Source organism: Protopterus annectens, chromosome 3.part0, assembly GCF_019279795.1.
Source record: "Protopterus annectens isolate FY-2018-M chromosome 3.part0, PAN1.0, whole genome shotgun sequence".
Classification (NCBI taxonomy): Eukaryota; Metazoa; Chordata; order Ceratodontiformes; family Protopteridae; genus Protopterus; species Protopterus annectens.
In genome coordinates this window covers 353,295,775-353,367,863 of record NC_056731.1, presented here as the reverse complement: position 1 = coordinate 353,367,863, position 72,089 = coordinate 353,295,775, and positions in this window count along the sequence as shown.

The following is a 72,089-nucleotide window of genomic DNA, read 5'->3' as shown; positions in this document are numbered from 1 at the left end:
TGAAAGAATTAATAAAGGGAAAGAAAAATCAGTAGTGGAGTAGTTTTAAAGGAATGAGGAGTTAGAATGATAGTTAAGGTTAGTGAGATTTATAACAAGAACAGAGCTGTTTAAAATAACTTATAGATCAAAAAGATTTTCCTACTGGTTTTGATGGGTAAAGATTGGGGTAAGTTAGAGGAAGGCTCAAGGAGAGTAGGATGTTTGGGTCTATATCAGAACGTCGAAGTTTTAAAACTTCGAATGTTCTAATATCGACCCGTTTTGAGCCAATGCTAAAAATAGCGAAGCTGCAGAACACCAAATTCTTTCCTAGGGAAAGAATTCAGTTGGCCAATTTTGTGGCTTCATTATTTTCAGCGCTGTTGTGTCTAAAACTAAGATCCAATTGAGGGTGGCTCCTGGTGTATTGATGTTGAGCATTCTGGTAGGGTTGGTGATGACATGGGTGATCTTGTAGAGGTTTATACTGTTTGTTGGGGGGGTCAGTTATTAAATCTTGCCAACTGATGTTTACATCTCCCATAATAATAGTTTCATTGTAGATATTTTCTGAAGTCCAGGTGAGGATGTCCTCAAGGGTTTGGATATTTTGTCCTGGTGGGATACACAGACTATGTATAGCTGCTTAGATTTGTTAATTTGTAGGGTTCCTTTTAGGATTTCAATATTTGAAAATGATGGGTGTGTTTTCTGGAAGGGTATTGTGAGACAGTCAGCATAGAATGGGGATACCCCACCTCATTTTGTGTTGGTTCTGTCTTTATATAGTATGTTATAAAAGTGGGGTATTATTTCAATATCTTGGATTTGGGGTTTTAACCAAGTTTCAGTGACTGCTAGGATGTCAGGGGTGTTTTATGTTAGCCAAGCATGGAAGTCTGTAATTTTGTTACAGACACTATGAATGTTTAAGGCTGCTAGGAGCAGATCTTTAGAAAATGGAGTTTGGTTGACTGTAGTTAATGCCTGTGGGTCCTGGGTTGGGGTGGGTGTCACCACAGAGAGATATTCTGCTTTAGTTGTTAAGGGAGTGTTTTGGAAGAATTTTTTTTTGTTATAGGTTGCTAGATAGTGATAGATATTTTTATTTATGGTGGTATAGGGCAATATTTTTAGTTTTGATAAATGATTGAAATGGTATTTGAGTAAGCTGGGTGATATATTACGGAAGCTGTTTAATGGTTTGTTACTGCATAGAGGAGAAGTTGTAAAAGTATTAACTGTGGGGTCAAGTGTAGATTTGGGGGAAGTAGTAAGAATTAGTAGGCTAACGTCAAGAGTTAGAAACAGATTGGAGAGAGTGGAGTATGTAGAGTGTGCCATACTTGTAAAATTGATTTAGAAAGGTTTTGGAGTTTGGAAAGTACTGTTATGGGAGGAGATTGGGGAAAAGAGGGGAGGAGGCTGTTGAGAAGGGAGAAGGTACAGACAGAAGTTGATTATGTGAGCGTGTGAAAGTTGATTGGAGGGGGTGGAGTTACTACTAAGTATAAATCTGCAGAGTGCAGGGGTGGTTGTGAAAGGGGGTAGGGTACAGGAGTGTGCCTGAAGTCGAATGGAGCAGAGAGAGCCAGCCCAACAGATGTTAAGAAAAAAAAATATCAGTGGGACTTGGAACTGAAACTGTGGAACAGTAAGTAAGTGAGAGCTGTGACAGCTAGTTTTTGAGGGTGCTTTTGTTATTACAGCAGCAGTATGCTATGTTTTTGTAAGTAGCACTTTCAGATGTGAGACACTGATTCAATTAGAGTCTCCATGGAGAAAACAGCTTGAATGAGCCTTGTTAGCACATGGAATAGCCTCAAAGAGTGGTGTTTTACTACCACCTAGTGGCAGAAAGTGAGCAAGGCAAGGAGTGGGAAAAAAGGGGGGGGCACTATCAGCTGTTGTCCCTGCAAGTGTGCACACCAGTTAATATAGGTAGTAATATGCTAGCACTAAAGGTGGTGGTGTATTTGAAGATGGGTCTGATGAGGGAAGGGTACAGTTGTAAGATGATTTCTTTGGGCCTGAATTCCCTTTGAAATTAACTGGAACAGATAGAATGATTTCCTGACTATGTTAGAAATATGATGATTGAATGAGAGAGAGAGAGAGAGAGAGAGAGAGAGAGAGAGAGAGAGAGTTGCCCCCATAAGTATTCAGGTCTCTTACGAATGAACGTGTTTCAAGTGGAGTACCACTTATGAGGTATGTACAGCTTTTCTATAAAATGCCACTATACTGCATATATTTTGCACTTAGTTTGTGACTGTTTTCAGTGCACTATTCTAGTCCTTTTTCAATTTTTTTGTGTCAAGGAATGAATGGATAACGGTGCTCAGCTTACAGTCATTAGCAAATTTGGTCTACCACACTTCAGGGATATTGGTTTGGATGCATAAAAACATGCCAAACAGGAGAATGCCTGGCATTGATCCTTGTGGTATACCATTAGCTACAATTGTATGTTTAGAGATGGTACAAGCAACATTCATTACATGCACTGGATAGCCAGTTTGCAATCCAGCAGACAATGTAGGTGTTTACGTTAAGTCTGACTAACTTTTCAGTAATACCAGCGTAGGGGTTAGTGTCAAAAGTCTTGGTCTAACCAGGATAAGCAGTGTTCATAACCAATGTAACTTTTTCAAAGAAATTTACTAGGTTCAGGAGGCAGGATCTGTCCTTCACAATACCAAACAATGTAGAGTCTACATCACTTATGTTGCCCATGTCTGTGTAAATGAGTTCTACTATCATACTTTGCATGGTTTTACAGTATACTGTGTGAGAGGTCAAGAAGGTGTCATTAAAGCAATAGGTGGAGGATACAGGGTTGCAGGAACTAAAGGTCTACCTGTATCCAAGTAACAGAGTTAGCACTGAAGCAATAGTGCACAACCATGAGTATTTCATATGTCTGCATTTTTGCCTTTGTGGCATTCCACTTGTGTTTATCTATGCTAGTTGTACATTATTTCTTGACACATCATTGTATGCCTTCTGTGGATTTTTTGTGTGTAAATGCACTGATTTACAGGACCACCATAAACCAGATGTGACTATCTAGCATATGTATCCGTTTTCTCTGACTCACAGTCTTACTTCTGCATGCATTATTATATGCACTGAACAGAACATGTGCCACAAGATACCATCAAGCAGTTATGGCATCAAACCCTGTGCATTCTGCTTTAACTTTATATGTCAGCTTAGTAACGAGGTTTGTCTTTTGCTGAAGACACTGCAAATACCGAACAAATATATTTAGGTTAAATGCCACCCTTCAAATGTTATTGTTGGCCTCTGTAGATGTGATGTGAATAAGGTTCTGTAGTTGTAGTATGAATTCCTATAATGTGTATAGTTCTATAGAACAAGAACAGGGTTTCTGATAAATGATTGGCTCTGAATGCATATTATCATTTGCAGTCGTGGTTGATGATTTGCTGATTTGTATTCTTTGCTCTATTGCTTTTAGATGGCTGTTGTATTCCAATGCCCATACCATTTTCTAATTAACTTTTGCTTCCTTTTTACCTCTGTTTCACTCTCATCCACACACATGATTTCCAATAGCTGAATATAAATGTTATGCGTTTGTATGCTGCACTTTGCATTAGCCTGAGTTAGTCTGGCAGTGGCACAGAGTTATATATCACATAACCCTTATTCAGAGTAGTGATGTGCATTATTGTGCACTGGCATCATGCTATGTAGCTTCACTCTGCAACTCTACAGTCTTTTTACTGGTTATTTGTCATGTGAACATTTGTGCAAGATTCATGGATTATATCAAAGTTTCTGTTACGAATAAAGGAAAGGGATACATCTGCCATTATTCAGAACAGTGTATCTTTCAGTCTTAGATAGTCATTAACTGCTTAGGCTATCCTGAAACAAATTCAGAATGCAAACCACAAAAACAAACAAACAAACAAAACTAAACAAATAGATAAATAAAAATAAAAAAATACACAGACAACAATCAAATAGTCATGACACAAAATGCAACGGGAACAGCAGCAATAGTCAACGATCGATAACATTTGAATAATAAGAGCAAGTATAAAGTGAATAAAACTGAGAGAAGAGGAGTACACACACACACACACACACACACACACACACACACACACACACACACACACACACACACACACACACACACACACACACACACACACACACACACACACACACACACACACACACACACACACACACACACACACACACACACAGATGCACACACACACACACACACACACAGACACACACATTCACAAACACACACACCCACAGATGTGCACACAGATACACACACACACACACACACACACACACACACACACACACACACACACACACACACACACACACACACACACAAAAATGTGCACACAGATATACACACACACACACACACACACACACACACACACACACACACACACACACACACACACACACACACACACACACACACACACACACACACACACAGATGCACACACACACACACACACACACACACACACACACACGCTCACACACACACACACACATGCACACGCATGCACACATGCACACACATGCACACACGCACACACACAGAAAAGAAAGTGGTAAAACATTTTGCTACAATAACTGTCAGTTTAGAGATGGCAGGGAGTAAGATTAGGAATGTGAAGTAAAACATGGTGTAATGAACAAAGATAAACTAATCCTACTATTTTGAAAGCATTTGTGATGGGAGAGTTTGAAGAGGTGCTTTTTTAACTGGAAGTGAAGTTTGATGTAAGTTGTGCTTGATCTAATGTAAGTGCAAGCTTTTAACACCATATTCCCTTGAGCAATTTTAAAATTAACAAATTTATTTTTGGTAACAAAAAAATTGCTTCCTTTGTCTCCTCTGATGACAAAACAGACATTGGGAATGGTGTTCTTCTTGCACAACTTAAATATGAACATCCTATCATAAGGTCATAGGTTCATAGGTAGGTACTAGGCTATTGGCCCTAGGGCCTATACAAGCCTAGCCAAAAAGGTACCCTGGCTTTCGCCACCCAAGAAAATTATTTTCCTGGGCCCCTGTCAAGCAGAACCACAGAAGTGATCCCCAGGGTGAATTTCCTATTACCCATCCAGTCATCAAGATTTTTCTTGAAGAATGCTAATGAGGAGCTTTGTTTGACATAGATAGGTAGTCTGTTCCAGAGTAAGGGAAGTCTCTGGGACAGGAATCTATCCCCCCAGCATGTTCTGTTTATTGTGGTGACAAGGTTTAGGTCTCTAGAGCATGTAGCTCAGAGGGATTGGGATTTCTTTAAGTGGAGCATGTCTAACAGCTCTGGGTTTGACATAGCTTTGTATGTTAGGCAGAGATCGCCTCTGAGTAGGCGATATGCGATGGAGTAAAGCTGGTCTGATTAAGGCATCTGTTTGAGGCCAGTAATCTTCTTTGTGAGGTATTTTGCGGCCTTTCCAGTTGTTGTAGCTGTCTTGTGAGGTACATACCAAAATGGGCGTTGTACTCTATAATGGGTCTAATGAGTGATGAGTAGAGGGGAGCAACAATCTCTTTTTTTCTGGATGAGAAACCTTTTGTGATGAGGTGTGCCACATAGAATGATTTCCTAACCACTGTGGCAATGTGATTATTAAAGGAGAGACTACTGTCCACCTGTTTCCCAAGGTCTCTTATCACACTTTCGGTGTTAAGTAGACTACCGCCTATGTGGTAATTCATGGGTACAGAGTTTTTAACCAAAGGGGATGACAATGCACTTTTTGGCATTGAGCTTGAGACCATGTCTTTGACACCAGGCATCTGTCTCAGTGAGGCCCTTTTGTAGGATGTCCACATTGTTAGGAGTTTCAATTATGGCTCCTAGTTTGCAGTCATCTGCGAATTTAGTTAGCCAAAGACCTTCTGTGTTGGCCTGTACTTCAGAGAAGTAGATACCAAACAGGAGAGGACCCAGGACTGAACCCTGTGGTACTCCACTTGTCACTGGTCTGAAGTCTGATTTGGAGTCTGCTACTTTCACGGTGGGGGCATTGTGGCAACAGTCCCCAAAAAGACAGAATTCTCTACAATACATGATCATCAACATCTATAAATTTAAAGAAAATGTCATTTGTCTGCCCTAACTAAAGCAAAAGGTTTCCATATAAAATAAGGGGTCATGCTACAGATGTCCTATCTTATCTTTGCATTAGGTAACATGAACTTACTCGCCTTCCTTGGCAGTAGGCTCTCTAAACATATGCCAAGCTACAGCCTTAGATTTCACTCACACAGCATCCCTCATTAGAAGCTCACATAATAAGTTACATTTCAAGCACCACTCTTTTTCAGTCCTGGCTTCACAAATGTGGAAATCCCTTCCTTCCAACTTCAAATCCATCTCCTGCGATTACAAATTCAGATTTGCCATAAAAAAATACATATCCAAAGCCAAGCAATGCAAATGCTTTCCCTACAGCTGGATCACCTAATGTTAGTGACATTATCACTCTACCCCTAATGCTTTTATTCTTCTGTTTGCAAACTCTTCATATGATTTGTGCATCACTCAATCTCCCATATTACTAGTCTCATTCTGACTTTCTATTTATACTTATATGCCTTCCATCCTCTCATTCACTAGCCATACTTCCACTTTGCCCTACTTTTTACCCAGTTAACTACAACTATTACTATCCAGCCAGTCACACTTCCACTTACAAACTTCAACTGTTCTCTAAATTATAATACCCTCATCGCTAAAGACCCACAGCAAAAATTTGTTAAAATGTGTAGACATTGTGCTTATTGTTTGCATGCATACTATGTTCAACAGCATAACTTAATGTCAATTTATACTTTACATTCTGTTGTTAAAATTTCTCAGGAGCCAAACATTTGTTATGTACTCAAATCAGCTGTATTATCTTGCTTCAGAATGAACCTAAGTGATGAGCTAATTTTCTGATCTTCACTTTCAATTTGAAAAATCAGACTGTTGGAAGGTTTGCAGCTGATGTATCCAGTGATCTGGGAATTGAGGACTGAAAATGTCTTAATGCCTTAATACACTAATATCATACTTTGTCTTCCTAAGAGAGAGAGAGAGAGAGAGAGAGTCACAAAGGAATCTTTGACTGTGAAAATTAAGACAGTAGTTGCAACAGTCCAGTGTTTGGATCCATTGTTTGAACTTTTATGGTTACCTTTGCAAGAAACCAGTATATCACCCTAGGCTATGTCCACATTTTAACATACATGGCCAGGTAACAAAAGACTTGCTCTCAGCGCAAGTGACTTAATTTGCTGCAAGCAGGCTTACACCAGAGTCCAGACTCTAAAAGACCACTTACACTCAGAGCAAGTTTTTGTGGAACTGGGCCACTGTTATAAAGCCTGTTAGCTGAAATTGCTGAGAGGCTGGGAATTCATTTGCCATTCCTACTTGTAGCAATTTTGGCACCTAACATACACTGAAAATGGGAATGATATAATTAGTAAATACATCATTCAGAAACTATAGCAATTTATATTCGAAAATTGCTGAGTTGCTTAACTTCTAAGCAAAGTAATTATTTCAATCAAGCATAGTTGACACAGAGGTTATTCAACAGGAGTTACAGTGAAGCAGTTACTAAAATTATACTCAGCTGTTGCAGATCAGTGAATCTTTGAAAGATCAAAAAGCTGTTGCCTACATCCCCACACCTGCCCTGCGGTTAAAACAATTCAATTACTAACACGGTAGAAGAGCATAAGGAATCAGTAATAAAATAGCATAAGGAGTTGGTTACACTCCTAAAGAGGCAGGATTAAAAATAAATATTAAAGCCAAGGCTTCATCTGCATATTGCAGTGTTAGTTCAACTAAATTTCAAAGATCTCATGGCATACTTCTACAAATTTGAGGGGTCAAAACATATTAAAAGGACATATTATATCTACAGCACTTCACAATTTATTTGGCAGTTAAACTCACAATGTATTGACAACATTTTTAATTATTTCTTTTGATGCCTTATTTATAAAGCTTCAAAGAGATGTTTTTCCAGCATTCAGTTAGTTATTTTCATTTTTTCTGTTGCCTTATGTTTTATGCTCCATTCCATTTTAATACACACTTCATAATTAAATTCAGTATGCTATAGATACCATCTGCATCAGTCTTGTCAGAGAATATATTTAATTATGTAAACAAAATCATTTCTAAATCTTTTTTTGAACATTGCATTTATTCTGACACATTCATTCGTTATTTCTCCAGTTACCTACTTACCCATTACAGGGTAATGGAGGAGCCAAAGTCTGACACAGCCCTTAAATGGCACAGAGAAAGTCTGATCCAGCCCTTAAATGGCACACAGTGTGAAGTTCCTTCCTGGGCAAGATCAATGTCATAACACATAAAGGCATGTGCACACACACACACACACACACACACACACACACACACACACACACACACACACACACACACACACAAACAAATGCACACAGATACACACAAGCACACGTGCACACATACACACAGACACACACAGATACAAACACACACTCTCTCACACAAACATACATCCACAAATACACACACAAGCACACACACACACTCTCTCACACACAGACACATAGACACACACACACACACACACACACACACACACACACACACACACACACACACAAACAAAAGCACAGAGATACAATACACACATGCACAAAAGCAGGCATGCACACACACACACACACACACACACACACACACACACACACACACGCATACACACACACGCGCACACACACACACACACACACACACACACACACACACACACACACAAACAAAAGCACAGAGATACCAATACACACATGCACAACAGCAGGCACGCACACACTCGCACACACTCTCACACACACACACACACACACACACACACACACACACACACACACACACACACACACACACACACAGATACAAGCTCACACTCTCTCACACACAAACATACATGCACAAATGCACGCACAAACACCCCCCACACACACAAATTCAAATACAGCCACTCTCACACAGAAACACATACAAATATACACATACACATGCAAGCACAACCCCCACACACACACACGCACACACACATGCAAACACACATATAAAGACACCCACTCTGAGGCTGCATGCATTTCCTAATACATTTTCCATATTTCTTCAACTTCCATTTTTTATACATCATTTTATGGATATTTCTCATACTTTCTAAAAATTATAAACTTTTGTTCTCATTTAGTTGATTACTTTTGCTAAGTAAATGAATTGATTTTTGTGTTAAAAACTTACCTTGTGGTTTTATGTTCCCATAGCTACTACATCTGAGCTGTAGTCAGGTAAACTGTACTCAGCTGAGGGCTTCATTACAAAACACTGGAAGGCAATTTGTAGAGCTTGCGAGTAAACAGTGCTAAGTGATTTAATATTTACTCAGATTTCTGCACAGATCACAATGTAAAAAATGTGCATTTATATAGCAGCATTACTACAGAAAAGATACAACTTCAAAATTCTGAAAATATTCATATAAACAATTGCTCAAAAATAGAAAATTATATTCATGAATACAGTACATTTTTCCTATGAATGCAGTTTGGGGATTCCAATACTTGGTGCATTCGCTTTTATCCACTAATAGTGGAAGCTTCAAAATTAAATCAGTAATTAATGCTCATCCATCTTGAGGGGAAGGAGTTATTTCAGGAGAAAAATAATATTTTTTTCAAATTCACTTGGTAATTAGAACAGCCACTAAAGGACTATGAAATACAGTATCACATTTAAAGTAGAAATCTGCTATGTAAATTATGGTATACTTTTGAGCCAGATTATTACTTTGTCATTTATCTCTCTGTAGCTTTACTGTTTTCTGTCTCTGATTACACCTCAAGTTGTTTGTATAGGTCTTAAGGTTGACAGGCTATTTTCATGTAAGACAGGTGAAGTAGCCAGCAATGAAAAAATGTTGTTTGTAGGTCATGACAGAGGCAGTAAGAATTTATAGATACAACAAAGTACTACAACATTACCTGTCAGTTTGTCACAGCAAAAGGACTGACCTTATTACCTTAACGTAAGAAACACATTTGATGACTGGAGCATTAGACTGGTAGTGATGGGAAAGGTTTGGATGTTATAGGGAGGTCAAAGGATATAATCTAGACCCGTAACACATGTTGGAACACTCTTAAACATGCTAAAATACATCCACATGGTTGGTTGTCCTTAACAGGGCACTGTATTTTGCTGGAGCATACATCACAGAAAGTAATTCAGAATGTCATTGTTGTGTGCTGAATGCAAACATGACAGTACATTTAATTTCACCAACACTTCATCTCCATCATTTCAACCACTTAAATACAGCTTCATCTACAAGTCGACTAAACTGATTTCTAACAAATATATTTTTCTAAGGACTCCTTTAGGCTGATTAACTTCTTAGTATTTCCCACCCTCAAAATCATTTTGTACAATTTTATGATAATGTTATGCTGCTGAAAATCATACAGATGACAATTATATGCCATAGTTTTGCATTACAGTATAATTCATTTCACTAGAAATTCTGTAATGCAGAAATGATGGATTTTCAGTACTATTTTTGATATGTCTTACTTATTAATGTCCCAAAAGTTAATAGAAATGCAACAGTCACTGAGATATTCTTCAATTTTACTGACTGCGTCAGGAAATGTTTTTGCACAGTTGCAGTTTTACTGACAGAGTAATGTTATGCATATTACTATATTTTTTGTATAACATTGGTTAATATTTTTCTTTACAGAAAGATTTATATAAACAGTCATATTAGATGAATCCATATTTCTGACTTGAGTTATCTGTATTGATGTCACTGTTTCCAATACATTTGCAGATGAATATCACTTTTGCATTTAAATAAGTATTACAGCATTTTGATTCTTTTATAGTTTATATTAAACAATTATTTGAAAGAAACAGTTATTCTTAAAAGAAGTAGACCACTTAATAAATGTATATGTGTTTTCTTCAGTTTACAGTAGATTTTGACATTTGGAATATCATTTAGCATACAGGTCAACAATTAAATCTGATGATGAATTATATTTTACACAGTTTAACTATTTGTTTCCTAGTGTTGACAAATGGCATCACATTTGTTACTTCTATCGCCAAATATAGCTAGCAATAAAGACAACCTTTTACTTTTATTTCGCCATGCAACTCATCCACCTAGATAGAAGGGAAACATATTATATTACTAAAATTATATACAAGCAATGTATTTAAGCTACTCAGTTTGTCTAAATGCAATGACATTATTTTAACTTTTTATACATTGCTTAGGAGGTCTTTTATCTAGTCTAAAATCCTTACAAACCTGGTACTAGAAGGATTACTTTTTAGGGAAAGCAGAATGGGTGGTAATTTACTTTTAAAATTTGACAGAAATACCATCAGGGAAAGGGATAACTTTGTGACCCAGCACCTGCCAGTGTTTTAGAAAATCATTACCTCTGTAATTATATAAGAGTCCTGACCTGTTCAGATTCAAAAAAAGAATTTGATGTCCACATGAAAGAAAATACAAATGGGAACTGATGAGATTCAAGCTTCTTGTTGACCTCAGGTCCTATGCATGATCCATCAGTGTGGACTTCTGAACCCTAGCAATTTTATTTTGACTTTGCTGTGTATCATAAATCATTTCTTTTCTAAATTTCATTTCAGTTGTTTACTTTATCTTAAAAGCAGCAGTAGTACTTTGGAAAGCTGTGTAATTATCCTATGCATGCAGAAGTGTGGTTTTGTGTGTGTGTGTGTGTGTGTGTGTGTGTGTGTGTGTGTGTGTGTGTGTGTGTGTGTGTATGTGTGTGTGTGTGTGCATGTTTTGAGGCAATCTATTACGCTGCTTTTTACTGTAGACTAACTATTATGAGAGGATACCTGTTAATACATTAGAGGAGTGGCGGTATTGTAGCAAAATTACACATTAACAGGTTAGCGTTATGGATACAGACACAAGTTACAGGTCATGTAATACTTTTTGTTTTAGCAATATGTACACCATAAGTTTGCAGTGATACTGATGTTACTACCATACAGACCACAGATTACATAATGGCAACATGGACACTGTACAATATTTCAGTTCACACATTGCCTGTGTAGCTGTCAAAAACTTTTGACACAGCTGTCCTTACACATTGTGCACAATGAAGCAGTAACTATACTGTGAAATCAGATCCCAGCTGAGATGAATTCCAGTGAACTATCACATGGATAATACTCTTCTAAGAGTTTCCCCAGATGTCCAAGATTTGTGAACTTATGTGGACACTGATCTAGTGTGTTTTTTGTTGTAAGAAAGTCCTTCTATATTGCAGAGCTTATAAACACAGGGATGGTTTACAGATTTTGAGATGTCACCCCCCCCCACTTTACTCAGCCCTCATTAAGGAAATCATTGAGTATAATGCCTGCTTTGTGAACAGATACATGTAACAGCAGGAATGCCCACAGAGATACCTTACTGAAAGAAAACAAGGCCTAAACAATATGTCCTTCATGGACCACCTCAAAGCCCTGTCATTATACATACTGCTAATCAGTGACCTGTTTCTGGCATACAAGGTATCCTCTGCCAAATACTGATGGACTTACTGCACATCAGCAAGTCAAATTGCATCAGAAATACTCTATCAATTGATCTAAACCTTTTCTGTAACATCAACAGAATGGTTTGGAGGGACAGGTATATAGAGGATATCACTGGTGTGGAACAGACTCCCAATCCATGCAAAACAAAACTCATTCCTGTCCATATTCAAACACAACTTACATCTATGGACGAGAAAACTGATAACTGTCCTCAATACTACTAATTCCTAGAAGTAGCTATTAAATGCTTTATCCCATGCATAGATCCCCTCAAATTATCTACAGCATGATTCCAGTTATTTTTGGAAAGTTGATTGCCAGGTACATTTTTGCTCATAAGGACATCAATGACAAAGTCAGTACTGTTTAATAGAAGAAGTTGGCTTATATCAGGTCTTGTGTATTCAGCTACTCTTCATTTTAGGTAAAGATGTGGAATACGTCTTGTGCGTTAATCAATGAAATAATCAACTAAACTCTCTCCTAGCATGTTATGTTTACCCCTTCTAATGCTTAATCAAGCATGGACTGTTGCTCATGTTTACTATTTTGAAGCTTAGCTCTGCCTATCACAGCTTTTTTTCTGCTATATCCTCAAAATCCTGCTTACAGATTGAATGCTTTTTTGTAATTTAGATATTATCACAATTCACAGAGCACCACTTTAGAACACGATTTCATCTCTAAATTAATGTCATCACTTTTAACCCTTGTCACTGTTTGCTCTATTCTGCTTTACTGCTTTCTTCATCTTATGATTATCAAATTTGCTGTTGTTCATATACATAAATATTAGCCCCAATGAACCTGCAAACAAGTAACACACATACCATAACTAAAAAAAAAAAATCACATAATACTATCGAAAACAAGCAGCTTTTCTGTCAGCTCAGCCTGAGTGCTTTTATCATTAGGATTACTTGAGACTCTGAAACTAAATTAAAAAGACATTGAAATGTTATTTATTTCACAACATGTGACATACAACAGGAAATGGGGTTTAGAAACAGACCAATTTGTCCAGGGTCATCTTCAGTGTTTAGGGGTTAGGGAGAGTTAAAGGGGAGTGGGGTTTTGATAGGGGAAGGCTGTTAAAGTTAGGAAGTAAGGGAATGTTTGAAAAGACTATGGAAGAGGAAGGGTTAATTTTATATGGAGATGGTTAGAGGAAGTGAGGTAGGTGTAGACTGAGACTTAGGGGTTTTATGTGAGTGTATCTGGGGAAGGGAAATCAGATTTAGGAATGATCTTGCTACTGCAAGGCTTAAGTCCATGATGAGCATTAGGCTATTGTGGAGCAGGCAGACCTTGGATCAATTTTGGTAGTTATGGTGAAACTGAGTTAATAGTTTTTTTCTCTCTCGCTCTCTCTTCTCTCCTTATCAATCCTGTAAGATGGCTATTGTGAGTTAGAAATGTTAGGTTTTATGATTCTAGTTGGGGATCAAGAGTTTCAAATTTATTTTGTTGTCTGTAGGGAAACGTGATAGTGTTCGTGGGCTTTCTTGTGTACTTTGGCATGGCTTTATGGCACGTTGGGCAGTTCATTTCACTGTCCATGGTTCAATTCCCTTCGTTTATGTAAAGGCTAGATCTTGGATTTATTAGGGCCCCCTTTTTACAGTTTCTGTGTGGTTGGGCTCCATTTCATTGTTTGCGAGGTGGTGGTGTGGCTTCTTCATCTTGTGGTGTTTGTAGTTCCTTGTTATTGTCGGTGGTGGTGGCAGTGTAAAACAGAGCTTTACATGTTGCTGGGATGATTTCAAAATGTTAGAAATCTTGAGGTGTCATGAGGTGTCCTCTTGTCATTAGTAATACTGGCCTGAGAAAAAGCTTTACTCATGCTGGGATGGCTCTTGTGTGTAGAAAATGTGCTTGTGAGCCACAATGTGCTCATGAATAACGGTTATCAGCTGCGCATGCTCAGTGTGCATTAACCAACACTTTAGCCATGAGTAGTCAGTGCATCTTAGTTAAGGAGCTACCAGGGTTTGTAATTAAAAAAATATTATAAAGAAAAATGTGTACATGTAAAAGAAAAATGAGCCGGGAGTAAGCATGGGGAATGAATGTACTAGGTTTTCTCATATGCAGTCCAGTTTGCAAGTTAATAGTATTAATATTATAAGTTTTCTTCTTATGTTTCACTGTTTTCCTCACCTGTGAGAGGGTAGAACAAAGCATCATGGCGACATAAGGACAGCCTTTGGATATGGAGTGTGACTATATATATGGGGTGAGGTTAATTGTTCTGTCTATAGGTATTGCTCTCATTCGGATAGGTGTGCAGAGGTGATATCAGTTTGCTCCATGTTAATAAGAAATATGGTTTATGTAATCAGTCACTGTGTCGGACAGGCCATGTAGCATCACTTCATATGAGCTGCAGCTATTCTTGGGCAAAAGAAGAGCTGCAGAGGTGCAAGTGAACTCTAGAGTAAATACTGTTGAGGGAGCCTATGGTGGTGGTGAGACCTCATAATTCTATGAAACAGAGAGTACAGGTTGCTGTTAGGAAAGAAAAAGGAAAAAAATACATGTTTGAGATAGTTTCCTTGTAAATACAATCTGTTTAACATCAGTCTATTTGCATTAATGACAGAACAAGCTTTATGTTTTAGTTTGAATAGTTTTGTGGGTAGCTGGGGAGCTGCACTCTGCACAATTCTTGGAAGGGTGGAGCAGATGCCTCTGATGAGAAAAAAGCAATGCTGCCAAGGTATTGGTTCTGTTAAGAAAATGAGCACAGGCTGCTAGTCACTGTTCACTGTAACAGACTGGAAATGAAAGCCATTCTCGAGGGCAGCAAAACACTGCTTAACCAGGGTTCATAATACTGCCCTTTGAGCATATAATATTAATCTACTGGTAAAGTATAGGCACCCTTGATAATGTCACAGTATGCCATTAACATAACACTGGTGGCAGATCACAGACTGCAGGTTGGGCGAATGCGATACCTATTGGGAGCATACTTCTCAACTTGTTCATTTAAAAATCTGGTCAAAGTCTAAATTAATGGGGAGACAAAGGCCCCAAAATAGGGACAGATTTTGAAAACTGCTCTTGTAAACTTTGAAAGGTTGATAAAATGACAGGATTTTTGATAACACTCATTTTCAGAAGGATATGAAGTCTGACACTCAAAAATATGGCCCTATCCTGCAGAGGGTCGTGCTGGCGCAGGAGCTGTTATTGTGTCACCAGCCAGAATTGTAAGAGAAATATTTTAAAATTGTTCCTGTCTTTGCGCTGTGGGCTTGTGTGTTTTTTTTCCCTACAGTGCTCCTTTTTTTGCAGATAGCAGAAGCACAGAGTCTGTGGCAGAGATGGGCTGACATTGTCTCGCAGGCAGAACAGCAATTTTTTGAATTGCCTGCTATAGAGTCCTCATTGTCTGAAGATCCAGGTGAGTCCAGTTGAAAGAGGCAAAGGCAGGTGTTTAGCAGCAAGCCAGTGGCTTGAGGGAAGAGGACTCTGCAGGTGAGGAATGCCATCGTGGCAAATGTTCCACAGGTGAGCAAGGAAGTCACAGGTAATGACACATTCTTGGATGCTCACTTAGGTATTCAGACTGGGTGCAGCTTGGAAGAAGTGGGGATAGGAGGGGATGAGGTGCGTCAGGAGCAGAGTGGATAAGATAGCATGACTGAAGACCAGCAGGGGTTTAGTGATAGTGAACAGGTTCATGAAGATGCTTTTGGTGATGAGGATGGTTTAAGTTTGATTATGAAGAGTTTAGGGTCATCCACAGGTGGAGTGGAGTCACAACAATATAAGGTTGGGTCGGACTTTGGGGATCCATCCATGTGATTGGCTTGTGACCCAGACTTTGGAGCAAGGGGGGTTGTCTTTCTGACCTCTCATATACTGCTTTCAGATAAAGAAAAGATCTATAAGGGGGAGTACATCAATATTTTCAAATTAATTGATGCAGATTGGGTGCAATGTCTGAAGGATTAAGAAAGTGCACACAGTAAAGACTTTTTGACAGCCTTAGAGACCTTGGGCGTGGAGGCGGAAAGGTCGACTGTTGCCAAGAACATGGGACAACTGGGTTGTAGGCTTTATTCATTGCATGGCAGGTTGCTCAGAGAAGGATACCATGTTGGTATTACCACATTTGGCTTATTTTCCCACAATCTGTGAGGCACATTGTTTTTGGATGAGGAATGCCTGGTTGTGACATGATCAGAGGTTTCAGATGTGGAAAGCGATTGATCAGTCGGTGCGTTGAAATGTTGGGCATCCTGACATTTGGTTAGCCACTATAGTAGATAACCTTGGAGCCATTAGTCAAGGATTTAAGTTAGGAGGGGACAGGATGGGAGTATGCGGGGCCTTTAATGTGGGGTGTTGTTTGTGGGTTGTACTTAGGTTTTTGCACACTTGTTCAAAGTGTGTGGGAATGCATTCAGCAGTGCAGTGTGGTAGACAGGAAGGCACGTTGATTAATCTGAGTTTGCAGCAGGCTGAATCAGATGGGCTACTGTCATCATTTCCAGGATTTCACAGTGGTTGGGGTAGGGGGAATTTTGGTGGTGGTGTGGTGGTCTTTCATGGGTCAAGGGGAAGACTGGGGAATGACTTTTGCCATTAATGTACAGGTATTGCAGCAGATGCTCATGCAATTTCCTGATTCAACAGTTGTGTGTGAATTAATACATGGGTTGGTGAAGTGGTATGTCACCCAGATGATTTTTTGACAGTAGATGAAAGGTATGAGGGAGCGTGGGAAGGTTTGTTAGAATTTTGGGGATGTGTGAGGAAATGGGAGTCTCAATGACTAGGCAGAAGCTGGAAGGCCCAATGAAGGCATGTGATTTCTTGGGTTTATTAGTGGATGTGGAACATGGGGTGTTTTGTGTACTGCAGATAAGATAGCACGTTTGAAGGAGAAGATTGTCAGGGTACTGTACAAAGATAAGGTGCAAATTAAGAAGTTTATGGAGCTTTTAGGGCTTTTAAAATGTGCATGTCAGGCAATTTATCTGGGGCATACTTGTTGTAGGTCAGTGGTCTTTGTATTAAAAGGGGGAAGAGCAAACATCATTGGGTCAGGATTAGTCAGTTGGTGTGGGTGGACTTGACACTTTGGTTGTTCTTCTTGGAGCAGTTTAATGGTGTTTCCTTTTGGCAGATGGTTTGGGTTGGACAAGGGGAATTGTAGTTGCTTACTGATGCAGCAAGACATATTGGAATGGATGCGCTTTTTCGGCAGGGAATGGTTTGCAGCTCGTTGGTGGCAGATTAGAAAAATCAGTGGAAAAGGGATGTTGCCTTTTTGAAGGTAATGCCAGTCTGGGTTGCATCTGTAATTTGTCCAGAGAGGTTGAGGAGAAAGAAGGTAAATTTTTATTTGGATAATATGGCAGCAGTGCAGGTTTTGCAGGTAAAGACTGTGAGGGCTAAAATGTTGTTAATTTTAAGTACGTTGGTTTTACAGAGTTTGTTAATTAATTTTCTTTAACAAGTGTGCATGTGACAGGGGCTAGGAATGGGAATGCTGACAGTTTGTCTCAATTTCAGCTTTTCAAGTTTTGACAGTTGGTTCTGGGGGCAGTGGAAGAGCTGATGGTGTTGCCAGATGAGGTATGGCATCTTGGGCTGAAGTAACCAGACAGTTGGTGTAGCAGTCTTGCGCTGCATCTGCCTGAAGAGCATATGGTTGGGCATTATATGATTTGATAAATTTATTTTACAGTTGCCTGAGGAGGAGGGAGTTTGGTTGGAAGAACTACTATTGCCATATTTGGTCATGTTTTTTTCTGTGACAGTGCACATTGGTTATGTAGATCTAAAATGGATCAGTTAGGGAAGGGCACACAAATAGTTCTTGGGAAAGTTAGGAGGGATTAGATGTGCCTGATGGGTAGGACTGGGAGATTAATGTGGACTCATGTGGGGAGCCCTCAGGACTTGGTTTTTTAGCTGAGAGGGAGAAAGATGGCAATGAGTAATCAGTTTGTATATATAATAAGAAGGGCTTTGCATTGCATGGATTTTCTGGGAGAGAGGTTTTCTACTCATTCTGTTTACATTGGCAGGGCTTTGGATTTAGCAAGGACATGCAGATCAGTTCAGGTCATTTGGAGAGTAGGTTGGTGATCTCCAAATGCCCCTTTTATCTTATATTATTATATTAGGTAATGGAGTAAGCTGACTGGTTTAATATTATTTATCTATTTTTTTTAGACAAGGAGATTATTTCCTGGGTCATTGAATATTTACTGGGGGTTGAAAAGGACTGCTGTTAGAACAGCTGGTAAGGAATTGGGTTTGCATTGATTTGGGTGGAGACTCAGGTGGCATGGTATTAGATGTCTTAGGTGGAATCAGCTTATGAAAGAGTTTGCATTTATACAGTCATGGATGGGGCTTCCTCAAGTACTGGTGGTACATCTGGCTGGTAATGACTTGGGAATAATTCCTAAGAAGCAGTTGATATATAGGATAAGGGAGGAGTTAGATACATTGTAGAGGTTATATCTGGGTATGTGCATTGTATGGTCTGAGACAGTACCACGCTTATATTGGAGGAATGCTGCTAGCTTTATAGTGTTAGAGTAGACATGGCAGTTTTGTTAATTGTAGGCTGGCATGGCAGTTGGTTGTACATGACAGAGCATAGAGACTTTGATGACAGAGACCCAGTTTGGTTTAGAAATGATGGAGTCCACCTGAATGAGTTTGGTTTCGATCTGTTTAATGTACATTTAAGTTTATTTTTGGAGGGTTTAGTGAAAGTTCTTCATTAAGAAAAGGAAGCAACCTGGGGTTAGGCTGGTGGATGGAGGAGAGGAGCAGGCTTGTCCCTCTTCTGTTTCCCTTCTTGGTGTTGGGTGTTGATGTAAGGAGTTTGGAGGATGAAAGTGAGTGGTAGGACACTGCTTTGATTAGTAAGAATAAGTGAGCAGTGGTGTGGATGGTGCTTATTCGGCAGGATGAGTTGGGATAAGCTGCCCTGAAGTATCATTATAAGGATGTCCATGCTGTGATTAATATTTTGAAATGATGCAATAAAGTTATGTCGCTGGAATTCAATAAAGGTCATCAAATACCATTTTTGTGTGATGTGTTTTATTGATGGGAACTGGGACAAATGAGTTTTGGGAAAAATCAATTTGTCCAGGGTCATCTTCAGTGTTTAGGGGTTAGTGGGAGTTAAATGTGGATGTGGGGTTTTGATTTGAGAAGGATGCTATGGTTAGGAAGTAAGGGAAGGTTCGAGTAGACTTTGGGAAGGGGAGTTAATTTAATATGGGAAAGGTTAGAGGAAGTGAATTAGGTGTAATGTGTGATTTAGGGGTTTTATATGAGTGTACTGGGAAAGGGGAATCAGATTTAGTCATGATCTTGCTATCCGCCCTCCCTCCCTTTCATTTTGGATAATTTTGGATGGTGTAGTTACTGAGGTGGGTGTTTAGGCAGAAAAGAAAGGGCAGGCTTGTCCCTCTTCTATTTTCCCTCTTGGTGTTGGGTGTTGATGCAAGGAGTTTGTAGGATGAAAGTGAGTGCTTTGATTAGTAAGAATAAGTGAGTGGCGGTGTGGACGCTGCTTATTCAGGCAGGGTGAGTGGAGATACGCTGCCCTGAGGTATTGTTACAAGGATGTTATATGTTGTGATTACAAGAATGCTCATGTTATGATTAACATTTTGAAATGATGCAATAAGGTTATGTTATTGGAATTCAATAAAGGTCATCAAATGACATTTTGGTGTAATGTGTTTTATTGAAGGGGACCGGGACAAATACAATTTATTCAACATTTCTCCCTAAAGATACAATGAGCAGTAAGGAAAATCTGTAGTTATTTAGACTCTTGTTCTTCAAAATAGTTTTAAAATTCACCATTTTTTAATATCTGAGGACTGAGAGATGTTTAATTTCAACTGCCAATGATATTCCTTTATATTCAAAATATAATTTCTGTCTCCCTCTCTAACCCCTGCTTAAACCCTACTCATAACTTAGCATGCCTGTACAATACATTATGATATTTACCTGCCAAAACATCAAAATTATGCTTTTATATTTTTTGTTGTAACGTCTGCATTATCTTTCCCAAGTAATGTGCGGAAATTGGTTATATACAAGTAGTATTCTCTGTATTTTTGACAAGCAGTTAATATAACCTGATACACAATATCTTATGCGTTTTATATAGAAATAAATCTGTGATGTTGAAAACAAAAGCCACAAAGCCAAAAGTAAATTATTTTTTTTAAATTAGTATTAGCTGGTATTTTTTTTTATTTTTTACCTCCATTACCTATTTCTATAAAATTATTACATACCTTTTTGGCTTCCAGTTAAGATGTGGACAAACTGAGAGCTTTGATCCACATTCATCCTCAACAAAGCATTAAAAACAGTAGTTTGAAATCTTTGAATGAGTTTGTTTTAAGTCAGTAAGAAAATTAGGCTAAATACTTATTGCCTTCAGCATATGTCTAAAAAGTATGGTAAAACAGGCAAAATGTAAAATCCCTACGGTTGTCAGTACTACAAAGTCAGACCAATCATACTTGCAATATAGGATAATTACAAAATTGATTCACTGCTTAGCAGTACAGTGGAACCTTGATCTACCCCTTCTTTGGACAGTTCAGAATAAATTATACTAGAATTTGGAAAATTAAACTTAGTTTTAACCTTCTATATTAAGGCTTTTGACCAAAAAATGGTTTAAGTGCCATAAAGTCATGAAAGTTATACTGTAATCCCTGGTGCCTAGTGTCCCCCAAACCCCTGACCCCTGTACTGGTTTAAGTGCCATAATGGCACAAGTATTATAAAGTAATCTCTGGTGGCTAGTATTCATCTCATTCTGGTAATATGATTATCCCTGGTGGCTAGTGGTCCCCCTAGCCAATGTTGTTGAATATGCTCGTTAGTCTAGGAGTGTGTGGAGGGATGAGAGACATCCCATCCTACACTCATACACACATGCACATACACACAGCCTCTTACCCACTCAATCTCATACACACACACTCATCCATTCATCCAGTTACACACACACACACACACACACACACACACACACACACACACACACACACACACACACACACACACACGTACACACACATGCACACACACTCACAAATGTAGTCCCTCTACTACACTCACTCATACACCTCCCAACTCTACCTTACCACTAAAGTCTCTGGTACCTTTGACTTCCATGATGACTGAACAGGACCTTTGCTGATGTTCACTACAGCAACATGGCAGGAGTGGCTGTATTAATCTACACAGCCCAGACAATTCTATTTATCACGTGGTGCATAGATGCCTTCCTGAGGAAAGTTCTGGGACAGAACAAAACTAAACTGAGAACCAAAATAAATTCTCAATAACTAAGCAGTAATACTGTGCCTTTAAAAAGCCTTTAATAGAACCACATTAAAAACATTAAGCACTTTCGTCACAAACTGGACTTCATCAGAATGTGTAAAAAACAATAAAGTCACCGAATATATACTTTTGCAAGCAGCACTAATAGCCATCCCATTGGGTAGCAAATGAAAAATATAACTCAGTTAATTATAAGGCAATTACAATTCTAAAAGCCATACAGTGGAGATTCTGAAAGTATCCAATGCCCAGATATTACAGACAGTGAAAACAGGTAAGTGGCAACTTTAAAACCAGTTAAAGTTATATAAATATATAAATATAACTTAAACACACAGAAATCAATACCAAATAATGGAAAAGGAAGTAGTATATAAATATGTTGTTGTAAAAATAAGAATAAATAGATATCACTATATAAAACAAATCCTGGTCTCTAACAATTTACACTTTGGCTCAGTTAGGTGAATAAGCTATAAATATAAGGAAGACTTAAGGTGCAAAACAGACCCTCTAGAGACTATATCACTCAAACCATTACCATTAGTAGAGTCTAACTTTAATTGCAACCTAAGCTCTTTCCATTCAAGCAACTCTTTCCATGGGTCCCCTGTGCAATATCCTCAACGCTGTCCAGGATATAGAACTTAAAATAATGGCCGGCATTGTCTTTAATATGTCTATACAAAACATTGTTTAAATTTTTCTTTCAAATATCATACAAATGCTGGTAAATTCTCATTTTTATGGATTTTTTCACTTTACCAATATAGAAACTTGGGCAGGACTGACCTTTGGCCAGATACATAACCCTGAAACTATAGCAATAATACCTCTGCTTAAAAAAAACTTTTCCATAATCTGCTATGTCAAACACTAACCCCTCCAAAATGTGCCTGCACTGTTTGCACTGGCCACATTTTTTCATCTGCTCAGGTTCATGTCCTAAACTCACCCTATCAATCAAGGTTTTAAAAGAAGTGTCTTTTCTGTAGACAAATAGGGGAGAGGGACCTAAACTATCAAATTGTTCGCCCCCTATTTCAAACATGTTCCAATTTTTCTGGATCACCCTTAGCACAAAGAATCTGGGAGAAACCTAAAAAGTAATAGTGAACAAAGGGCCAAAATCAGAGATGGCCATTTCCATTATAAAATTAAAAACGTGCTAGAATAACAGGCTTTGGATTAGCATGCTTTTTTAAACACTATTAAGTTTGAAACAAATTTTTGTCATCCTTATTTAGTGACTGAAATTATCATCGATTTGTCATAAACAGACTTTACAAGGAACAGGCTAAACACGAGGCAAAAAACAAACAAAAAAATAAACAATAGTTACAGCCATATATGCCCCCCCCCCCCACATATGTAAACATCAATGACAGACATTTGATGACTGTGACTGTAGAGCTCAGATGTTTAATTGTGACCAAAAGAATGAATAAATGCATAAATAGCCACACAGCGATTTACTTCTCACCTCACTACTGTTCGAATATAGTGTGTGACTCATTACAAGTAAGGAGCTTTTAACATATTAGCTCTGGAATCAAGAATAAAGGTAAACATTATGAGGGACAGGGACAAAATCAGGGCCAGATATTGTCTTTATACACTAAGAAATGTACTAGAATAATAGTTTTTGCATTAGCATGATTTTTCTGAAGGATATTAGGTCTGAAACTCAAATATCTGTCATTTAGTCATTGCAATCCTCACTGACTTGCCAGAAAAAAAAAATTTACAAGAAAACTAATCAAAATAAAAAAAAAAATGTATGTGTACTTAATCAAAATATGAGGTAAAAATTATAGAAAGTTGAGACCTTCTGTGCCTCCTAACAATACATCTAAACTTCTCTGCTAAAGAGTTCTGGACAAGACCCAAAATCAGAGAATTTTAAAAATGATCATAATTCATTTAAAAGGTTAACAATGCAAGAGATTGTCATTAAAATGCATTTTCTGAGCAATAAGAAGTAGAAAGCTATAACGTCTTGCTTTATTGACTGTGATCATCCTCAGTTACTTATCAGAAAATCAAAATTTTTTCAAAGGATAGAGAAAAAAATGTGGCAAGATCAGGGACAGTTGAAAGCATCAATGCCCCACACACATGCATATATTACACACACAGGTAAGCACACACACACACACACACACACACACACACACACACACACACACACACACACACACACACACACACACACACACACACACATGTCACCATCAATCAGTTACAGCCATTTGTATGACTTGTGACTGCATTGTGATCAAATGAATGAATAAATAGATAACTGCCACACAGGAAGTTATCTTCTCAGGTAAGAACTGTTGGAATACAGTGTTTAATGCATTGCATCCCCCTTCACATACTCTCAGTCTCTTAACTCAAGAATCAAGTAGAAAACTAAAAAAGATGAGAAACAACAGACCAAATAACAGGTGCAGATATTGTCTTCATATACTTACAAAGTTATTTCAATAGGCTTTGCATTAGCAGGTCTCACAATTTTGCCCATGCAATACATTGTGAGTTTAGTAATGGTAACAATAAAGGTAAAGTTAAGTTTTTTTCTACTTTTTAATTGGGAGGGCTGCAGTCCAGCAACCAGTACCACAAGCCACGAGTACATGTGGCTATGCATTTCTCAAATTGCCATATGTGATTGACATATACTCACACATAGTTCTCAGTCCATTCAGAAATAATCAATGATCTGGTGGCTTCTTACACTGTGATAAGTAGTTAAGGAACTATATTGCAGTAGCAGCTGATTATACCTCTAGATAACACAGGTCACAATACTGTCTGTAATATGTGACTGGTTTCTGGTTAAGGAAGATTATAACTTCCTAATAGTGGATATTAGAGACTTATATACAGTTATCCCTGAGAATATAGGAATTAGCTGGGCAGTTGATTTCCTATTATTTAAAGGAGTGGATGCTAGGGAAATTAACTTGATTGAAAGGTTATTGGATATTATCCTTAGTAATAATTTCATTTTATTCAATAATGAATATTTTTTGCAAAGAGGTAGGGTGGCGATGGGCTCTCCTTGCGGAGCCAGTTTCACAAACGCAATCATGGCCTTTTGGGAGAGGGAATATTTATTTAAGGTTGAAGGCACTATGAATTAAGTTTTCTAGTTTACCAAGTACCTGAATGTTATTTTAGTCATTTGGAAAGGTGATGCTGAAATGGCAGCAACATTTGTGGAAAAGATCAACAGCGCTACCACATTTTTGGAATTTACATTCCAATTTGATACAGATTTAATTACATTTCTAGATGTGCATTTGAAGAAGGATAGAACTAATAATAGGTTCCTGGGGAAAATTTATAGAAAGCCCACTTATTCAAACACGTTCTTACATTTCAATTGCTCCCACCCTTTCTATCAAAGAAAGGCTGTTGAAAAAGGCTAACTGGTAAGGGGCAAGGTTGATCTCATTAATGGAAAACTTTGAACAAATATGTCAAGTATTAAAAAATATGTAAAGAGAGGTTATTCTATTCTATTAGTGGATGAACTAATAGAAGCAGTCCATAATAAGAGAGAGAGGATATTTTAAGCCTATTTTGGGTAAGGGAATACAGTAGAGAGATCAGAGTACTGAAATTTTAAATACACCTACTGAACCTCATGAAAATTTTCAGTACAGAACTAGTTTTATTACTGTATAGTCCTGTGATTCACATATTATTAGAAATGTGTTAAGTAAGAATTGGAATTTATTTAGGGAAGATATCACTCTCTATAATAAAATAGGGGATGGCCCTAAAGTTACATATAGAAAAAGAACACGTTTGAAGATGATTCTTGAAAATCTTAGGACTAATTACACTTAATCAGGGAATGACGAAATGTGCTAGATGTACACAGTGTTCCTTTATGGATACTACCAATTACTTTGTGGTTAATGATAATATATATAAAGTTAGAGGGAAATACTCGTGACACAAAGGTTTTTATAAAAAAAAAAAAATATATATATATATATATATATATATATATATATATATATATATAAAGGTGCCCAATTACAGGAAAAACTGAAAGGTGTTTTAAACAACGAGTATATAAGCACCAGTACAATATCGCTACGGGTAATGGTAACAATGTGCTAGCTAAGCATGTTCTTAATAACCAAAATCAGTTTTTTCATTACCTGATCATTGAACAAGTTAAGAAAAATATAAGGGCTGGGCTGTGGCCACTAGAACTTGAAGAAAGGGAGTTGCTAAGGCAGCTCAAATTAAATGCCTTTGGTTTCCCCAGTTTAAATGAAAATTGTACTTTAGCATGTATTCTTAAATTAAAATCCTTGGTAAGGTAAATTGTATTTTAATTTATATAAAGAATGTGTTTTAATTTATTATTAAATTAAAAATTGGTACTATTAGTGTATAAATATGTATGAGGGAGCTTTGTTTAGGATATAACTATTTGCTATAAAAACTGTATAGCTTTAAGAGTCTGATTGAGTGATGTCATTGTATTCTTTTTGGCAGGCAATATAAAATGGTTAGCTTGCCTGTTTTACTTGTTTATCTGAGGAAGTTCATTTATGAGTGTATGGACAAAAGCATTATTGGATTTATAGAAATGCTAATAAACCTTTAAAGAGCTTGGTTCGTTGGCCTCTGTACATTTTGTGAAGTTGGTGAAGTGTATGACTTTTGGTCCACGTTTTTTTTAAAGACTGAATATATGCCCATATATTATATACAGGATTCTTGACAAAATGGAGGAAAATTGAAAATATGTTTTAATGGCGCATTAATTTTAAGAGGTGGAGAGATTTCACACACAGCTAAAATATAAATTTCTAAGTCATATGTTCATGTACCATTTGCTAGCAACTGCATTGAAAAGAGTTTAAAAGAATATGTGTGAATAAAACTAATATCACAGACACTGCCCAGTATTAATCCCCTTGAACATTTTCCAGAAAATATAGTTTCTGAATGTACTGTGAAAATGGCAAATTTCATCAGTTTCATTGAAATGTAGTCAGCTTGTCAGAAAAACAGTACCCCAAGACGAGCTATGCTCTTACATGCTGCTGATATTCCTGATATTGTCATGGCATTCACTGATGCTCTGCCTTAGCTATACCTCTAGCCCTGCATTTAGAATGCTCAGCTCAGGAAGGGAACATAAAATGTTATAATATTTTAGAGTGTGAATACCTTATGCATGACAATCTGTCTTGTGGCTGCTGTACACGGTGCCAGTATTGCTCCTGATGTTGACATAGATGAGGAAGAGGCCACCTAATGTCTCTGCATTCAGACACTGCAGAGCACAGTAGGCTTGGAGGATATACATCTTCACTAATCCACTGTACAAAAATTAATGACTTAAGTAATGAAATTATAACCATTCACTACAGATTATATACTCAAGTTCCATCACAATTCAACAGCTTGACACCATGGCTGTTGTGATAAAGAAACATCAAAAACAAAATGTCAGAAAAGCTAAGAGTTTATTTTTTTCCCTTTTTTTCTAAATGTTGATGGACATTGAGGGAACTGATTAAGCCAAATGCCTATACATTTGAAGAAAGAAGTGGTTTGTATGGTGGAATTATTTACTTGAAAATGAAAGGAGCTTTAAGCAGCTAGACACTTTGTGAGGAATTCCAAATAGACTTGATATAATTTTTTTAGGGTTCAGTATTGGCTGTACTGGATTAGGCAATATGTATATGTCTGCAGAATTGTTTACGCTTGCCTCTTTGAACAACTGTGCTGAGAAATGATGTTGCAGTAAAAGGCTTCTTATAAAAACTGAAAGCCCCCATATTTTCCACAACTGCAAAGATAAACTATAATTCAGTTAAAAAAAATACAGAAAACTGTAAAACATTTTGTTACACTATTAAAACAGGTTTCAGGGTAATTGAAGTGGTCCTAACATTTCACCATGGATCAACTGCTTTATTTGCAAGTTGGTCCTCATTCAGCACTTCAGCTGAACTAACATCGTGAAACATAAGTAAAATGACCTGACCTGGTATGTTTTTTTTTCATGTAATCTACAAATATATACCTGCAATACCCTCAATAAGTACCTGCAACATGGGCAGTCTGAGCTTTTTTAAACATGTGATCTTAGTTAAAAAACATTGTAAACAACTAAAATTCTTTAAATATTATTTATTTATTCTGCAGTTTATTTCCAACTGAATCTTAATTTGCATACTGTCTAATCTAAAACATCATCACAGTCTACTATAATCAGTGCAAGTAATAGTTTTCATCACATAATCATAAATTAAATTTTCCTTTTAAATTGTTTAATTTTTAAAAATGTATACTACCATGTCTTGGGTCTATGTTAGATGATCAAGTTTTCAGAAGCTCGAAATTCATATGGTTGAGACCATATGATCGAGTTTCTGAAAACTCAAACATCAAAAAAAAAACACAACCCCCCCCAAAAAAAATCTACCCACACCATCTGCAAATGATATATACCAACTCTGTGACTGACTGCACAACAGTGAGGAAAAGGGTACATTTCCCATTCTGCACTGTACTACAATCTCCATTCAAAAGCTTCAAGTTTTCAAACACTCGATCATATGGTTTCGACCATACAAATTTTGAGTTTCTAAAAACTTGATAAACTGATAGGGACCTCAAGTCCCATATGCTTAGTATTACAGTAGTATTTTACATGCCTCTGATTATGTGTGAGATCCCTGTCTAGATGGCCTAAATGAAAGCACTTTCATATTTTTATGTAGAAGCTTTTAAATGACTAGTAATTCACAAATGACTTTACACCCAACATGTACTTACTCTGCAATGGGTACCTTTGTGGGCTGTTCATAAGGTCAGCTAAAGCATGATTCAGAGACAGTTGCTGTGCTTGGGCACATCTACTTAAACCAGTGTGAGAAGTAGTATGCAAATAAAGTAATAAAGATATGTTAATGAGAAATGTGTGAACAATCTGCAAATATGGAATACAAATAATGACCTCTTCCTGTCTTTGAATGATTCATAGTGCCTTTTGTAGCAAAGGTGGACTGAGTGCATAAAGGTTATAAAAAGCAAAGTTGTGCCTTTTCTTTTCACTTTGCAATCCATGAGGATGCTTGCTTTTGTCTCCAGCTTAGTTGTCTCCATTCTGAGGTGCTCAACTCATTTGTGCCAAAAACAGCTGGGCCCAGTGGTGTTCTGCAGCTGAGAAGACAGAGATATAGGCAAAGGTTAACCCATCTGAACTTTGCTGAAATGGAATCTTTGACAGGTATAGAGTGGACACATAGTATGGCCTTTGGTGAGTTTGAATGTTCCACAGATGGGGGTTGTGAGATGTGTGGCCTTTCTATACCCGTGGATACAAAGGTATGTATAGTCCTCATAATACTTGCCATAGGAACCATCTGGAGACAGTCTGGGGACATATCAGGTATTTCACAGGTTTTTTGTCTTGAGGCTACTTCAGCAGTTCTAGACATGATCTTGGTACATGTGGGTCAGTACATCTATTTCCCAATGTCACTTCTGGACTGAGCCAGCACCATACATGCCTTCTGTGGAACAGCATGCTTTCCTGAGGTGCTTGGTGCAATACATTTAATCCCTGTTGCAATTAGGGCCCCATCATGACTACAGAGGATTGATACTGGAACAGGAAGGGGTACCATTCCATCAGCTGCCAGGTGGTGTGTGATGCATGAGGGTGCTTCAAAAACATGTTGGTCCAGCATCCAGTTTTCATATCTGGCATACAAAGCTCACTGTACCACCTCTTCTGGCATTATATGATTCTCCATGGTCACTTAGTTGGTAAGTGCAAATTATTCATACTGTTTTTAACTATAATAATTTATTTAATGAAAGAGTGGCATATGCGGTTTTGAGTAATCAACCTTTTTTTTAAATGTCCCCTTCCTGTTTTGTTATCCAGGGGGTACAATCTACTCACTTGAAATTTCACTGTTGACACCAGTCCATTACTGACTGGGAGCTGCCAAGGAGCAAATCAACACTGCTCTGTCCTAGTCACAGATAGTCATTGAGCAAGTGTTTGCCCTGCTTAAAGCCTATTTCCATTGCCTGGATGAGCTTGGGGATGCCCTTCAGTATGATGCTGTTACTGCATCCACCTGCTGCATTCTACACAAAATAATCATGCATAGGTCTGATGCACAGCTGCCACAGTCAGTCACCACGAATGGCAGTGCAGGTCCCGCTATAGTTTTTCCCACCAGTAGCAATAGTGAGCTGCAGGCAGTAGCATGGCAATCTATCCAGCAGGCTTGTAAATGGCATATGGCTACATGGGCAAAAGAGGTGGCATCTACTCCACAGTTATGGACCATGACATTCACCTTATAGTATTGTGAAGCTAGAAATATAATACCTGATGCATGCAGTGTCACTTGTGGGCTTTGCTGAATGGTGCATGGTCAGCTTGCATTGTATATTAGACATTTCTGCACATATCAAAAACTGATTTCTTAATGGGTAAGGGGTGGCACAGAGGCACAGCAGATATAGCATTCTCACCTCAAAGCAAGAGATTCTCTGGTTCAGTTCCCAGCTGTGGTGCCTTCTCTGTGGAGTCTGTGTGTTTCCCCTTTGTTTGCATGGGATTCCTACAGGTATTCTAGTTTTCTCCCACATTTCAAAGACATGAGGTAAGTGGCTTGGACACTCTAAATTGGCCATAGAATTGAGAGTGCATGCATGTCACTGGTTTGGAAAAACAAAAGCTGCAAGGCTAACCACCTGGCAGTCTGAACCTTGACTCTAAATGATTGTCGTTACCCAACCCGATATGGAAAATGGGAAAAAGCATTTGTGCATGGCTGGATTTGCAGTCATTATTTGTATAGTGTTTTGGGTCAGAAGCACAAGTGCTAGTTTTCCTGTCAGAATTTGATTGAAGTTTAGAATAGCAGGTGTTATGAAATTTGTTAAGGGGTATATTGTGATTGTTTCACTGCAGTGTCAAAAACAGAGTATGATGAATGTAACTGTGGACAGAAAAAGAGAAGTCTGTTGTTATATGTTTACAGTTTTGAAGAACTGCAGTGCTGCTCCTATCTAGAAAGTTACTTCTGGGTGAGTACTGTCTCTGTGCTACTTATGATGATATTGGTAATCTCCAAACTCTGGATCCCACCCAGTTTGGGTTTGTAAAAGGCAGATCATGTCTCCTAAACCTGATAGACTTCTTTGAAGCAGTCACCAAAGCCATAGACAAGGGTAAGGTGGTTCACACAGCCTATCTAGATCTTGCCAAGGCTTTCAACACCATCCCCCACTCTGGAATTATAGATAAACTCACTAAACTAGGTATAAATCCCTATGTCACAAGATGGGTTGCCAACTGGCTCACTGACAGAACCCACACTGTGAAAGTAGCAGACTCCAAATCCGACTTCAGACCAGTGACAAGTGGAGTACCACAGGGTTCATTCCTGGGTCCTCTCCTGTTTTATCTACTTCTCTGAAGTACAGGCTAACACAGAAGGTCTTTGGCTAACAAAGTTCACAGACGACTGCAAACTAGGAGCCATAACTGAAAATCCTAACAATGTGGACATCCTACAAAAGGGCCTCACTGAGACAGATGCCTGGTGTCAAAGCCATGGCCTCAAGCTCAATGCCAAAAAGTGCATTGCCACCTCCTTTGGTAAAAACTCTGTACCCATGAATTATAACATAGGCAGTAGTATACTTAACACCAAAAGTGTGATAAGAGACCTTGGGACACAGGTGGACAGTAATCTCTCCTTTGATAATCACATCACCACAGTAGTCAGGAAATGCTTCTACGTGGCACACTTCATCACAAAAGGTTTCTCATCCAGAAAAAAGAGGTCATTGTTCCCCTCTACTCATCACTCATTAGACCCATTATATAGTACAACGCCCCTTTTGGTATGTACCTCACAAGTCATCTACAACAACTGGAAAGGCCGCAGAAATACCTCACAAAGAGGATTACCGGCCTCAAACAGATGCCCTATGCAGACTGTCTCAAACAACTCCAGCTTTACTCCATTGCATATCGCCTACTCAGAGGTGATCTCTGCTTAACATACAAAGCTATGTCAAACCCAGAGCTGTTGGACATGCTGCACTTAAAGAAATCCCAATCCCTCTGAGCTACACACTCTAGGGACCTAAACCTTGTCACCACAAAAAACAGAACATGCCGGAGGGATATATTCCTGTCCCAGAGACTTCCCATACTCTGGAATAAACTACCTATATATATCAAACAAAGCTCCTCATTAGCACTCTTCAAGAAAAATTTTGATGATTGGATGGGAAATAGGAAATTCACCCTGGGGATAACCTCTGTGTCTCTGCTCGACAGCGGCACAGGAAAATAATTTTCTTGGGTGGCAAAAGCCAGGGTACCTTTTTGGCTGGACTTGTATAGGCCCCAGGGCTGATAGCCTAGTATCTACCTATGAACCTATTTACTATCCATTCCCTGTGTATGACATGAAATTACATGTGTAAACATTATAAACTGATGGCCCTATATAACAATATGTCACATATTTACAATACCTCCATCTGTTGCCACCCCTCCCCAAGCACTACAACCCTGGTGTCTCAGTACTGTTTCCACATCTATATCAACCACAGTACAAAATGTAATAGCAAATGATGTGTGCTATGCAATGCACCTCAATCTGATAACATACAGAACTACACGTATTGACCCATATGCCTAAAAAGACTTATCTGTAAGGCTATGGAAGGAATCATCATGGACCATATCCAGAGGAACGTACGTGACCTTCAACGCACTTAGCCCTATCCATGTTGTTTTTGTCAAAGGTAGAGCTTGCTCATTGAATCTTGTGGACTTCTTGAATACTGACCCCACAGACCTGGATGAGGGATAACAGGACATACCTCCTATGTTGAGTTATCCAAGGCCTTTGACACTATCTCCATTCATGTGTCATAGTGAACATCTCCCATGTGTGAATTAAGCTATAGAATAGTGCAGGGATAGGCAACTGGCTCACTGACATAACACACACTCTCAAAGTTGGGGACTGCACCTCCACCAGTAACCAATTATCATTAGAATACCACAAGGATCTATGCTGGTCCCTGAACTGTTTGCAAATTACTTCCCTGAAGCACAGGCAGTGGTTGATGGCCTGTGGTTTACCAAAATTGCAGATGACTGCTGGCAACTGGATGCACTAATAGAGTCCCCCAGTGATGGTAACATATTGCAGAAGGGCCTGCCACATACAACTGATTTGTGCCAAACTCACAGACTGAACCTTAAAGTATACAATGGCTCATTGTCCCCTTTGGTGATGAAGTACCCCTGCTATTTATGATATATATAGCACCCCTCTTAGCTCAAATACAGTGTTGTGAGACTTGGGAACACATGTTGATAGCAATCTACACTTTCAACTTACATCATTATGTGTTCATTGTGGTGACACACACATTCTGCATTGTGCACATCATACATATGGACATCACTTCCAAGACCATGGTAGTCATACATGTTCTGTACTCTACCATTATCAGACCACTAATTGAGTACAATGGTCCCTTCTGTCTACCTCACCAGGTACCTGCAGCAATAGGAGAAAATGCAGGGTTGCGTCTGGGAGACTCCAGTGCCACCAAAGATTACATACATGTAAAGACTGAAACACCTCTCAGTTTACTCAGTATCATTCAGGGTGTAGAGAGGTGACCTATACCTACCCTACAGAGCAGTCTCAGACCCTGCCCTACTGAAAATGCTGGACGTCTGTAAACCAAATGTGACAAGAATAACTTGGCCCAAGGTTCTCAACCTAGCCAGTGACATAAACAGAACATGCAGGAGAGACAGACATATCCCCAATGACACCCTTCTCTGTAATAGGCTCCACTGTGTGTGAATCAGTGCTCCTTAATAACCCTGTTCAAGTGCAACCTTGACTACTAGTTGTGAGATTGTAAAGTTACCTCTAAGGTGTCACCTATGTCTCTCATGGACAGGGAAAGTTGTTGCTGCTCACAAAATTGCTCTGCTAACAGCAACCATCCAAGTATGCTCAGTAAGGGTACTTGTGTTTTTACACAGCTAGGCATTTAAACACCAAAAGGCCATTAGGCTAGTAGCCTCCTATGAACATATGAAGCTATGAGCCTATGCATGTCTCCCAACATTTTGTCTCCCACATGGCCTGCTGATTTCATTTACTCTAAGTTCACTTGCAGTCTTGTAAAGGTCAGATTTGTGCCATGGCACTTGCATACCATACTGTGTTCTGTATCCTATGTACTTAGGTACAGGGTTCTTTTTTTACTGCAGTCAACTGGGCATGTGTGTGTGTGTATGTGCATGAGTGCATGTGTGCGTGTGTGCATGTATGTGTGTGTGTGTGTGTGTGTGTGTGTGTGTGTGTGTGTGTGTGTGTGTGTGTGTGTGTGTGTCTGTGTCTAGCCAGAAGAGCAGATGTATATATCCTATAGTTACCATGCCAATCCCATGAATTTACAGTATTTTGATGCTTGGACATGCTTACACATCCATTTCATGTAGACTTCCCAACTTTTTCTCTCCAACATGCACTGATGATGTCTTTACTATACATTGGCCTGCAGCTGTGCAAAAGTCAGACTTGTACTGTGGTGCTTATGTAAAGTACTGAGTGGTGTCGTTTTTGTACCTTAGGTAGGGGTTTTATTCTTACTCCAGTTAACTGTGTGTGTTTTTCTAGCCAGAAGAGCAGAAGAGTGTATCCTGCAGTTACTGCTGCAATCCCATGAATTGACAGCATTTTGATACTTGCACATGCCTACAGATCCATTTCATACAGGCCTTCCAACTTCTTCTCTCGAACATGTACTGCTGATGTCATTCACTATAAGTTGGCCTGCAACCTTCTAAAAATTAGACTTGTGCCATGGTACTTGCATAAAGTACTGTGACTAAGATAGGTAGGGGTTCCATTCTCACTGCAGTCAGCTTTGTGTGTGTGTGTGTGTGTGTGTGTGTGTGTGTGCGTGTGTGTGCGTGTGTGTGCATGTGTGTGCGTGCGTGTGTGTGTGTGTGTGTGTGTGTGTGTGTGTGTGTGTGTGTGTGTGTGTGTGTGTGTGTGTGAGTGGGATAGTGTTATATTCTCCTCAAGAGACATTGCTTATGTCATCAGCTATGAAATGTTGTCTGACACACTCCAAGCTGGACTTCAGCTGTGGCACATTCGTAAAGGACAGTGTTCTATAGTCCATGTACTTAGAAAGGTAGGAGTTCTATTCTCACTGTAGTCAACTGTGTATGTGTATGAACTGTTACTTGACACTACAGAGACCATTTTACACCAGCTGTTATATTCTCTTCAACGGACACTGCTGATGTCATCAGCTATATCAGATTTTTGGATATGCAGTACTCCAAATAGGGCAGGGTCAGATCAGAGAATGGCCTGGGGGCCAGCCAGAAGTCACCTCATCCTATACAATAAATATTACAGTGACATCGCTTTTTATCTATCTACAAACATCATGGCATGGTTTGTAGGCCCAGTGTTATCTTGCTGAGAAAGCCCTGTAGTCTCTCCAGCTATGTCTGGTGAGGTACATGAAAAAGAGAGCATTATACTCTATTAGTGTTGTAATGAGATTTAGGTACATAGGTTGGTACTAGGCTATCAGCCCTAGGGCCTATACAAGCCTAGACGTAACATTTCCCAGGCTATTTTTTCCAGGAATTGTACTTCCCTGGTCCCCTGTCTAGCAGGGTAACTGATGTGATCCCCAGGGTGAATTTCCTATCTCCCATCCAGTCATCAAGGTTCCTTTTGAAGAGGACCAAAGAGGGGCTCTGCTTGACATGTATGGGAAGTCTGTTCCAGAGAATGGGGAGTCCTTTGGACAGGAATCTATCCCTCCAGCATGTTTTGTTCATTGTGATGACCAGGTTAGATCCCCGGAGTGTGTGGCTCTGAGGGATTGGGATTTCAAGTGTAGCATGTCCAACAGCTCTGGGTTTGACATGGCCTTGTATGTTAAGCAGAGATCACCTCTGAGTAGACGATATGCGACAGAGTATAGCTGGTGTGTTTTTAGATGGTCAGCATAGGGCATCTGCTTTAGCCCTGTGATTCTGTTAATGAGGTACTTCTGCGGCCTTTCCAACTGTTGCAGATGTCTTGTGAGGTACATACCAAACGGGGCATTGTACTCTATAATGGGTCTAATGAGGGATGAGTACAGATCAACAATGACCTCCTTTTTCATGGATGAAAAGCCCTTAGTAATGAGATGTGCCACATAAAAGGATTTCCTGACTGTTGTTGCGATGTGGTTATCGAAGGTGAGACCACTGCCCACCTGTGTCCCTAGGTCCCTTATCACACTTTCAGTGTTTAGTGTACTGCCACTTATGTGGTAATTCATGGGTACATGTTTTTTCCCAAAGGGGTTGACTATACATTCCTTGGCACTGAGCTTGAGCTCATGGCTCTGGCACTAAGCATCTGTCTCTGTAAGGCCCTTTTGTAGGATATCCACATAATTTGGGGATTAGATAATGGCTCCCAGTTTGCATTCATCTGTGAACTTTGTTAGCCAGACTCCCTTGGTGTTGGCCTGTACTTCGGAGAAGTAGATGCCAAACAAGAGCGGTCTCAGGACTGAACCCTGAGGTAATCCACTTGTCATTTGTCTGGAACTGGATTTGGAGTCAGCTACTTTTACAGTGTGGGTTCTGTCAGTAAGCCAGTTTGTGCCCCATCAAGTGATCTAGGGATTGATGCCCAGCTTAGTAAGTTTATCTATGATTCCAGAGTGGGGGATGGTGTTGAAGGCCTTGGTGAGGTCCAGATAGGCTGTGTGGACCATCTTACCCTCGTCCATGGTTCTGAAGACTGATTCGAAGAAGTCAATCAGGTTGAGGAGACAAGATCAGCCCTTCACAAAACTAAATTGGGTGGGGTCCAGTGTTTGAAGGTTGCCAATGTCTTTGTTTATAAGTTCCATGACAATGCATTCCATGGCTTTGCAGACCAGGCTCGTTAGGCTGATGGGACGATAGATCCCGGGGTCCAAGGTGGACCCCCCTTTGTGGAGTGGGATAACTGTAGCCATGCACCATTCATTGGGCACAAAGCCTGAGGTGAGGCTATGATTAAACATGACACGTAGGTGAGGTGCCAGTTTATTTTGTAGTTCATGCAGTACACACAGCATTGGATGTCATCTGGTCCCATGGATGCTGTATTCTTAACTTTGGAGAGTACGTTTTTTTTTTACCTGTGTCCCTGATTACTGGCATTTGGCAATCTTTTGGTATTGAGATGGGTCTTTTAGGGGGTGAAAGGGGGGGTGAAACTGGCACTGAATCGATCTGCTAAGATATTGGCAATATCCCTGGGATCAGTATATTTAGTGCCATTCTGTTGTAGCTCAGAGCATATCTGAGTATTGCCATTTAGTTTCTTGATGTAACTATACAATGCCTTGTGGTTGTCCTTAGAATTTTCGGCAATTTTATTTTCATAACTAGCTTTGGAGGATTTTATGAGGGACCTCAGCTTCTTACTGACTACTGAAAATTTGATTAAAGTGCTGTGATACAATCCTAAGATCCCAATATGATGGTGTGACTTATGATGTGCACAACATGGGCTTTCATTACCAGTGCGGACACTTGGTGGTCAAATTCAGAGTGCTATCTACATGTGTTCCCAGTGCTTGGATCACTGGGTTTATGCATAGTAGGACTGTTGTCAATGCAGTGATTAACATAGAATTCCACTTTTAAGATGGAAAACATTACAAACACATATTTCTGCATTTATTTGTAGATCATATGCATTTGCCGCCATTCAGTTGTGTGTGTTAGCTCCTCCAGTACTGTGTGTTATCACCATTGGTGGACTCAATGATTGCGCACAATATGCAAGAATCAGCATACTTGGTAAGCCAAAGGCCATATACTTTAGCCTCGAATGCCAAGAAATAGAGTTCAAACCATGAAGAGCCAAGCACAGATCCCTGGGGGTTTGCCAATGGTGACAGCTCTACTGGTGAAGGTTGATTCACCACCTTTCACATGATGTGTTCTGTCAGTGAGCCAGCTGGTTACCCATCACCTAATGTAAGGGTTAAGCCCCAGTTTGAAGGTTTTCTCAATGATACCTGTGTGGGGGTATGTGACAAAACCCTAGCACAGATCATGTTAGGCACTGTCTTACCTTCATCTAAGCCTAACACATGGAATTAATGGGCTGTGACAAAATCACAGATCACCTATGGTGTAACTCAGCACATGCACCCTCCACATACAGGTGCATACACATTTCAGCACACCCTCCACATGGCCTATCTTCCCATACAAGGGTGTACAGCAGCATACATCCACCTGAGTTGGGGGGGCAGCACCTGATGCCTGCATGTGTAAAGACATCCTGACTTTTCTTGACTGTGAGGTAGACCATCATGTCATCATCTTCTGCATGTACACTAATAATATTACATGTGTGTGCAACAGACCTGTGTGAGATATTTATGCTACATCAAGTAAGCAACATCTGATAGATGTTCTCAAAGAGGTTACTGAGGGCATGCATGGTGACAACAGTATCATCTTGTGGAACTTGGCCAGGTCAAGGCATTTGATACAAATCCACACTGAGGTATTCAATCAACACTGTCATTTGAGGCCATAAACAGCTATATCACCAAATGGGTAGACCAGTGTACGACAGATGTGGCATCTCACTGTGTTGAAATGGGTGACGTGACCTATATGTCAGGTCCAGTGATCAGGTTGGTACATCAGGGTGTCTGCTAGGTCCTTTCTTGCCCATTAGCTAAGTGATGGACATCACAGATGACATACCAATGCTGTGTCCAAACAGCAGTTCTGACTTGGTCCTGGGGTGACACTGAGAAATAGAAGTACTGATCCACACTTCCCAAGTGCACATGCACAAATTGCTGCAGTACTTCATGGAAGAAGCATGCTAGATACCCAACATGTTCACGGTTTGTTTCTGGAAGGTCCCTGTGGCAAGTATAGTGAGGACTATATATATATGTTAGTATCCACAGTGATAGGACATCTACTTATTCCTCCAGTACACCTATAGGGGTCATACATACTCTCTTAGCCACTTATAATATCCCTATCCAACACTCTAGTATCGCCTGCTTGTCAAAATTATAATGGAGTATTATCTGCTTATGTCTCTGCATTCTTGGCTGGCGAGTGCCACTGTGCACAAGCAGTTTTGGCTCAGCCAAGACAAGCAGCTCACAATGGGAATAACAAGGCTGGCAGTGACAGCATCTTCATGGATTGCAAAGTAGATCGAATAGGAGAGACTCCTCTTTATATAATGTATCTGCAAACGACATGGAAAAGCAGGAAAATTTCACTTTGACTTGCAAATAAGTGAAAGAATGCTTCATTAGCATAATTGGTTTTATATCATTTCTCATTTACATCTCATTATGACGTCATTTGCTTAGACTTATCTGCTACCATCATGTGTTAGAGTGTGTGGCCTCCATGAATCGCAGCTTTGCTGCACTCATTCATGGACAGCACTGATAACCATAACACATTCGTGTAATGACTGTGAATGCAACCCACTGTTTTCATCCATCAGAAACTAAAAGGTTTTTCAATGCATCATGCCATAATGTCAAACAATGTATTATTTTTCATTTAAAGGTGGCTGGAAGACTGCTCCTACACACACACACACACACACACACACACACACACACACACACACACACACACACACACACACACACACATCTGTTTCTCTATCTGCACAGATATGTGTGTGTGTGTGTGTGTGTGTGTGTGTGTGTGTGTGTGTGTGTGTTTGCGTGAAAGTTTGAGTATGTATTTTCTCTCTCTCTCTATCTCTATGTATATATGTATATATGTATATACACACATGCATGTAAGCTGTTTTGCATGACTTAGAGGTGTTACATCTGCATTAGGAATTAACTACATCTGTTATTCTGTTTTCCCATTTTAGGCTCCATAAAATAGGGATTTCTCCATTTCTGTCTCTCGCTATCTCTCTCTCTTTCTCTCTCTCTCTCTCTATCTCTCTCTTGTTTGCTTCCCCTCCAGCAGAAAATAAACTTACATATTATGTATGGCATTATGCCATGATGTGCTTATGGATTTGTAAAACCACAAGTTTCTTTCAGAAGTGAAATAACCAAGGCACCAATCCAGTAAGGTTATTAGTGCTTTTGTTCCTTTATTCACCAATTCACATATAAACGGAACTTTATCAGATAACACAACCTTACTCACTTCCCAGTTTTATATGGTTACATCATTTTGAATGCACCAATATAAAACATTTTCCAAATATGCATATCACAAAAAAAAATAAATAAATATATCTATATATATATATATATATATATATATATATATATGCAGTAAAATTATGCTTTTAACAATCTAACTGACTAACTACCCTTAGATCCTACGTGTGTATTGTAAATAATCCTGCAACCCCGTGAATTTTTACTGTTAAACAATCTCTGCTCTTAAATTAAGTAAACTACTAATGAATATCCTATCATTAATACCAGGGAAACTTGTTGTATTTAATAAAACCTGCCAATGTGTTCCCTATACTCTAAATAATCAGACCAATTACCCCCTCTCTCGTCTCCTCACTTTCTCCAGAACACGGAATAGGAACTTCTTGAAATTCTGACAGTCCTTACTGTGTCTGCAAAGGGGATTTGTCCTATCTTGTTTCTTGATTGCATAGTTGTGCTGATTATTCCTCTTTCTCAACTGGCTCTTCGTTTTCCCTATATAGAAAATGGGGGATGTCTGACATAGGGCCACATATATTACTCCTTTTTTATTGCAATTGTAGCTCCTTTCTATTATTACTCTCCTATATCCCTCAATAACCCATTCTTAGTCTCATAAATGAATCTACATTCCCTACATCCATTACATGTATTCATTTTCCCCATAGGTAACCTATCTCTAGTTTTATTTCTCTCAAAAATATTTTTCAAATTGGGTCCCCTTCTATACACTATTTTTGTATAGTTTATACGCAGTCAGAAGGCAAGTTATTGATCTATATTTTTTAGGGTAGCTTGGAGGTTCACTCTTAACTAGGAGCTCTGTTTTTCCTGTTGTTAGCCAGGTTGGTGTCTGTTCAGGGTACGTATATAAATAGGTCTTATTCATGGCTAAATATTCATGCAAAGATGTTAATACTTTTAACCAGAAGTTAGGTACTGCATCTGGGCCTGGAGTTTTCCGGTTTGAGGCTTTTCTTAATGTTGTTAAAATCTCTCTGGCTGTTATTTCATCCCATTTCATATCCTGTACCTTTAAACTCCTTATTCTTTCTTTTACTTCTTCTGTCCATTTAGCATCTTTGTTACACTCCACAGGATCTTCATAGATACTTCTCCAAAATGTAACTATATATTCTTTTTTAGTGGTCTTTCAATTCCTTTTACCTTGTTTCCCTAGGCTCTATAAAACCTTTTGGGTGATCAATAAATTGCTTATTTTGTACTTTTCCTTTATATTTATCTGCATATCTTCTAAGTTTTTCTGCCTGTGTTGAGATTTTTAGTTTGTTATTTGCGATAGTGTATGATAGATCCTGAGCTGTTCTAATACTAGGCATTGCTTTTATCATGTCTATCTTTCAAAGTATTTTCACTGATCTGTTCCCTCTTCTATACTCTTCTAACAGTGACACTTCTTGTCTTAGTTGCTTTATAGTTTTCTCTATTCAATACTTCCATGATGCTGTGAAGCGTGGGGAAAGATGGGTGAAGGCTGCCAGCCTAGTCAAATAGAATTTGATACATAATTCTATCATTTGTATAAATAAATGTAAAATACAGGCTTGTGTTCTTAAATGAAAGAAAACACTGTAAAATGTGAACTTCAAGATTGTTGCAACATTGCCATATGCTGCAAGGAAAACCAAGCCAAACATTTCAAATGTTTTTTGAAGTTACAATTATCTAAAAAGTGATGCCGAAGTGGCTGGCTGATCACATTCTTTCTATTGTCCTAACTTAAGGAATAACTGTTAGAGTATACATGTGAAATGTCTTTTATTGTTGTAATTTCCTGAGCAGGTGTTAGATTGCTAAATAATGCAGTTTGTGGTCAGGGAACTCCAGACTAAGTGTCAAAATGATGTAATATGAATACTGGGAAAACCTAAGTGTCAAAATGATGTAATTTGGGAGGGCCTTAGCAGAGCTGTTTGTTAGTGTTTTCAAAACTATTGTTGAGTGAGAGACTGAAAGCATTTTGTCTTGGACCACCAACCCCAGCACTGCTTATGCTCTATATATGTATGTAAGTAGACTACAACACTGTGTTTTTTTTTTTTAAAATAGCTAAAGATTAAAAAGTTAGATTGTGTTTTTTCTTTGACATCAGACCTGTCCTACTGTATAATTTTAAGTTTCTGTGTGCTCTCTGAACTCTTAGATATCTCTGTGGTGTAGTAGTATTGTCTTGTGTTTTTATTTATTTATTATTAAATATTTTAAAAACCTTTACCTGTGGCTGGTTTGTGTAGAGACAAAGTAGGCTCTAGAGTACATTGCATATGTATAGAGTTTATTATAATAGGCCACTCTAATATGCCTTAGACTGAATAGTCACATTACCAATTGGATAATAATATTGCACAGTAATAATTGGACACCCTTTCAGGGGCCTTTGGGTAGCTGATAATTATTAAGTTGGTGGTGGCAGTAATTACTACTGTATAGTCTGGGTAAAGGGGCACAGCTAGATAATCTGTGTCAGCCTTTCCCAGGAGTATCTGTGAAGTTGTATAAATACTTATCTCAAAGTGTGTGTGGCGTGTCAGCTACCTGGGCAGGGACACGAAGCACTGGTTGGACAGAGAGGATACTGGAGGTTAGCTTGCCAGCTAGGCTGAGATCTGGACCCTATAGCTGTGCCAGTGGGGAGTCTTATTGGGGACCTGGAGAGCAAGGGAGCAGCCAGCCCCAGGATGACTGTGATCTCTGTGTGCACTCAAAGGAAATTGTATTTTTACTGTGTGTATTAGTTATCCTTTCCTCTTCCATGAGACAACCTCCCTGGTGTTAGTGGTGAGGACTGAGGCTCCTTGATTGCTGGGCCAGGGCATGGTTGTCACAGATGCTTTTCGATTTCTCCCCTTTCTCTCCCTCACTACACTGTGTTCCTGTGGTAGAACTTTATTAGTTATTAATTTAGCTGCACAGTAATATATCCTGAAAGAGATTACTAACAATCTGACTAATCCATATGAAGCATTCCTCTTATGTGAGAATAAATAAATGGTATTTCTGGCAATGGTGCTCTTGGACAAAATAGAAAGCAATAAAGGAATTTTACAAAGCCATTTCATGCTGAGACCTGTTATTGAAACACACAGATTTATTCAGAACAGATGTCCAAACTATCATGTGAAAATTAAGTCTTAAATATTGCATAGGAAAATGAATGTATGATTTTAGATGGTGTCTGTTAAAAATCTTGTAACAACAGTACCAGTACATTAGTTACAGTACATATTCTCAGACATTGTCACCTGAAGGCAACACAAGGGAAGTGTTGTCCATGAATATGCTGCACAGATAGGAGGAAAGTATAAACCAGACTACTCATGGATTTATGTTGGTGCTTATTTTGAACCAACAGATCTTAAGGCTCCTTACTGACATGTACTTGAAATGCTGAGTGCCAAAAAGCCAAAAAAAAAAGACAGAAAACCCATAGATGAGAGAATCTCAAAACCACTCATTTCCTTTAAACCCTGCACCCCCCACAACCCCTGAACTTATATATACCAACTCTAAGATCACCATACCTCAGAGAATAGGGAATATTCTGAGAAATGCCATCTCAGATTTAGTATATATGAGTCTGATGTTTCGGCCATTTAGTCTCTGTGTTCTGGACTCATTCTAGCAAGTTCTGACATTTCAGATGGTTGCCATTCCAATATCGCCAACATAGCCCCCCCCCACACTGTGTCATATCATCCTTATAAGTTTAAACAAAGGAGATTTTAAAATATTCCAGGACATGACCAAAAATGCTAACAGAGAAAGGCATCAAATTTTGTTCATGTGGGAGTGAGCCTTGGACTCCATAACATGAAGTCATGTGGATGTTTTATAGGGGTAAGTGAAAATTAACAGCAATTCAGCCTGTGGTAGGATGATGGATTGGAGTGTAAGAACTGCTGAGAAATAAATTAGTTTCAGGAGAGGGTGTGTAAATGCTCCAAAGAAGAGATGTCTTTAGATGCTTTCCCTTCAGTCTTTTACTTTAACCATGAACATCCATCCCTGGTCACATCATTCACACCATAGACTTAATCCCTTATTTAAAGAATCAGTTCCACATACTGTGTATGGGACACCCCTATTTTGTTAATGTATGTGCGTGAATGGGTGTTCCTTCATTGAAGGTTGTGCATTAGGCCCGGCAAGCCAGCACGTAAAACTCTACTGCCAATCATTAGCGGACCAGAGTTCCGCTGTGGCGATCCCTAACCGGGAAAAGCCAAAAGACACAAACAAACAAAGTAAAAAATATATCTTCCCACTGCTAAGGTTTTACTGCTGAATATAGAGAACAACAAAAACAACGACAGATAGCTCACCTAGGCTAATGCTACAAACAAATTGTTTGTAGAAATGAAGCTGGATAACGCTGTCCGCTGAAGACAATGCAAAATTCCCTTTAAAAGTGAGTTTTAATATAGCCACGATTAAAACTGTAAATAAAAGTCCCTTTTTCAAAAGCCACGATTAAAACTGTAAATAAAAGTCCCTTTTTCAAAAGGGACTTTTAGTTACATTTTTAATCGTGGCTATATTAAAACTCACTTTTAAAGGGAATTTTGTATTGTCTTCAGCAGACAGTGTTATCCAGCTTCATTTCTACAAACAATTTGTTTGTAGCATTAGCCTAGGTGAGCTATCTGTCGTTGTTTTTGTTATTTTGTTAATGTAGGAGCCTTTTTCTGATACTGTACACATTTAGACAATTGCACTAATTATAATAAGTGAGTCATCAGATTTACAGCACATACATGATATACTGCATTGACTACTGTTATGATCTATTTATAGAGTGGCTTCTTAACTAATCTATCAAATTTGTTATAGTTTTGCAGTTAATAGAGAAGCTCAACTTGCCTTTGTTGTAGTAAAGGATAGTTGCATTTCTTTTAAGAACCATATGACAAGTATGAAATCAAATTATATGCCTGTAAGATTATGGGCTGGATTCACGAAGGCTTGCACGGAGTCTAAGAGTAGAGTAAGACTCCATGAAGCCAACATGTCTGCCGAGCGATCCAGGAACAGCTGGCAGGGGCGTGCAAGAAAGCTCCTAAAACGACTCTTACACGGACAGGGTTAGGTTATGCAAATTACCTCATTTGCTGCCGAAAGCTATGCAAATGAGGTAAATTTGCGATCCAGGAAACCCTAACCTGTCCGAGTAAGAGTAGTGTTATTTGCAGAAATGTACTCCATTGTCAACTGAGTACCGTTCTGCAAATAGCAAAACGGAGCCATGACAGCTCCAAATAAAGGATGCATCCAGTTGAGGAAGCATGCCAATGGCCAAATATATGGCCATTGGCAATTTTTCCCGTTGCAAAATAAAAAAAAAAATATATTTTTTTTTACCTCGATCTCCGAAGTTTAAGCGTAGTGCAGCGCCATGCAAAAGTGCTGCGCTCTAAAAACCATGAAAAAATAAAATAAAAGCCACAAATAGGGATTTTATTCAAACTATTCAATTGCCATGCAAGTGAATGCAGGCAGAAGACAACATGACTACTGAGTAGAGGTTGCTAAGGGGGGAAGCTCAGTCTAAAAGATGTAACCAAGCATTAGTAGGCAATCCTATGCAAATGAGGGTAAGGATAGTGAATCCCAATTTTACATGGCATATGAGCAAAGTCTGTGGAGTGTAAGAGTAGGATAAGGGGAGTATCAGAGTAGAAGATAGGTGACATAATGAGAGGGGTATGTATGAAAGAATGTAAGCTCATTGGAGCAGAATGGCATGTGTTTGCTGTCAGTTACTCATCACTGGAAGAGGCGTGTCAACAGGTATCCTAGCTAAAGCCAAGAAATTGAAGGTGTATGCCGTGGATAACACTAAAGTTTCTTGTAGAAGTGCCTGCAACGTGTTTGCGCGGGGGTGCGTGTCTGTAAATCTAAGTAAGACTGTGTGCACACATGTGCGCCTGTGTGCGCGTGTTCAAGCAGGAGTCAGCAAGTGTTAGGTCATGTAAGCATGTGTGCGCGGGTTTGCGCTTGTTTGCGCGGCACTGCCCCCTGTGGAAACAGAAAGGGAAAAGGAAGCACAACAAATAGTAGGAAGTTAACCAAGGAGAACTAGCAGAGCTAGCAGGTGAAAACAATCAGAATCAGGCAATTACACAGGCAGTACAGTAGCCCAGCCCAGCACTTAAAACTCTGCAAACAACATTCCACCATGTTTTCCTCAGAAACACTGCAACACTGCAGTAAACTAAGAGAAGTGAAAACTTAAAAAGTTTTACTGAGACAAAGAAATGTTAAGGGCTGCCATTGCTGTTATAAGGCGACATATGCAACATGCTGAGGGTGGTGACAATGCGAATGCTGCTGAGCAACCCACAGTGAGGAGACGGAGAAGAGTGTACAGGCCCAGGGTAACCTACCAGGGGCTACATGAGCTGGAGATATTGGAGAGCTATAGAGAGGACAGAGACCTCATGCAGCAAATTGTTGAGCTGTGCAGGCTATGCCTCACACACAGAACCAACAGAGGGGAACCCATCCCAGTGAAAACCAAGGTATGTGTTGATCTAAGAATACTAGCCACAGGTGCCTTCCATAGACCAACTTGTGATATGATGGGGATTTCACAGGCATCAGCATTCAGGGTACTGCACCAGTTCCTGAATGCCATGTCAGCACATGTCGGTGATCATGTATATTTCCCCAATTCCCATGAGGTATTGGCCAGCAATATGCGTCTTTTCCAGCAAATAGCGGAATACCCTGAGGTAGTGGGTGCAATAGATTGCACGCACATACGCATCAAAGCACCAGCTGGTGAGCAGGGTAGGGCCTACTTTAACCGCAAGGGCTATGTCTCCATCAACTGCCAGGTCATGTGTGATGCCAAGGGCATAATACTGAATGTGTGTGTTGGCTGCCCTTGGAGCTACCATGATTCCCATATCTGGCATCTGACACAGCTGTACCAGACATTTACCAATGGAGACATCCCTCATGGTCACCTAGTGGGGGATGCTGGATATGCACTGGAGCCATGGCTGATGACACCCATCAGAAATATGCACACACACCTGAACAGGAAGGCCATAATGAGGCACATGCACAAACATGAAATGTAATCGAGCGTGTGTTTGGGCTGCTCAAGTCATGGTTCCGGTGCCTGGACACATCTGGTGGAGCCTTGCAGTACTCACCAACTACATGTACCGAACTTGTCATGGTATGTGTTATGCTACATAATGTGATCCTGTGAAAACAGATGCAGCAGGAGCAGCATAGGGCTGGGCCAAACAGCCCCCACCATTGCCAAGGCCATCACAGGCAGAGCATGACTCGGAGAATGAACAACCTGAGCCTGCTCCAGTAGGCAGAAGGAGGTGTGCCCAGTATGCTTTGGCCTTGGCAAAGAGGCAATGCATAGCACATACACTGGCTCAGTAGGAACCCTGGAAATGATACCTCTCTCTGACTCGCACATATAGTAAAAGGGATGCCTAACTTGACACTACCTGTTTTCAAACATGTATAGAGAGTGTACTATGTGCATCTGACATAGGCAGCCCTGCAGCACCACCTGAGGCATGATTGCCATGTTTTAAGCAATATAAAGCAGTGCTAAACAGCTTTTACCACTATTTAGTATATGTAAACCAAATTGCACACACTAACTAGCACAACTTTGGGCAATGTTGAGCAATATTGGGCAACATTCAGCAATGTTAGTTAACGTTGAGCAGTGTTGGGCAAGTTCTGTCAAAGTTGGGCATAGTTGAGCAAAAGCAGGTAAACATGCTCATATTTGCTTTACTGGTCCTTAAGCAGACTGGTTTGCCCAGTATGAAAATATAAAGCAGTGACAGTCCGCGAACCCAGGATACTGTGCACTATAGTCACAGTACTGAACCACTAAACCATGACAGCATTTCACTGGTCAGCCTGCATGAAGAAATGTTGATAAGTCTATGCAAAGTGTCTCATGGAAACCCTGCAGGCACAGCATAATCCCTGTAGAGTTATGACACAAAGGCGAGCTCTGCAGTAAAAATACAACTTGATTTTCAACACACATATATTATAAATGTTAATATTGGACGTGTTCACACACGTCAACAAATGTACTGGACTTCAGACAACAACATACTGAAAGGTCACACTGGACATGCTCACACACTTGAATAAATGAGGCAAATGTCAGGCAACAACATACTGAAAGGCCAAACTGGGCATGCTCACACACTTAGGCCATGTCTGAGTACAGCAGTGGGCCACACATATCTGGCAGTTGCATGTGTTAACCCAGGAAACTCTCACTATTCACCAGTCCTGCCTTGTGCACACAGTTATATGACAACAGACACATATATAATATATTGGAACCCTGCCATAATCAAATATGTACTACAGATACTTAGGTTGTTCATAGAAAGTAGAAAAGCAAAAAAGAGAAAAAACTGCAATCAGTATCATCAATAAACAATGTGCACTCCAAACATTATCCAATCCAGGTTATGGAAAGATTATCTGCGAATGAGTCCATACAGAACCATGACACTTCCTTCAGCTATGTCATAAATAGCAATGTACACTCGTATATGTCCTGAGTCAGGGCCAACTGTAAATGACTGACAATGCCAACATCCTGACAGACAGGCCCATACATACATACCCACCTCCCACTGACAAAAGGCCCTATCATCATACCAGGAGATATCACATGTAGAATGGGTAAACAGCTCCTTCCAAAGCTGAAAACATGGCATCAGTTGGATTACATTGTTTCCCTATATGTGTCATAAGTGAACTGCAGAGCAAACAGACCCTGCACTTGAACAGTCTGTTGAGCCTCACCCTCTCTACAGGATATGAAACTGTTGAATGGGTTAAAGCAACATATGGCACACTCCACAAGCGTTGGTGCACAACAGACCATGGGAACTATAGTCTTATAAGCCTATGAAGTCTGATCTGCAGGCCATGGAGTCCATCATGATTGAAGTCATAAACAGAGCTATTGGAAGCCTACAAACACACAACTCTACCAACTTTGGTTTGGTCATGGGCAGATCATGGTTCCCAAACCTGCTAGACTGTTTGCAAGGCAGCCACCCAGGACATACATCAATGAAATGAGCTACACACGTCCCACATAGACTTTGAATAGCCATTTTCCAACATCCCAGACACATGTTGTATCCACAAAATCAACAACCTGTCCATAAATATGTATTGTCATCTGATGGATTGGCAACTGGGCCACAGATAGATCACACAAGGTAAGAATTGTGGAGTCCTGTTCAAGCTGGTAACACCTGCTGTCCCCCATGGCTCAGTCCTGGGATTGCATAAAACAAACTGCACACACATTACCATGTCTAGTCTGATGATGTCAGCATCCTACAAATATAGCAGGAGAAATGAAAGCACCCAGTAAAGCATATAGCACGTCATGTTAATGTGTATTTCTCTAGTATCATAACATAGTTAGGTAGGGGTTTGAATCCTGCAATTGCTGAGTGTGTGTGTGTGTGTGTGTGTGGGGGGGGTGTATGTTTGTGTGCGATTTCTTTTGAGAGGAGTGCCCTTTTTGGAGACTAGGAAAACACCTTAAAAGTGGTATATTCCTCTTTGGCAAGTCTGATGATGTCAGCATCCCACAAATATAGCAGTGGAAATGAAAACTCCCAGTAAAGCATATAGCATGTTGTGTTAATGTGTATCTCTTTAGTATCATAACATTGTTAAGTAGGGGTTTGTATCCTGCAATTGCTGAGTGTGTGTGTGTTTCTGTGTGATTTCCTTTGAGAGGAGTGCCCTTTTTGGAGACTACGAAAACACCTTAAAAGTGGTATATTCCTCTTTAGCAAGTCTGATGATGTCAGCATCCTACAAATATAGCAGTGGAAATGCAAATTCCCAGTAAAGCAGATTGCGTGTCATGTTATTGCGTACTTCCCTAGTATCATAACATAGGTAGGTGTTTGAATCCTGCAATTGCTGAGTGTGTGTGTGTGTGTGACACTGTTGATCAATGTGTTGTGGGTTTTGCTTTTACTACTGTATGACATATCAGTATAACAACAGTATGTGCATTGCATACTTCAGGTATCTGTGTGGCAAATACATATATGTACATGTGACCTCAATTAGTTCATAGGTGTGAAGCCTGCTTTCTACATGAATACATCTGTTACCTTTGACAGATTATGCTGCTGCTTCTCAGACCTTAGGTCACATATGTATGTTTGTGACAAGGCCAGTCACTGTAGTGATCTGTGGCCTAGGTCATCTGTGTCACACACACCCATGACAGCTTCTATAGAATAGTGTGAGTAAGGGTTCATGCCTGGGGTATATTTCAGACATGTTCAAACACAACAAAGACTGTCAATAATGGACATTCATTATAGGTGTACAACAACTTTGTGGATATGCATACAGACCCCTTATTGCTTATGTGATACACCGAGGGACTTCAGAATACCTTTGGAAATGTCAATACCAAAGGACAGATGACATAACACTTGGCTGTATGTACACATTGGTACCCGTTCTACATGTTGGAGGCTACTACCTATGTGGTACTGTTGGGATACTATGTTTAGTAAATGTGGATGACTATGCTATAGTTGACTTATAGCTTTACAGCATGGGTTGGACAACAGGTATCTGTCTGTATGATACCCTTGTGGAGGATAAGTGTCTCATCCGGAGAATGCATTGTAGGCCACTGTATGCATTTCCAGATGTGGACGGACATATCCCTAGTGTGTTTGCTTGTACCTAAGAGGGCTATATGCCAAACAGGAGTAGTCCCAGAAATGGGTGGCGGTCAATACCACTGGTTACTGGTATAGTATAGTACCGGAAGGATCCAAATGCTACTGAGTTTCCTACATCTGTGTGTCAGTTGTCAAGACATCATCTAACGATTGGTTATAGTCAGGCTGTTGAGGTTGTGTATACTACCAGAATGCAAACCAATGACAGATAGTAACAGTATCACCCACAGCATAGTGTCAAACCATGTCATACACACATGTGTACCCAAGTTAAAACATATGTGTAGTAAAATGCATGCTGGCCACCAATAGAAACTATGAAGTGTTAACACTGTGTAATACAAGGCATGTCACCCTTCCCATGTGTCCACTATGCACGTACATGCAGGCAGTGCACCTCCACCATGTTCACAAATGTACACCTGCACACATCACACACGTACTGTCCACTCACCAACACATGCTGCCAAAACTACACACATCAGCAAGGTGGCACATGGGCGGACAATACATTTTTGGAATTAACACTGGTGTAAACAATAATACATTGATAATCATAGCTTTAATGCATCATGCCTGCTCAGATATGCCTACAAGGATATCATTACACTTTACTGTTGACAACATGCTAACATTGCTACACTGCTATAAAGTCACCCTGTGCATCAGCACCATGTTAGCCTGTTCCTGCATCAATGTTACAGATGACAGGAGGTGGCACAGTTTCATCATATGCACAGGGTGTGTTGTTGGTTTGCCAGAACCCGATACTGACCCATCCAATCTACGTGTGTGTGTGTTTGTGTGTGTGTGTGTGTGTGTGTGTGTGTGTGTGTGTGTGTGTGTGTGTGTGTTTGTGTGTGAGGGACAACAGTACAGCATGGGTCAATGTTGATGTAATGTGTGTGTGTATGTGTTAGCCCTAGGTGTTTGGTTTATGTGTGTGTGTCTGCATGCACACAGTTCTACCATGTGGCTGCCATATACGGGAGGTTGTGGGACAGCCACAGACTGTACCTGCCAGGCTGTACAGATCACTGTCTCTGGCCACAGACACAGTACCTGTGCTTGGCAGGGGTGCTACGGACAGTATTGGGTACTAAGCCAGACTGGGTACTATCATCAGAGGCAGAGGGATGCCGTCTGGGCCCATGTCCCTGCTGGGATTGGCCAGAGCCACGTGCACGTGGTCTTCTATGATGGTCTATTGACAGCCCAGCCCCAACATTGCTGGGGCTGGTACTGCCACTACGGGAGTGGCTGTGACTTGTGTGTCATCCGCGATGACTGCCAGCCGATGATGTTGCTGGCATACGTCCACGTCAACGTCTCAACCGTCCTGCACTGTGCACTGTCCTGGCACATGGACATGACATTGCGGAGGACATCTAATGTCTCCCCCCAATGTCTATCAATGACCTCGGTGTAATTATGGACGGCACCGGCAAGGTCACGGATACTGTCACTGATAGCGATGTTATGGGCCCTCTGTGCTCTTAGTCCCTGTCTGGTGTACCATTCCATACTTGCCTGTGCCTGCATTACAGCCCAGAACATACCTGAGGTTGTAAGACCTGTGGGGGCACATCTGCCAGGGGCATTATGACCAGCAGTGCTCCCACAAGAACCCCTGGACATCTGCCTATGTGGTACCATTCCAGGAATCTGGGTATGGCTGCTGTGAGGTGATGCATGTTCCATAGATACCACACTATCCTGGTCAATGCCTACTGTATGCTGTCTCTCAGCTAAGGCCATTGGTGATGAGGGATGTATTGGCAGTATGAATGTGTGCATAGATGGGGTGGAAAGCTGTGTACTGTCGATTGGCGGCCCAACGACAGACCCTGTCAAACCTGCCTGTGCCACAACACAAGTATCATCATTTCCACTATTTGTGGCAGTGACTTCAGGTTCCCTGCTGCACTCAACCGACACAACCTCAGCACCTGTGAGAGGAAGACAGGAAACACACTTTACAATCTGTACATGATGTTATCACACATGCACACATGCACACATGAACACATGCACACATGAACACATGCACACATGCACACATGCACACATGAACACATGCACACGCACACATGCACACATGAGCACATGCACACATGAACACATGCACACATGCACACATGAACACATGTACACATGCACACATGAACACAAGAACACATGCACACATGCACACATGAACACATGCACACATGAACACATGAACACGTGAACACATGCACGCATGCACACTTGAACACATGAACATATGAACACAAATACACTACTCACTAAAGTAGACACACACACACACACACACACACACACACACACATACACACACACCAACAGCAATCCAGAACATACTCATTAGTGGTTGTTGGTGGAGTACAGTATGACAAGCCAAACAGTCCTATCACACGTGTCAGCATGCAGGATGTGTGTTGCTCAACAGCATGCAGTGTGAGTGTAGAAAGTCCTTGTTAATAACAGTATACATGTCTTTGATGCATGTGTGTTGTTCAATGATCGGCCTCACCCTGGAACACAATGTGTACATGGACACAACATTGCTGTGCAAGTATTAAATGCTTTTCAATGTCCTGTGCACCATCAGTCACAGGTATACATACCATGGCTGGATGCATACAACTGTCAGGTGTATAGCAATGAATGCTATGTGTAGTACTGTAGTTACTGTAATTGGATGTAGTGTAGTACCATGAGCCATCATCAGGCAGCATCATGTGGTCACTCAAGGCCACTAATATGTGCCACACTGGCAACTATCTTGCTGTACCTGAACTGCAGCACTGTGGCTACATTAACCATTTCACAGGCAGTTGTTACATGGGTATGTAAGGTGTTCAATAGGGAGCATTGCCTAACATGAATGTGTTGTGTGTTGAAGAGTGTCACACCGCCCCATGATAGGCCTCTACCCCTCAGGTATAGTATGTGTGCTGTGTGGATGACATTTGGGATACTAGAGTCTGACCTTACGGCAGGTGTCTAAATACGCCATGTGTATCATATTAACACATACTGCGTATGACAAAGTGGTGTATGTTGTGTGCATGTGTATTGACTCTGCCTATACAATGTCCACTACAGTGTACCACAATTGTTTGGGATGCTCTGTGTATTGCATGTGTTTGAGGCAGCTACTCATGTTACTGGGATGTGCATAGTCCCACAGAAAACATGCAGAGCATGCATTATGTGTAGGTGTTTTACATGTGTATATGGCCTACAACTCACCTATGACATGCGCATGTTATTTGCTATATTAAATGTAGAACACTCACCAACATGGGTCTGCTGTCGTGCTGTCACACCAGAGGGACCTATAAGGATATGAGACAGTTTGTCAGTGTCAACAACTATGGCATTGCTGCTGTGAGTTTGCAATTTTACAGTAGTACAACGGTTGACAGTCACAGGCATATAGAGTATGTTCCAAATTATCAGTTTTGCACAACACCAGGCTCCACATCTTCTAAATACACAGTACACATCTGACATATGCATGTTCTAACAATTGAGCTAACAGTAGTCTACAGATATGCCATGTTACCTGCACGCTCCGAGTCAACTTGCTGGGTGACTCCGGCCTCCATGATGACACATGTCTGTTGTAGTGGTTGGCCAGGAGCCACCACTCTGAGGAGCAGCTATTCCACTCTGGTGAGGGGTGGATGTAATGCTGCAGCACCACCTGTAGCAAGCTGTTTTCTGTGGACATCAGAGGCATGCTGCCGGACATGTCTAATTAAATCATTGCAGTGATGGCGTACATGCTCATAAGTCCGGTTATGCATGCCTACGTCATTAACCTGACAGACACCATCTTGCCACAGTGCAGTGCACTCATGCTGGTCCTGGCTGGTTCTGGAGAACAGCAGGGTGTGATGTTGCACTAGGGTGGATATTATGATTACCTCCTCTTCAGGGGAATACGCAGGGTTGCGATGGTGAGACATGTCCCTGAAAGACAATAAAACAATAACTGTGAGCAAGTCATGTGGCACACTTAACATTCTAAAGTACAGATATCAATGAAATGCCATATATAGCAACCTATTGGCTGTCAGTAGATGCACACTTTTAATACCACATATCAGTGCTCAGCCCACAAATGCCTTACAGTGCCTGGCACATTCTATATATTAAACCATGTTCTACACAGCAACAAAGTGAAACCAGTATGTAAGACTATACAACAGTACATGGCACACTGTATGTGACACAATGCACCACCTAGCCACAGGAGGTATATATGAAGCTAAAGCATACATAAATATGTCATCCATTGAAATGATTGTAAAGTACAGTTACAGTACTACCAGTACACCACACTACTTGCTGATAGCAAACCCCTAAGTAACATATGTGCACATTCATCAATATAGGTGGCATACTGCTGTACTACACTATACATGTTGCTAGATATGCACTTATATCCTGTAACACACATACGACCAAGGCCATGTTACAGGCATACCCACACACATCAGACATACCTACAAGACACAAAGGTATGGCAACCCAGATGAGCTTTACCAGTACTGTGTGTCAGCACTTACAAAACCTTATGCCTAAGGTATGTAATGTGTGAGGACTACAGGTAACAAACAAAACAGTGTTTCCAAGCAATATGGATATACACCATGCTGTGCTATTTAGGCCTACAACTTCAGGTAGTACTACAGTTCATATGGGATTTGTATTCACTAGTATTAACAATCAATAAGCATACATGTGCTGCTTTAGCCTACAATGGCACACTCCAGTCAACACCATGGGACTACGTCACACCGTATGCCATACTGCTTTTCCTGCCTAGCAATAGCATACATATCATTTGCGGGGATCAGAGCTAGAACACTACATACCATGATATAAACAGTTTCCCACTAGGCTATCACACATATATACAACATTGACACATTCACCTACACATTCACCATCACAGTCTGTCAACCTCACACAGCAATTAATGCAACAAGTACATACGTGTGTGTATCGGGTCCTAGGTAGCTAATAGGCTATTAGCCGTAGGGCCTATAGAAGCCTAGCCATATGGTACCCTGCCCTTCAACATCCATGTAATTTAAGTTCGTGTGCTCCTGTCATGCAGAGCCACAGAGGTGATCCCCGGGTTATATTTCCTATCTCATATCCAATCATCATGATTATTCATGACGACTGCTAATGAGGACCTTTCTTTGCTATTGATAGGTAGTTCCAGAGTATGGTATGTGTCTGAGATGAGAATGTACCACTCCAGCATGTTCTGCTTTTTGACGTTACAAGGTTTAGATCATTACAGTGTGTAGCTTGTAGGGATTTTGATCTGTTTACATGGAGCATGTCCAACACCTGTGGGTTTGGCATAGCTTTGAATGTTAGGCAGAGGTTGTCTCTGGGTAGGCGGTATGCAACACAGTGTAGCTGTGGTTTTCTAAGACAGCCTGCATAGGGCATCTGTTTGAGTCTGGTAATACTCTTTGTGAGGTATGTGTTTGGCGTCTACAGTTGCTGTAGATGTCTTCTGAGGTACATACCAAAAGGGCCATTGTACTCTATGATGGGTTTTATGACTGATGAGTAGAGTGGAACACTGACCTCTTTTTCCATGGATGACACACCTTTTCTGATGACATGTGGACCGTACACAGTTTACATGACTAGTGTGGCACTGTGATTATCAAAAGGGACACTACTGTCCACCTGTGTCCCGTGGTCTCTTATCACACTTTTGGTATTGAGCAGACTACCACCTATGTGGTAGTTCATGAGTACAGGGTTTTTAACAAAAGGGATGGCAATACATTTACAACATTGAGCTTGAGCGTACATATAAACATCCATTGGTGTACATATAGATTTACATATAGGCACATATACAGTCCACTTTTCATGGTGGGAATACCAATTATGCAAAGGTTGAGAGGGATACAGTTATGTAATAATATTGCACAGTCTTGTGCAGAATGCATTGAAGGTATTCTCAGCCCATGTATCTTTAGCAGGACTCCCTGTCTGGAAGACTAAAAACCTAACAAATCATACCCACAGCGTTTAAACACCACATGTCATATACCAGCACTGTATGCTGTCTTGTTTGCCACACACTACAACCTACATAAAAATATGCACATAACAACCTTTACCAACATATATATGTCCACCCTTCACAAACAGTTGCAGTATGTCCCTTGCTCTATGCACATGTTAAGATGCTAATATATCTGACACATAAATATCTCTCCACATGTATGTGCCATACACACACAAGGTCCACACTGTTGTAAGTCCGTAGACCTCACGGATGACCCGCTGGGCCTTGCTACAACATGAACAGTTGTCACATGTGTGCATAACAGTAATATTACAGGGAGTATTTATAGCTGCTAATGCTACATTACTATACTAGCCTGGAACAGCAGTTGCCAATGCTAAGCTACACATTATATGACTATCATGCATGTGTTACTCTGTCACATCCAGGTTTATATAGCTGTTTGCACTACTCCCCCAAACAGCCATTATACACAGTACTGTACAGAACATAGATAACATGATCAGATGTTTGACATTTAATGCTGAGCTACATATGTCACAGTTATGTCCCACTGCACACAGCTACACACGAATTTGTCCATGGCAGTAGTTATGCATGGCATCAGTGTATACATACCTACTGCTGCCACATATGCATGTTTCAAAGTATGTACAGTACTCTTCATAAACATCTACTACTTGCCGGTAACCACATATCTGTTACATACCTGTTTGTCACTTTCAGGTCCGTCTGTGTATGTTGTGACAATTTGTTTTTTGGTATTAATTAAGTAAAGTTTGCTTTTACTTAATTTTTTTGGTTATTAATTTTTTTTTTTACTTAATTAATATTTTTGGTTAGTAATTCAGTAAATTTGTTTTACTTAATTAAATTTTTGTTTTATTAAGTAATAATTTTTTTTACTCCTCTCCAGGTTTACATATGGTATAACATGTGCAATGTAATGATTGCATGTGGGGATAGCAAGTACAGTCTGCTTTTATAGGTATCTGCACATGTGCATGTGATGCCCTCTGCACCAATTGGTGCCCAGCATTTGGTAAATGCATACAGCCTGCTGTGTGGTAATTGCAATACTCACTGTCATAGCAACCCAATGCTATATATTGCTAAGTTATGTAGGCGTAGCTCTTTCAGATTTCCAGAGTGGGGCCCATGCTTATTTGCTGTGGACACTGTTGTTTAAGTCAGAAAGTTGGTATACTTCTTATATCTGAAGCTAGAGGTGTAGACAGTGATGTACATGTTGTACTCAGACCTGACTGTTGCCACTTCCAGTACAGAGCTGTCAGTGTAGAGTTTAACTCACCCCTACAAATGCTTACACAAGATATATGTGAGTATGTAGTTTATTTTCTACTTATATAATTAACTGCCATACAAAAGTAGTTATTGAGAAGTATTCCTTTGGCACATGAACTGTTTGTGAACTGTTATACTGTGCATATTAATGTACTCACTTCTGCAGGGTATGTGTTTTTTATTGTTGACATTAGCACAGGATTCTAAGGAAAACTGGACAATTCCAGTACTGAGTATGCCTACCTACATCCTTGGTAGACCCTAAACACAGACATATATTTAAAATTTGGGGGGGGGGTGCAGACATACAGAGATCATTATGCATTATTGTGTGAATGTTATCTTACTGGACTTAAAGGATTGGTGTGTGCCTGTTACTTTATCAAGGCAGGTGGTCTGTCTGCATAATTCCCAACTGTGAACCTATCCAGATGGTAGCCAGATGTTAGCCTGTTATTCTTTGTCTGTGCAACCCACAGGTGTTTTCAGCACTGGTACAATGGCATTATTACAGTCAGTTGCTACCAGTACATGGCTACATCCTTTGGTATTTCTGTGTTGTACTCCTACATAAGGGTATGCTTGTGGAAGTCCTCCCAAAGCTATTTGTAGAGTGTGTAACAGCAGAAAAGCTGATATGCCTGTGAGTTTGTGCCTCTGCCAGGCCTATGAAACACTCAGATACATATTTGCATGGAGTCAGGGATAGGTAGTTAAAAGTGAGGTACACCTTCCAAATAATAGAGACAGTTAAGTGTAGACTTGAGTGAAGCAGTGCATATGGATTAGTACACCTTTTATGAAGTGCAAGCGGTGTCTATTGTTATTATTGTCATTATTCATTGTGTAATACCCCACCTTTCTGACTAATGTCAGTACTTTTCAGAGGGATTCAGAGGGACACAGCTAAAATATGTTTCACAATCAGGGACATCCCTGAAAAGTAGTCACAGTTAGGAAGTATGGCCTCTGCCCTAATCAGATATGCCAGTGTTTGTCCTGCTATGATACTGTGTGGGGGTTGTAAAGTCCCTCTATAACATTATGTGCTGCTAGAATGGCTGCTTCTCTTATCACAGTCATGTAATGCAATTCCCCAACAATTGTTGGTAAAGATCCACAGAACAAGCTTTGTGTTATGGCCTTCCTATTTTTCCTTTACATTCACTCATTATATTGCATGATATATTTATTTCAGCACCAAGTTATTGTATATCTGCTGTGGCTTAGTGGTACTTCATGCAGTCTAGTGTGTCCAAGGTCTGGGGTTTGAGACTGACAGAGGTGTTTTATTTGGAAGCTGAGCAGAACAAGGGCCCTGACATACAGAGTGACTAAGGCACTTTTAAGCAGTTGTAAGCGGGTTTGTGCGAGTTTGCATGATGCTTAGTGATGCTTAGCTAAGCGCAAAAATGCGCACACTCGTTCAAACCCAGTAACTACTGCTTAAAAGTGCTTACTCCCGCTAATCCCCGCACTAATTTCTTTGAAAGAAAAGAAAATGGGGAGATAGGAAAGTGGTGAAAAAGGGGGCACAAAGAGGGAAAGTCAGTAGGGAAACCAGCTCGGGATGTGCAGGATGGGTGTAGGGAAGGTCCATAGCTGCCCATTTCTTTACCAGCAACAGCTGAGCATATGTTAGAAATTTGGAGTGAAAGTTTAAACCTTCCACCCCTGAGAGAGGGGTGAGGACAACAAAGTATGTTGTACTGCCAGTTATAATTATCAGTTTACATGTCCAGTGGACATGTGTGCGAAATGGGCAGCTATGTATGGGGCATAATTTTTGTGGGAACAGATTGCCCTTTTTTTTTTTTTCAGGTGAGAGTGGAATGTGATGTAGAGGAAGTAGGTATATTTGGGGAGGTAGGTTGGGGAGGTAAACATACAAGACAAACAAGACGCATACAGGGGCGAAGTATGACACATGGGGTGGGTGAACACAATTGGCGGGGACGGATGTTTGGAAATCGCAAGCCCATGAACCCACAGATGGTAACAGTGGAACTGAGATCCCCACCTATGGGCCGTCACCACTGCACCTTCACAGCCCCAAGGGTGGTTGTGCTGGGGGCTGCGTAGGGGGGGCAGGCTCACCTGTGAGTTGCACCACTCTCGCCTCAAGCTGATGTAGGGGATCAGCGACTGAACGCTGGATCTCCCTATGCACCACAGCCCGGACCCTTCAGAGGGTGACAGGTGGCCCTTCTCCGCCCACGCTTGCACGGGGGGGATGAGCCCCATCCCCTGCAGCGCTTCCACCCAAAGGTGGCACAGGACCAACGGAGGAGGGGAGCCCGGGCTGGGCACTGGACCTGCTGGTGCCAGGTGCAATCACCAACTGAGGAGGGACAGGTGGGTCCGCTGGGACCGGCCTTCCCATACGTTCTGTGATTAGGTGGGTTTAATTACAACATAGACAACAGTATTCCAAATTAGTTGTAACAGCATGCAGTAATATTCCCATTAACCTAACACACCAGGGTTCCAACAGCTGAACAGCAAGCATAACACATGCATATATTGAATGACAGTGGACATTACAACAGCATATAGGGATGATTGGTGGCAACAGGCCACCAAGATTGTGGTGTTTGAACAGGGCACATGCATCAAAGTAAATGCAGATATTTATAGAACAATAGGACATATGTCCCAACAAATGTTTTGAGATTAGACATACCCATTGAGGTGTGGAATTGCATTGTTTATGCACATACAGTAGGGTGAAAAAATAAACCTCCATTAACATCCTATAAGTACTTTTAGTCTACACTACATTCCTATTGACTGCAGGTGTATATCCCCTATATGTATTATTACACTAGGCAACATGCATTAGGTTGTGTAATGGGTTTGGCTAGTTCATTATATACCTGACATACTAACTGTCCAAGATGCAGATGTTACTGCTACATAGTTATATATTTTATTTATATTTATATATCTACATATCTGGTTGTGTTCACGTGACATTTTCAGTTAAATTTCTACAGAACCCTACATTTCATGTAGCACACTCACATTTCTGGGGAACACTTTAACAAGCTACTCGTGTGCCAAATTTACCTATGCATGCCAGCCATTAACCGACTGTTGAAGACTGTATATATGCTTCACAGCTACTGGCACTTCCTTCATCCACTTTTTATGGGACTGCCCAACTGTGGGTTGACAGCACAATACAACAGTACTATTTATATAATGCAAGGGTACAACAACATTTCAAAGTAAGTGACACAGACACACTCCAAGTATTATACCTTTATTAATTACATTACACACTTTTCTGCAGGCTCTCTCCTTTATTTGATATTACAGTGCATACAGAAGACTTATTCAATACATATTATACCTTTATTAATAGGTTACAACACTCTTTTTCAGGCTCGCTCACTTATTTTATATGACAGTACATGCAGAGATATTATTCCGGACTCATTTTACCTTTATTAATGGGTTACTACACTCTTTTTCTGGCTCTCTGACTTATTTTATATAACAGTACATGCAGAGGAATTATTCAGGGCATTTTATGGTTGTATTATTGGGCTACAACACTTTTTTTCAGGCTCTCTCACCTATTTTATATAACAATACATGCAGAATAATTACTAACTTGCCTGGTGGCACAGCCTTAGCAGCCTATCTGCATAGACTTGCTGAATCGCAGCACGGACACCTGCAGCTGTGAAGTAAATGAAGGGATATTGAGACATACCTATCCTTTATATAGACTAAATTAACATGTCTTACATACTGCATTCCATGGCTACCTACTCAGTAGTGGGGCATCTTGCATGTCATGGGCCTCCTGTATCCATTGGTTCAGTAGGTCCTGCTTCCATCTCTTCAGGTCTGCATGGTGGTGACGGACCTGCTCACCAGTCCGAGGGACGCCTGTGACACTGGTGAGATCATGAGCTAACCGGTTCCAAGCCTCTGCTTTGCACTTCGTCCTTTGGAACTGGCCCTGCAGGAGTCTTGACTCATGACGGTAGACAAGGAGCCAAACCATGTATTTTGACTCCTCAATGCCCCAGCATTGCGCTCAAAAGCTAGTACTCTCTCCAGCACCAGCCATTCTAATTGCAGATGGGAGCTACAATCAGTTATGGCGAGTATTCCTGCCTATGGAGCTTAAATATGACGCATTTCCCACACTTTTTTGTGATTGGCCGTTTTTGAAAATTCTCAGCTGACTGCAGACCTGCTTAGCAATGGTTAATCTACCATTTATAAGTATATGCATGTTAACAGTGGATGTTTATCCTAAGCTGTCATGGCTTAGTGGTTCAGTACTATGATCATGGTGCACAGTGTCCCAGGTTCGAACCTTGCCATTGCTTTTTATTATACTACTGTCCAGACAGGCTAGAGGGTGTGGCTGTGTTTAGGCAACTTTGCTCTACGTTGCTCCATGTTGCCCTACGGTGCGCTGGTTAGCACGGTGCGCAGCTCTGCGCAAACCTATTGTGCTGGGTAAAGCGCTGCTTAGCTGTGAGCAAATATATTGTGCTGGGTAAAGCGCTGCTTAACTACGGGCAACTACATTGCGCTGGGTAAAGTGCTGCTTAACTACAGGCAACTATATTGCGCTGGGTAAAGCGCTGCTTAGCTACGGGCAATTATATGTCAAGATCCTTCTTATATTTATATATATACATTTTGTTCACTGATACATAGGCCATTTCAATGCTTTTTAGTAAAATGTTATTCATATATGTCAGGAATTATTTCATATACTAATTTAAAACATAAAATAGAAATGGGAGTGGTGGGACTCGAACTGTGAATGTCTCATCTTTGTGCGAAGGCTCTACCACTATGCGATTGCTATTTGGCTTAATGTGCATAAACATTTCTTATTATGCTCTTCAATGTCGAAACTGCTAACTGCAGCTAAGCAATGGGCACACCCGCACAAACATGCACAAATACGGGCAGCTATATCAGGAATTATAAAAAAAAATTAAAAGTTTTACATTTTATTACTGTACTGGGGGTTAACAATGTGAGGGAGTGTAGTGTTGGGTATGTAGACATTTGAGTGGACTCACTCATGTGTGTTGACATTTCACAATTCAGGCACTTGCAGGGGCGTGGACCTTTGGACTGTTCGGCAGTCAGATATGCCCCCTGCCTTCCTGCATGGTCCGTGTTAGACTTGGAGTGGAGTCAGCATGCCCTCATAAATATGCATGGCACGCTGACATCATACCATTCAATTGCAGTTTCCAAGTAAGACTTATTTAGTCTTACATGGAGGATTCGTGAATCCTGGTGTATTGATTTCTTGGGCAAAAATAAATCAAGTTTTAGTATGTATCTTGAGTACAGACTGTAAACTCTATGCATACTGTATACCTTCAGGCTAATTCTTTTTTGCAGTCTATAAAATAAATTGACTTAAAACTATCTCAGACAGACACAGATAATTTATGACCCTGTATATTTCAACAAAAGTCAGTGAAGTTTTGTGAGCAGCTGGTACTGACATGCAGGCAGTATAAACTTGATGCTGTACAAACAGGGTAAAAGGACAGAATGAGGGATGGAGTATGTGCAAAAGAATGTAACTAGTTGAGATTCATGCTGGTGTTCAACAGTAAAAGGAATTATTTTATATAATATGATTTATTAAGTGAATATTATGTTTGTGTCTCCTTATTTCTTATCAAGATGAATTAAGATATAAAAAAGTTTGATTTCTCTTTTTGAAGCAGGCAGAACTAATTTTCAACCCTTCCTATATATATATCCTGTATTCAGTAAATGGAACTCTTTGTGTTACTTAACTGAAGATTTTCTTTGCCTTTTATTTGAAAAGAAAACAGGTATGTTTATCCATTATCATGTTTATTTTGTCCATTCAGGATAGCTGCAAGAGTGTGCCCTGGCTGAGATAGAACTGACAAGTTACTCAAACTGATATCACATCAGGATTTGATAGGTGAAGCTAATGCATTTGAAGTTGATTTCACTGCAATTGCTGACATATCCCAATAATTATTAGCCAAGGAATAACTTGGATCCATTTGTGTCACCTTGAAAACTGTTTCTAGCTTCTCCCACAGAACTGCATATCATTGCCACTAGAAATCTCTACATAGTATCTCGAATTGGCATTTCTTGGCCTAGATATTAATGGGTCTATATCGTAACATTGAAGTTCTCTAACATCTAGTGTTATTATATTGAACCCTAAACACCGAAGTGTGAAAACATCGAACATTCAGAATAGCGAATTTTTTCCCAGGGAAAAAATTCACTATTCCGAGAAACATAAACAAAGCACAAACACACACAAAAAACAGCCATCCACACACATACACTTAAAATCCTACACCTAAACTAAACTTTACATATAGTACTAGCTATCTGCTTACCTTAACTCAACCCTAACCCTAAGGTCCATCACTATCGCACACTCACCTCACCCGCTCCCTAACCCTAACTCACCTAACCCGCCCCCTAACCCTAACCTACACACAATCGCACACTTACCTTACCTGCACCTTAACACTAACGTCCACACAATCGTACACTTACCTGACCCACTCCCTAACCCTAATTCACCTAACCAGCCCTCTAACCCTAACCTACACACAATCGCACACTTACCTGAACCCGATCCGTAACGCTCCAACATATTGAACACTGAAAACAGCGAAGCCACAGCAACGGCCCACCAAATTCTTTCCCTGGGAAAGAATTCGATGTCCTGCACCTTTGCTGTTTTCAGCGTTTGACATTACAGGTTCGATATTATAACATTCGATGTTAGAGAACTTCGATGTTCTAATATAGACCCAATATTAATCTAGGTTCATTCTGACTGTCACTCTTTTCATCAAACAGAGATATTTTTAGCTGTGTTGTCACAAAACTTTGCCAGTTGTCTCTTCTTAAACTGTTCCCAGAGGGGCTTGTCTAATTTACAACATTTACAAAGAATAAACTTCAGGTAACTTGAACCTTCACCTTTTGGCAATAATAATTGCCATGTAAAAAGCCATCAGTTGGAGAGGCATATTTCTGATTTGAAGAGCCAAGTAGCAGTCCATTTGATTAGAATACTCATATTTTTCAGAATGTTTTTCCTTTTTTAGCTCATTCTGCATACTTGACCATTCATTTGCCTTTGGATATATGTAACTTGAAGTTGTGTGTGTGAATTTTCATTCCTTAGCAAACCGTTGAAATTCTTTATGGGAAAATTATGGGCCATTATCAAAACACTACTTGCTTAGGTAACCCAGGTCTGGAAAATATGTATTACAGCTACTATTATCCCTGACTGTGCTTTTGCATCTTTTGCATATATAACTTCATCATAGATACTTAGAACGTAAATAGCACATAAAAAGCTGATTGTTATTCCAGAACAAATCATCACCTAACTTCAGCCATTCCATGTGGAATTCACTGTTCTGAATCACATATTCAGCTTGTCCAGACATATCATAGTATCACATACTCTGCTTTTGCACTGTGTCCTTCCAAGATGTAACTCATGCATATTTAGCAGCATCTCATTATGCAGCTGAGAAGGTGTAATAACTTTTCCACCTTTGAGCACTCCCTGTTTATATGACATCACACTCCTAAAAGTAAAGCATTTCATAAGCAGTGAATGTAACTGCTTGACTCTTTTTGCCATCTTGCCCTGATAACTTCTCTCAGTAGCTGTAATTCTGAGTCATCTTTTTTTGAGACTTTTAATTCTTGAAGTTCCTCATCAGTCAATCGCAAGTGTATTGTCACTCATAGTACCTCTATTTTTCTCTAGCAGTTCTTCTTTATGTTCATTCAGCTATCGTCTGCTGACAAAATCTCTGATGTGCATAAGCTTTCCTGACTTATATTGTACTTGGAGGTCATCCTCTTAAATCTTTTTGATACTCTACTTAAAACTTACTTTTCAAATTGACTTTAAAGCAGCTTATGATTAAACTCTACAGTAATGCTTTTCTCAGTATGTATATGGAGCCATGGAACTTCAACACTAAAATACTATTGAAAACATTTTTTTCTGTTTGTGTGTACAGTGTCAATGTATAATTTAGAATTCTGAGTGGATCTGTAACTGGCTAACCTTCATGCAGAAGGACTGCTCTTATCTCTTGTTGACTTTCATTAACTTACAGGATTGTAAGAAGAGTTATGTCATAGTGCTTCTAAATCATTTCGGTAGTTACCAACTTCTTCAGCAACTCAAAACACTTTTCTTGATCTGTTTGACCAACATCATACTGTGCCATTCTGGAAGGCACAGCATTGTCTGATAAGTATGCAATAAACTTTTGCCATATATACTTCAAAGAAGATTGCCATTAGTGTTTTGCATATTCTGAACTGCATGAACTTTGTCAGGATCTGGTTGTAGACCACACACTGAGTCAAAAAATGCTCCATACATATAAAAGTACATCTTAGAAGTAACACCTATTTGACACTTGTTTTTCATCTTGAAACCTCAATTTTTAAAACAACTTGATTAGTCATCTGTTAGGTTCCTGTTCTGCAGCAACCTAGCACAGCATGGCGTCAGTAATGTTAACGAAGCCATCTAACTCCATTATCATATTTGCTACATCACTTTGGAACATCTCTGCTGTTGATGAAACCCAAAAGGGACATAGTGTTAAGAATCTGTATATACAGGGTATATACATTTAATGTGCAGACGTTGCAACTTCATTCAAATTACTTTCCTCAAATCCCTGATTTGTATCAAATTATGAAAAGAGTCAAGCATTAGGCATAACTGCAACCTTTCATTTAGTAGTTTGCGATGCATAACGTTCTCTCTTAATCTGTTTATTAAACTTATTTTTCAGTACAAATTCTGATATGGTTCTATCTGACTGTAGTCACTATCCTTTTGATGGCATTTGTAGGTTATTTCTCCTTCACTATTCCTATTTTCTTGTAGAGACTTTGTATTCATATTCTGTGAGTTATGCTTCTGTGACTTATGCTTCTATTTTTGTAATGAAGGACTAATCAGACACATTTTCTTCCATGTTTTTGCTACAATATGCTGTTCAACACTAATAATATGAACACACTCTGTTTTCCCTGAGGTTTGTACTTTAAAAGAATAAAATGACTGCACTTGTACTGTATTAATGCCGGCACTCTTCAAACATTTGATTTGGCTGTTATCTTAAATGTTAAGTATGTCATGCGCATTCTGACAGCCAAGACTTATAACCAGATAATGTATGAATTCAATATCACCAAACTGCACATGTTGACTGCATATTGCATGTTTATCATTTGGCCCTGCAAAAGTGCTCTCGTTGTTCATCTCGCCACTGTGAACTGTATTTGTCATGCACAAAGTCAGAAAGCCATGCGTATCACCTATACCTGATTGCTTTAGCTGTGACTGCAAAGTGATTATCAGAAAAAGAAACATGTATGCTTTATTTTTGTGTGCTCCATACACCCAAACTTGTCTCGGTGGCTTTAGTTTGTATTTAGGACAAGACAGTAACACACATGCAGACATATTCATCTTATAGTTTAAACACAACAGTATGTATCCATATTCATTTCATTATATTGCAATCTGCACTTGTACACAATTTAAACATAATTGGCTTGTTATTAATCCATTGCAAATGGAAACGTCCTGAGCTTGGAATCTGCTAAACAAGTAATGTTTGATAGGGTGTGTGTTACTGAGGAAATAATGGCCCCTGAAAGGGCATTATTTCCCCCAATAACACATTCCTTGAATGGCATTATTCCACTTAGAGATTCGTCTACCTCTTAAATAGTTTTATATTTGTTTTTTTATTACTATGTACTTTTATATTTGTGATGTAAAGTAGTTCCTTTCCCTAATGTTTAAAACTTGCTGTAACATGTAGTTGTTGTTGGAGTAAACATTTTACATCCAAGCTATAAGTTATGTAAGTACATACACATATATACACATACACAAACATTATACAAGCCGAGCCATAACAATTCCCTGGATATTTCTTCCCACAATATTTATTTCCCTGGACCCCTGTCTAGCATGGTGACTGACATGATCCCCGGGGTGAATTTCTTATCTCCCATCTAATCGTCAAGGTTCCTTTTGAAGAGGGCCAAGGAGGCGCTCTGCTTGACCCGTATGGGCAGTCTATTCCAGAGTATGGGGAGTCTCTGGGTCAGGAACCTATCCCTCCAGCATGTTTTGTTTATTGTGATGACAAGGTTTAGATCCCTGGAGCATGTGGCTCTGAGGGATTGGGCCTTTGTTGAATTAATGACCTGGATATCTCGCTGTCAATGAATGAATGGAAAAAAGAACAATCACAGAATGCAAGGCATTACAACTCCTTCCTCATGCCTCTTTACAAAGTCACAGATTTTGCCATATTATGCTCATAAAGCAGTTAAGTTGTTGGCAAATCACCGAGGAATAAAGTAAAGCAATAACATCAGACGTAACGGTTTCATACTTATTCTTTACTAGATTAGTGGGGCTGGACTGTCTGTTGCAGTCATCACTGTCTTTCTCTCTGTTTCTGTTTCTCACACTCATGCAAGCACATGTACCCCCCTCCACACACACACACACACAATATTATTTTGAGTTTTTCTGTCACTAAATAGCTAAGCGCTGTTTAACAAGTGTAAAAAATGGCAGCCATTTACATTTTTACGGTCTATGTTTCACTGGAGCTTAATATGCTACAATGATGCAGTAGACTTGTTTTTCAGTGGGCATTATCTGTACCATTCATACCCTGGTGGAGAATGTTCACTCTCAAATCAGCGTGCAATGTATAGATTATCCATTTTCTAATACTGCATTAAAACCTGTTACAGGTTCACTCAGATCTCCTTAAATCACAGTAATCCGTAGCATGATATAAAAAGTGGGTGTTGGGCTCATGCTCAATTTTTAATAATAATAATAATGAAAAATACAATTGTATGTGAATATGTATGAATGCATTATTTGTCAGATCATGCATCCAAAGACAGGAGAACATTTGTCTACCACACAAAATTCCCAGTTTACAAATCTACTGAAAATTCATACTAAATGTTTCAGACAAGTTAAACTCAAGCTTAAAATAAACATTTTCTTTCCTCAGCAATATCTCAGACATTCTTCATACTGATCACTGCTGCAGTAGCCTTGGCTATATGGGTTATATCCTGCCAGGATGTAACAGCTGGCCAGCTTACAAAGCTTCAGGGCACTTTCCATGTGCTCAAACTGTTAATGCTACTCAAGCTGAGTTTATTAAAAGACAAGTTTGGGTGCAAAGCCCTTCAGAGCTTTACTACTGCTAAAGAGTACACCCCTCTGAGGCTTTTGAGGATCAATGGTCGGTTTGTGCTTTTCCTTAGCTGGGCAGTTAAGTTCCCTTTGGGGAAAAATGCATGTTATTATTTTTCACTGATGTTTTATTATTTTTCTCTTCAAGAAAGTTATTTTAAAGCCATGAATGTTTTGTTTTAAAGGAGTTTCTCAAGACTGTAACATACTTTTAAATGGGGAACTCATTTCTGTCAGTTTAAAAGTAGTGTTATCTTACCAATAAACTATTTTCTGCAAAGAAATTTTAGTTATTTTTAAGGTTGTGAGGGCTGCTATAGTGTTTGCAAGTGCCTTTTATTGTGTTTTTTTTGTCAAAAAAGGACATTTTTGGACTGGTAGTTTTACTGGCATTTTTGCTTGTTTTCCACAGGATAGAGGCACAATTTTTGGCTTGACCATGGAACAGATTGTCATTCCTATAGTCAGTCCTTCTTCCAACCACAAAAAAAAAAAAAAAAAAAGATAACCGCACAGCCTTTGCCACCACAGCAGGCTAGCAATTTGCCTTAGAAGCAAGTGACTCTGCTGTGGCCATTTATTGTACCTCAGACCACTAATCTTTCAGCCTGGATCCTTGTGGGCTTCAGGCCAGTTATTTTACATTAAGAATGTTTGTGGTCTGCACTTTTGTGGGAGGAGAGGCTGGACACTGCCCTTCTGAGCTGGGAATTTCTTGTTAAAGACTTATAGTGCCTGCATATTTGAACTGTTTCTTACTGAAATTGGTACATCTTGTTTGCTGTAGCATAGACTAGATCCAGGCCTGCTGAATCTAGCTTTGTTTGTATGCTTGTTGTTTGTTTGCTTGTTATTTCCCTGAAATGCTAATTCCACCTAAAACGTGGCTTTTCAGTGCTTCTGTGGATCCCTAGTGATATCTGCATTGCTTACTGTAGTTATTTCCTTGTTTCACTTGAAAGAAAGTTACTGTTTGTCATTTTTGCATTTAAGTTACGTGTAACACATTGCATTTAAGTTACCTGGCACTTGCTCACTAAGTCAGCACTAAAAAATTAAAAGCACTACACCCTCACAAACTCCCCTTGAGTACCTTGTTCCCCATTGGCCCTTTTTTCAATTATAAAGTAATTCCCAATACTATTCTAGCATGTCCAAAGGTCAGTTGTCAATCTCCTCTCCGGTCCAGCTGGTGAATCTGGGAATCTTGAGGCAATGTTACAACTGCCTCATGTACACAGACAACCCTCTCCTCCTCCCAAAAAATTCCAACATGTGAGAGATGCAACCATATAGCCAAACTGGAGACTAAGCTCTCTTAACTCAGTACTGGCGTAACCAGTCAGGAGGAGAAGGAAACCACACTCACTACAATTCCAGTCTCACATAGACCTACCACGACAGCAAACCAAACACATAAACACACAAAAACATACTCGGAGGCTCTAAATAAAAATCTGCCTAAGCAGCAGAGACCTCCAAAGCAGACACCCAAGCAACCACTACCCCAAAACAAAACACGTGCAACACATAGCTCACAAAGCCAGTGTGCTGAACAGTCACAACCCTTAAGGCTAAACAAGACACCTGATACACTTGTAATAGGTGACTCTATCATCAGGCACACTGATGTCCCGCTCACCAGACTGAACAAGGAGAAGGTCACGGTGAGCTGCCTGTCGGGCGCTAGGATCTGCCACATAACACAAGCACTCAGGTCACTCCAAGGCAAGTACAAATATGACTCAGTCATTGTCCATGCTGGTGTGAATGACCTGAGATGTACCTCCCTGGACTACATGAAAAGAGACATAGAGGAGCTCTCTGAGCATGTAGCCCAAGCCGGTAAGACCCTGACCTTGAGTAGCATCTTACCCTCACAAAGAATGATGCCACAATATGAAGACAAGATGACCAATTTCAACAATTGGCTTAAGTATTGGTGTCATTCAAAGGGGATCCAATGCCTGTCAGCCTGGGATGACATGCTCAACAAGCCACGATGCTTCGCTAGGGACGGCTTGCACCTGTCATCCCTGGGCTTTCAGATATTGGCAAAGGCTCTTGCTACCTCCATAGTGCCTTTTTTAGGCAAGGCTCAAAAGACAAACCCACCTCCTTAGGTATCACAAGGGATAAGAAACTAAGAGTAATGCTACTCAACGCCAGAAGTCTAAACCTGAAGATGCACGCACTCGAAACTCTCGTTAGCATAGAGAACATCGATATCTGTGCAGTAATAGAAACCTGGT